At 38.1% G+C, this 60948-nt stretch overlaps 2 protein-coding genes across 3 annotated transcripts; one reads left to right on the top strand and one right to left on the bottom strand.

The window, feature by feature from the left end:
* Window positions 1-1055: 1055 nt before the first annotated feature.
* KCTD20 (potassium channel tetramerization domain containing 20) lies at window positions 1056-21018 on the top strand. 2 transcript variants are annotated; one of them, XM_060773153.2, is made up of 8 exons: window positions 1056-1183; window positions 9497-9701; window positions 11870-12134; window positions 14407-14509; window positions 15288-15408; window positions 15556-15753; window positions 17503-17613; window positions 19024-21018. In XM_060773153.2, exons 2-8 carry the CDS (start codon window positions 9539-9541, stop codon window positions 19314-19316), a joined length of 1254 nt encoding a protein of 417 aa, XP_060629136.2. In that variant the 5' UTR covers window positions 1056-1183; window positions 9497-9538; the 3' UTR covers window positions 19317-21018. The 2 variants fall into 2 exon arrangements, with proteins under 2 accessions (XP_060629136.2, XP_060629137.2); XM_060773154.2 differs by having other exon boundaries at window positions 1066-1183; window positions 11957-12134.
* Window positions 21019-23423: 2405 nt separating this feature from the next.
* STK38 (serine/threonine kinase 38) lies at window positions 23424-49023 on the bottom strand. The gene is made up of 14 exons (XM_060773152.2): window positions 48813-49023; window positions 44206-44341; window positions 39403-39454; window positions 39136-39258; window positions 37220-37303; window positions 34072-34195; window positions 31924-32078; window positions 31383-31485; window positions 30622-30683; window positions 29975-30092; window positions 29595-29718; window positions 29073-29168; window positions 28784-28878; window positions 23424-27321 (listed from the first exon to the last, which is right to left on the bottom strand). The coding sequence occupies exons 2-14, from the start codon at window positions 44334-44336 to the stop codon at window positions 27191-27193; spliced, it is 1398 nt and encodes a 465-aa protein (XP_060629135.1). The 5' UTR covers window positions 44337-44341; window positions 48813-49023; the 3' UTR covers window positions 23424-27190.
* Between the last annotated feature and the right edge of the window lie 11925 nt (window positions 49024-60948).

Raw genomic sequence — 60948 nt, 5'->3', positions numbered from 1 at the left:
TTGAAAGTCAGGAGAAATATTCATTGTTTTTGTGACAGGAGTCATGTTGCTACCCCCCCCCCCCCCGATTAATAGTGGCATGTGCATTTTACCTACATAGGTCATGTTCCAGAAGCATTCTTCCCTGACGTTTCACCCACATCTATGGCAGGCATCCTCAGAGGTTGTGAGGTCTGTTGGAAATTAGGCAAGTGGGGTTTATATATCTTTGGAATGGGTTGTTGTAAATTTTTCGGGCTGTGTGGCCATGTTCCAGAAGCATTCTCTCCTGACGCTTCGCCTACATCTATGGCAGGCATAGATGCAGACGAAACGTCAGGAGATAATGCTTCTGGAACATGGCCATACAACCCAAAAAACTTACAACAACCCAGTGATTCCGGTCATGAAAGCCTTCGACAATATATCTGTGGAACGTCCAGGGTGGGAGAAAGAACTCTTGTCTGTTTGAGGCAAGCATGAATGTTGCAATTGGCCAGTTTGATTATCATTGAAAAGCCTTGCAGCTTCAAAGCCTGGCTGCTTCTTGCCTGGGGGAAATCCTTTGTTGCGATGTGTTAGCTGCCCCCGATTCTTTCCTGTCTGGATTTCCCATTTTCTGAGTGTTGCACTTTATTTAATATCCTGATTTTAGAGTTTTTTAAATGCCACTAGGCAGATTTTGTTCATTTTCATACTTTCCTCTTTTCTGTTGAAATTGTCCACATGCTTGTGGATTTCAGTGGCTTTTCTGTGTAGCCTGACATGGTGGTTGTTCCTACCGGCTGTTAGGAATTGTGGGATTTGAAGTCCAAAGCACCTGGAGGGCCAACGTTTGCCCATGCAACCAATAAAACATTTAAAACTTTGTTTTATTTACCATTTTGCAGCAGAAAGGGGTTAACAAAGCAACCAAAAGAGAAAGTGTGAGTAGCAGGAAAAATATATTTGTTAAGACACAGAGGTGATTCCACTTGCCAGAATTTATTCAGAATCTAGAGGCTGGCTGCAGGCATTATTCTCCCCATCTGTTTTCTTTGTGCTTGGGTGAGCAGGGACTCTTAGTTTGAAATGAGCCTATGACTCAGCCACTGGGTTCAGATGGGGGTGGAGAGTATGTAGGTACAAGAGGAGCTCTGCTGCACAAACAATTTCCACTGTCAGCTCTTCTGCTGCTTGGGTTTGTCCAGTTTTCCCATTAAAGGTAAGTTTTAAGATTTATTTATCCTTGTCTCAGATAGACCTCAGAATTAGGGGAATGGAGTGTTTTTAATTTGTCCTCCAAACAAATGAATTTTGGGAGCAGCAACTGGATTCCAAGAATAGGGCTTGACATTAAGTAGGCCAAGGTTTCAAGTGCGCCTTGTTTGTCATTATGTATGTATACATTTTTCAATAGATCCAGAGCAAAATGTGTCTTGAAAACGAACCTCTGATTTTGCTGGAAGGTCAAATGCAGATTATATAACCCAGTGTGTACAACATTTCAGTATGAAATGAATATTACTAAAACTTCAGTTTACAAAGGCAGAATCATTGTTTTAGTGCATAGGTATATTACGGGTTAGACTCTCAGTTAACCGGCATCCACGAGGACTGGTAGGTGCAACATAAATGTAATGTCTGGTTACTTGGGAGTTACTATTAAAAGAGGCCTAGTAACTAATACTACATATACCCCATACTATACCATAAATTCTGTATTGAGTTGATATTGAAATACAGTCATTGAAAGCAAATTGAGACCAATAATAATAATAATAATAATAATAATATTTTTTTATGTTTTGCCTGACTCTCTTCATGGCTCAAGGTGGGGTACAACATACCTAAAATACACAGTTAAGGACAAACTTAGGGCCCTTTCAGACAGGCCCTATATCCCATAATCTGATCCCAGGTTTTCTGCTTTAAACTGGATTATTTGAGTCTCCATTGCCTGATAATCTGGGATAAACAGAAAACCTGGGATCAGATCCTGGGATATAAGGGCCTGTCTGGAAGGGCCCTTAGTGTAACACAGTTTTACTGTATTACAAAAATAAATATATTTAAAGTATTATTTCTTTGATTTTTTTAAAAAATATTTTGTTGCTGGTTGCTTGCTAAGAGTTCTGGTTAACTGAGCGTGTATTGTTTATATATTCAGAATGTAATTCTGCTTGAAGAAAACCAACTTTCTGTGTTTAATGTTGGTCTCTGAGTAGCAGGAACCCTAACCCTAACCATTTGTTAAAACTGAATGTTTTTGCATTTTTAAAATATACTAAACGAGTGTTTTCCTTTTTGAAAACATAGAAGCTCAGTCAAGCCAAGAGACTCTGTTGAGCGTTGTAGTGTTGTGAAGTGTTTTAGGCATGTTAATAGGCTTTCAATGGTTTTAAAGGTTTTAACTGTTTATTTTTAATACGTCCAGTGTTTAATCCTCTTTTAATGTTTGTATGTTGTTAGATTTGAGGTAACATTCTGTTGTTTTTAAAGTTAGCAGCTTTGAGTCTCTTTTTAAATAAAGCAGGATAGAAATAATAATAATAATAATAATAATAATAATAATAAGGTTGCTGTGAGTTTTCCGGGCTATATGGCCATGTTCCAGAAGCATTCTCCCCTGATGTTTTGCCCACATCTATGGCAGGCATCCTCGGTAGTTGTGTGGTCTGTTGGAAACTAAGTAAATGGAATATCCAGGGTGGGAGAAAGAAGTCTTGTCTGTTTGAGGCAGATATGAATGTTGCAATTGGCCACCTTGATTAACATTGAATTGCCTTGTTAATCAACAAAGCTAATCAAGCTGACCAATTGCAACATTTACACTTGCCCCAAACAGATAAGAGTTCTTTCCCCCACCTGGACATTCCACAGATATATAAACCCCACTTGCCTAGTTTCCAACATGTCTCACAACCTCTGAGGATGCCTGCCATAGATGTGGGCAAAATGTCAGGAAAGAATGCTTCTGGAACATGACCATACAATCTAGAAAACTCATAGCAACCCAGTGATTCCAGTCATGGAAGCCTTCGACAATACTCCCTTGTTTAGTTTTCAATATACCTCACAACCTCTGAGGATGCCTGCCATAGATGTCAGGAGAAAATGCTTCTGGAACATCGCTATACAGCCTGGAAAACCCACAGCAACCCACGAAAGCCTTCAACAACACAATGATGATGATGATAACGTGTTGGACTTGCTGTTCCCATTGATTGCTTTACAGATGTTGTTGTTGTTTACCTTCAAGTTGTTTCTGATCCCGCCAAACCATAAGGCAATCCTATATCTTTGCATACTTTCAAATGATTCCAGTCTTCTTCTTACATTATATTGATGAAAACATGTAATAAAAAGGAATGTGAAATTCAAATATAGCGAATATTTCCATTTTTACTGACTGTTTTACAGCATTCAGCAAGTCTTTTAAAACTAGAAAGAGTTTTGTCTAATTTTCAGACACTATAATCTTCACTGCAGTAATGAGATGCAGCAATTAATTTTTTGGAAAGTTTCTTCCCATGGTTTATTTCAAACTGGTACTTCCTGTTTTTCTATCCCTCAAACACAACCACTCATTCACATAAACACGGGAAAATAAAACCAACTTACTGAAGTACTATTTATCAAAAAGCCATAGTGCTAAAAAATAAATAAATCCAGAAACCCAATAACAATGATTCTCAACCTGTGGGTCCCCAGGTGTTTTGGCCTTCAACTCCCAGAAATCCTAACCGCTGGTAAACTGGCCAGGATTTCTGGGAGTTGTAGGCCAAAACACCTGGGGACCCACAAGCTGAGAACCACTGCCCTGCAAGAGAGACAAACACCAACAACACCTAATCACACTGAACTTGGTCGAGTTGGCAAAGTTTGCAGGGGAATAAAATGGAATCAATCGATGAGTCAGCCAACCAATCAGTGGATGATATACTGTAAATTTGTCATGCCTAATTAATCTCTTGGCATTTGCTAGCTCTGAGATGGGTTCTAGTACATTTAGTGATATATTAAAGTACAGTAGAGACTCAGTTAACCAGTCAAGCAAATGGCAAACAAACAAACAAAAAACAAAACAGGAGAAATAATACTTTAAATATTTAAATAAAATCATTTTAGCAGAATCATAGAATTATTGAGTTGGAAGAGATCTTGTGGGCCATCCAGTCCAATCCCCTGCCAAGTAGCAGGAAAATTGCATTCAAAGCACCCCCGACAGATGGCCATCCAGCCTCTGCTTAAACAAAGCTACTTTTATAATACAGCAAAACTGTGTTACATTAAGATAAGCTACATTAAGGTACGATAAATTTTCAGGGCTCTGTGGCTGGAAAAGTTTGAGAACCCCTGGACTAGGGTATTTAATTGTACATTTTGACTAAAAAAAGGATTTATTTTTTATTAGCGCATTGTATATACTAATGTATTGTCTTATTGCAGTGTTTCTCAACCTTTATAATACCGCAACCCCTTAATACAGTTCCTCATGTTGTGGTGACCCCCAACCATAACATTATTTCAGTTGCTACTTCATAACTGTAATTTTGCTACTGTTATGAATCGTAATATAAATATCTGATATGCAAGAGGTATTTTCATTCACTGGACCAAATTTGGCACAAATACCCGATATGCCTAAATTTGAATACTGGTGTATGTGGGGTGGGTGGTGGTGGTAATATTTCATTTGGGAGTTGTAGTTGCTGGGATTTATAGTTCACCTACAATCTAAGACCATTTTGAACTCCAATAACGATGGAATTGGGCCAAACATGGCACACAGAACTCCCATGATCAACAGAAAATACTGGAAGGGTTTGGTGGGCATTGACCTTGAGTTTTGGAGTTGTAGTTCACCTACATCCAGAGTACTGTGGAGTCAAACGATGATGGATCTGGACAAAAGTTGGCACAAATACTCAATATGCCCAAAGGTGAACACTGGTGGAGTTTGGGGGGAAATTGATCTCAAGTTGTGGTTGCTGGAATTGATAGTTCACCTACAATCACAGAGCATTCTGAACTCCACCAATGATAGAATTGGGTCAAACTCACCACACAGAATCCCCCTCACCAACAGAAAATACTGTGTTTTCTGATGGTCTTTGGTGATCCATCTGATGCTCCTTCGTGACCCCCCCCCCCCCATGGGTCCCAATCCCCAGGTTGAGAAACACTGTCTTGTTGCATTATCTTAAATGTGCATTAATTCCATAGCGTAGATCAGGTATGTGGGAGTTGAAGTTCAAAACATCTGGAGGGCCCAAGTTTGCCCATGACTTTGTGAAGATGCACCCTGAAAGTACAAAATGGTTAGCATAGCTTTTGTAGAATGAAGTTTTGCACCACTTTCTGCCATGACTCAATGCTTTGGAATCATGGGATCTGTCATTTGGAAGCACAAGCATACTTTGGCAGGGAAGGCTAAATACCGTGTAAAACTGCAACTCCCATAATCCCTTAGCTTTGAGCCATGGTGGCTCAAAGCACTGCAGATGTATCCTAAGACTACTTCCTTAGAGTTACAAAAGCTTGTGCTACAAACTTAACTCTCTCAGTCTCTAAGGTGCTATATGAGATCCCATTGTATTCTGAGATTGCAACATGATATCCAAAACTATGTAGAACAAAATTGTCTAAATTATCTCATCCATTTCTCACTGGAGATAAAGTCAAGGACACCAATCCAACACTGAGAAAGTTGCCTGAACAAAACAGGCTCAGAATGCAGAGCTTTCCCCCCCCCCCCCCTTTCCATCTGAAACACTCCGTACTTTTCCCATTCCTTTCAAGGAAAGGCCTTGGAATTTCATCTGTGACAGATGGATAGGATTGCAACAGGACGGAAAATTCTGGGTTCATCTACACTGCAGAGTTAATGCAGTTTCACTTCACTTTAACTGCCATGGTTTAATGCAATTTTATAGTGTCAGAAGTGACTTGAGAAACTGCAAGTCGCTTCTGGTGTGAGAGAATTGGCTGTCTGCAAGGGCTTTGCCCAGGAGATGCCCGGATGTGTTACCGTCCTGTGGGAGGCTTCACTCATGTCTCCGCATTGGAAGCTGGAGCTGACAGACAAGAGCTCACCTTGTCTTGTGGATTTGAACTGCTGACCTTCAGGTCAGCAGTTCAGCCAACACAAGGGTTTAACCCATTGTGCCACCATGGCTCCTGCTTAATACAATGGAATTGTGGGAGTAATAATTTAGTGAGGCACAAACTCTCTTTGGCAGAGGAGGCTAAATACCTTATAAAAGTACAACTCCCATGATTTTGTAGTCAAAGTGGTGCCAAACTGCATCCGTTCTGCAGTGTAGATGCACCCTCAGAAGAAATCAGGCACAGATGAGCTGCCCTTAGGAGAGCTTTGTAGATGGAGGAAGGATACAGTTAGGAGAAAGGGGTGAGAAAAGCCAACTGCTTAAGCAGCTTCTACTCACAAACCTCTCAAGTCTGGGTCCAAGCCTATATAAGTTGCAAACCTACACCAAATCTTGATAGAAAAATATTATTTTTTGGTTAAAACTGGCCAAGTGTCCCTCTTAATGTTCTCAATGGAGCGGGGGAGATTGTTTAGTGAGAAGAGAGTATAATAAATTTGTACTGAGGTAAACAAACTATTTTAGGATTTCTTGACTTTCCTAAGGAGAAGCTCTGTTTATCTGTGGCAGGAAAAAACCACAAGAATGTGTATGGCCCCATTAAAAATAAGTTTAAGTTTTATATGGACTGAGGGCCATTCTACCAGATGCATCTGACAAAGTGGGCGGGAATCCATGAAAACATAGGTAAAAAAAACCTTGTTAGTCTTCAGAAGTGTTGCAAGTCTCTGGGGATACATCTGCATTGTAGAATTAATGCAGTTTGACTCCACTTTAACTTCCAGGGCTCAACACTATGGAATCCTGGGATTCTAGTTTACTTACTTAGGCGATCCCTCAGTGTCCAAGTATGATGACCTTGCAAGTGTAGTCTTGGCAGTGGATCTGTAGGTAACTGTGGAGCCCTATTCTTGATCTGCATGTTCTTCCACAGTGAGGACATCAGTTTCCAGGTGGAATGTGGTCCCAGTCAAGGGTAGCTTGACATGCCTTCCTCTTGGCACGTTACTCCCTTTCACCCTCCATTCGTGCCTCTCCAAATTCCTCAGCACTGCTGGTCACAGCTGTCCTCCAGTTAGAGTGCTCAAGGGCCAGGGCTTCCCAGTTCTCTGTGCCTATGCCACAATTTTAAAGGTTGGCTTTAAGCCCATCTTTAAATCACTTTTCCTGTCCGCCAACATTCTGTTTTCCATTCTTGAGTTGGGAGTATAGTAACTGCTTTCGGAGACAGTAATTGGGCATTTGGACAATGTGGCACCAAAACTCTCTTTTTGTGTTATTATTTTCATGAGAGCTAGTTTCCATGTGTTTCTTGGTTCCCTGGCAAGAACAATTTAATATGATATTATTTAATAGAAATACAAAAGATGTTATTTAATAAAAATATTGATATTCTTTGGATATTTAGAAACAGTAAACAATCCATGCTGTTTTCCTCTGTAGTCCTCTTAGGCTGATTCTGAATTGCATTATATGGTCCATATCGAACTATATAATGCAGTTATTTGGCAGTGTAGAACTTGCTTTAGACACAATTGATGTCAAGCAGGGATAAGAGACATGATTACTGGAGTAGGAAATTCAGGGATATAGAGCACGTCATTAGATGAAAATCCATTGCAAGCCACATATGTTTTCTGTTCCAGACAGTAAATGTTGTGATTGTTTCAAAACAAACTGGTGGCGTTCAGATGGAAACCTCTAACTCCACCCGCTTCCCCCAGTGAATGCTACCTGTAGTTGGGCTAAAATTTTAAGATTCTATTTTCAGAAACTGGATTAATTTTAAAATGAGGATATGTTAGCTCTATAATTAGGCGTCTAGCTATGTGGTTGCTTTTACAACTGTTTGTGTTGAAACTGCTCAGAGGAGTCCTGTTGCCAGAATCTGAAAATGTCCACTCCAAAATGATGAATTCACTCATTCATCCGCACCACAAAGGGGGAGGGGGGAGGAGTTTGTTTGAATACATTCAGAGTTGGTGTCTCGTAGTTTATTTTGTGGATCAGTTGCCCTTTGTGCTATTTCCTGGCACAGAAATAGGGAAGGAATGGGATGTTTGTGGTTTTGAGTTCCTTGCTGAAATGATCAATTTCACACTTTTTTAGATTTCTGCTGAGAAAAAGCATACTCTTCCTATGAAATTTGTATATTTGTAGGACATTTTTCTGCTGTGCCATCAAAACTCAGAGGATGACCTTGGACAAATCATGCATTCTTAAGCTCCATCTACACTGAGCATTTAATGCAGTTTAAAGCTAGCTTCAAACTATGGCAGATAGACAACAAACTCCCACAAAAGCTCACAAAAGAAAGCCCATAATGCGCACCAGCATTCTGTGGTTTGTGTAGTCACAAGAATAATAATAACAATAATAATAATAATACAGTGTATTTATATTCTTCTTTATCTCCTCGGAGGGACTCAGAGCAGATTACAGTATACACATATAAGGCAAACATTCAATGCCATTTACACAGTGAACAACAATGACATACCATACACAGACAAAGGTAAAGGCTTTCCCCTTTTCATCACCGGCATCTGGAGGTGATGCTCAACTCCGGCCATGGGGAGGTGCTGTTGTTCCATTTTGCCATGCTGAGGAGCCTGTTGTCCAGAGACATCTCCAATTGTGTTTACCAACATGTCTGCATGGAGCACCCTTTTACCTTTCCACCGAGGTGTTACCTACTGATCTACTCGCATTGCATGCTTTCGAATAGCTAGGTAGTCAGAAGCTAGGGCCAACAGCAGGAGCTTACCTCGACACACGACTTCAAACTGCCAACCCTCCAGTCAGCAGATTTCCTTCAGGTAGCAGTTTAAACTGCTTTGCTACTGCGGCCCCATCTGGACCTCAGGCTGGTTCCAGGATTTCTCATGTAATTATTGACCTTATAAAGCCATTTTGTTCAATGCTTTAAATTGCATTACATGATCAGTGGGGGGAGGGGGGGGGCATCTGTCCCAGAACATGCCATGATAGGTTCTCCTTAGGGTCACCAAAAATGGAAATTATGTGAAGATGAACAACAACAAAACTAGTACTTAGGGTAGAATGTGTGAATTTTTGTTAGGGGACCCTCAAAGTTTTTTCAGGCTGCAGCTACACTGCCCTGTATCCCAGGATCTGATCCCACCTTGAAGGAGCTGGGGGTGGCCACAGCTGACAGGGAGCTCTTGTGTGGGCTGGTCCATTAGGTCACAAAGATTTGGAAGCGACTGAATGAATAAACAACAACAATCCCAGATTATCTGACAGTGTAGACTTGTATAATCCAGTTCAAAGCAATTAATCTGGGATCCGATCCTGGGCTATAGGGCAGTGTAGATCCAGCCTCAGTACAATAAATCCAGATTACACTGAGAGGGGTTTCCCCTCCAGATCTAACTCTCATTATATTATCTTTCACTTAACAGAACCTTCAGATAGACTGTCAGAGTGATTTACGGATAACCCAAATGAGTGCTAATCATCATGCCAATGGGATGGAGAAGTCAAGCGATCAAGAATCTCTGCAGTTGACCGAAAACCTTACTACCAGTACTACCCATGATCTGGGGGAAGGCAAGTCAAAACAGAGCAGCCACACTCTTACTATTTCTTCACAATTCAGAAATCACGGTAAGGTCAAAGAGTGTATCTTTTACTTGAAATGTGGAGCATGGAACTCAGTGCTATGTTCATATTTTGAAATCAAACTACAAGCTGGCCATAAATACGTGGAACAGTAAACCAAGATTATAGTGCATCCTTTCTTAAGGCTGCTTGCACAATGACCTAAACAAACCAGAAACAATGTGTTTATCAAGCCAACCAAACAGGGAATTATGGCTTGTTGTGATCTCTATGAAATCTGACTTGTTTGGAGAGGGAGAAAACATAATTTGGGATCCTGGGCTTGTTTGGCATTTTTGATTTGTTTAGGAATTCATGTTAATAGGACCAAGCTTTTATTGGGTCTCTCCTGCGACCCACTGGCGCCCTGGCCACTCCCAAACCCCAGCTGCCTTCCACATACCTCTCCCATGGTGTGGACCTAAAATAGTCCAATTACTGAAATGTCAGCATTATATTTGAAATGTGCTAAAAGATATTTTTATGGATTGCTGAAAAAAAAACCAGAATATTTGCAACACCCTAAATATAAATACATTTAATGGACTCCAGCCCACTTAATTGGAATGCAGGGCCCATATATAGGATGATGTTTTCATTATTATCGTATATACTCGAGTATAAGCCAAATTTTTCAGCCCTTTTTAAGTCTGAAAAAGCCCCTTTCAGCTTATACGTGAATATAGGTTATTTATTATTTTACTGTATTGTTATTATTATTATTGTACTCTATTATTGTTGTTACATTTATTATTTTATTCTATTATTATTTTACTCTTTTATTATTATTACATTTATTATTTTACTCTATTATTATTGGAAGGATACATAAGCAATTTACATTGAAGAAGGTTAGAATAATGGTTTAATCAGAGTTGGACAGTCTTATTAAATTACAGTTTTACGTAAATATTCAAAAACATTTAACTTACTGATGTCTCAATTAATGTAATTTTATTGGTATCTATTTTTATTTTGAAATTTACCAGTAGCTGCTGCATTTCCCACTCCCAGCTTATACTCAAGTCAATACGCTTTCCCTGTTTTTTGTGGTAAAATTAGGTTGCTCAGTTTATATTCGGGTCGTCTTATACTTTATATACGGTGCTCCATAAAGCTTAATACAAAAGAAAATGTCTTTAAACTGCCAGAAGATTCTTTTCTTCCAGCTGCAACAAACAAACTCAGCAAACCCTATGAGAATGAGTACATTATAATACTGTACTGTGTTCACTTGTGAATCAATTTGAATACAATTTCAATAAAAGTCTAGTCTAACATATTGGGAATGGATAGGGATATTTATTCTGCATGAGAGCTTTTTTCCAATGCCAGTTTGAAGCTTTCAGAGCTAGTGGATGGGATTTAATTTGGGCCTATAGAAAAGAGGGGAAAGGGTTAAAAAGAACCACTTTCCCCCCATTATGATCCTGATCCTCCTTGCCCTTAAGACATGCACACAAGGTTTCTATTTAAATCCAAAACAAGTTGTATATTCAGTCTAGTTTGGAAGTGAATGTTGTAGCTGGGGACACAGACCTGTTTGACATCATCTCACTTGTTAGATGACATGCTACCCTTTCAAGGAGCATCTGACTTTGATTCAGGCTGGCCCAATAGTTCATGAGAAGCAAACTGTATTCATTATTTGCCTTAGACATGAGTCCCAGAGATTTTCTGTATGTAATTATAGAACATTACTGTCACAGTAGATGTAACCAATGACAAGATTGGATCACAATTCTGTCCTCTATTTGCTCTCAGAGCCTGAACCTGATCTTATGAAGTCATTGCTTGCACAGCAACAGGAAGTTAACTACACTTTTATAGAAGCTGTATTAATCAGTATGTAATTTCCCCAGCAGTTCAGGATAATACTGTGACCTGTGATGCCAGCAGTTTGTACATTTGGATCGATAAGCACATACATGTGCATGAACTGATCATAAACTTACACATATAATTCACTTGGCATCAGCAGCAGGGTGGAAATATATCAAGGATTTTTAATCATTTTTTTAGGTTTGCTAAGTCAATACAATGCCTCTTCTTCATGTCAGACTGTTACGTGTTTGAATGTTTATTTCGAATTATAGATTAGGATTGGTTTGGTTTTTAAAAAGAGAATGAATCATGCCGATTTCTCAATTGCTGCTTGTGTCTGCTCTGTTTAGACACAGAGCGCAGATACTCCTCTCATCCAGGAAGTCCACAATGTTCAAATAATCCTGAAGAAGCTCAAGGCATTTTCTTCCAAGCAGGGGGTAAAAGAAACCAAGACTACTATACTACCCAGGACCAATTTGGACACAGTTGCAACGGCGTGAACACCGCTCCACAGTTCCAAGCACCAGAGAAAGTGACTCTTGTCGTGGATGGCACTAGATTTGTTGTAAATCCCCAGGTTTTCACGGCTCATCCTGATACAATGTTGGGGCGGTAAGTGGTGTCACTTCTTCAGATGGAAATAGAGGGTTGTTGGCTCTCTTCATGGAAGACACTGGGATTCAATAGAGCCTCTGTGGGGGAGAAACAGGACAGAACAGTAGCTTTTGTATATTTCTCTTTATTACTCTTACCCACTGAATTACCCCTTGGGTACAAGCCACTTTCAGGACATATAGATGGAAGGAAGGTAAGAAGGAAGACAGACAGACAGACAGGCCCTCTACAGCTGCAGAAGTAGCTTTTCAGAAACATACTGGGCTGCAGGAGAGAGGAAGAATTACAGATATCCTTCTCCTAAGCACCACTGTGAATCCAACTCAACATATAGCTGCTAACATCTTCTTGTTTCTTCGTAGTCTCTGTGAAATTGCACATATGGGTCTTGTGTGCAGGTGCAAGACAGCTCGGAAATTCATGTGAAATTCTCACGTTCCTACCCATTCTCGCTGTTCGTCATGCCTCAGTTTCTGTAAGCTGCTGTCATAGCCGCTGAGGAACCGAGGTGCTAGCCCCACCTGACTGCTATATCGTCAAGGTGGATGGAGCTATCACCAAGAGTTTCTTAAAGCTATAGAGAATCCTGAGCTGTTTTGCACCTGTGCACAAAATCCATATGTGCGATTTCACAGATGACCATTCGAAGAAAGATGGTTACAGGTAAGCAATCCAACCATCTTACACTCAGCAAGGAAATGTTACCCATCTAGACTTCAGCTCCACCTTAGGAAGCATGATCAGAGGTCACTGGAGAAATTCTAGGGGTTTTAGTCCAAATTGAAGGAATTCTGGGGTACAAAGTACAAAGAATAGCTTTCTCAAGACCTGGTTTTAGAAGACTTTCAGATTTTAGAGCACCCAGTTTAAATATGGGTTATTGTAGGTTTTTGTAGGTTTTTCAGGCTGTATAGCCATGTTCTAGAAGCATTCTCTCCTGACTTCACAACCTCTGAGGATGCCTGCCATGGATGCAGGCGAAATGTTAGGACGAATGCTTCTAGAGCATGGCCATACAGCTCGAAAAACCTACAACAACCCAGTGATTCCAGCCATGAAAGCCTTCGACAATATATTTTAAATATGTTGGGCATAATGACACCGTGGAATTTTGATAACATTAGAATTATTTTCCTTTGGGTTTGGAAATGCACAGTTTTGAAACTAATTGGATTTAGTTCAGGGTAAAAGCATCTATGGTTTCTTCTGTGGACTCAGATGTGATGGATCAGTTTATGGTCCACAGAAGAAAGGCATCATTATTTTGCAAATATTTTCTAGGAATTGAGTTTATCTCTTTCTTTAAAGCTCCTATATGTGTATGCTTCCTTGGAAGCTGCTGCTTGCTCTATTTTAATGTAAACAACAGCTTTTTAGCAGTAAAAAGATTGTAGGCAGTAAGCCAGCATGGCAGGATTAACGCCCCTCGCTGTGCCTTGATATGGATTAAGAGTGTCTATATCTAGTTTTTCTAATCTGAAGTTTGACTAGTAAAAGCATGCTTTTAGCCACATAGTTAAAGTCATGCATAGTGATCAAATCCAAGTTTTATATACTTGTTTATTAGCAACAGAAACCACAGTTTCCTGGTTTGGAAAGTTCTGAAACCAAAGAGTGGGAAACGGGAAGGGAAAAGAGTACACGGGCACCAATTCATTCTTGGAATGCTAAGCCAGGGTTTGCTGGGACAAGATTATTAGGACAGAAGTGGTCCTGATCTAGATCTGCATGCTTTTCTTCTGGCAGCAGAAAATGCTATCTGTTCATCAAAGAACCTCAAATGTTCATGATACCTAAATGCATACACTGTCCCCCTCTGTGTGACCATTGAGATCTTCCTGGAGGTTTCATATAAGTCTGAGATCTCCTTGAGAAACTTCTAGGAGTAGGACTTTCCAGTGAATGCCCTTCCAATTGATATGAGTCTCTGTTTCTGTTGTTAGTCTCTATTGAAGGCGTTTCTTTATAGAAAAGCATTTTCTGACAGATGCATTCCAGCCACTGTTTTATTAAGTTACTGATTTTATTATAATTTCCCTCTCACACACTCTCTTTGATACTTTGCTGTTGTAATCTGTGGATAATACCGCAACAAACTTTTTGATTCGATGTCATTTATTAATGTCATAAATAAGTATAAATAACTATGGTATGCTCAAGTAATAGTTTGCATTTATCTGAAGTATTTGTTCTTTAGCTGCTCTGAATGTTGTTGTCTGTTTAGCTGTGTGCCAGTAGAGATGACTTAAGAAACCTTGTTTGCTTTCAGAATGTTTGGTCCAGGACGAGAATACAACTTCACTCGGCCAAATGAGAAAGGGGAATACGAAATTGCAGATGGAATCAGCTCCACGGTTTTCCGGACTGTGCTGGTGAGGAAGCCCACAAAGTTGGAGAAGGAGTGCTGTTCCTCCTGTCTGTTACATCCTTATTCCTCCTTTCAAGTTCAAAAGATTTTCAGCCTTCTCAAATAGCATATTCTTTTCTGTTTATAGACCTTAGGGAGGTTTTTTTCTCATTTCCTTTCCATATCCTATTTCAAAAATGGTGTTTGCATTGTATCTTATTAAGTGAATATCTTCTAGTCCTGTACTCCAAATCATGTTTGGTATTTGCAGTTTTTGGGAACACTGCAAACTTCTAAACCTGGAAAAGTTTAGAGCAGGGAAGCATATTTTTGGTCTTCAGCTCCTATTAGATGTAGCCAAGAGAGAAAATGCTGAACGTTGTTGGAAGTTGAAGTGACACAGAATCTAGAGCAAGGGTTCTCAAGCTCTGGATCTCCAGATGTTTTGGCCTTCAACTCCCAGAAATCCAAAATCTGGTAAACTGGATGTTATTTCTGGGAGTTGTAAACCAAAACACGTGGAGACCCACAGGTTGAGAACCTCTGATCTAGAGGATTGTATGATTCTCACCCTGTTTTAGAGTTTGAGGAAATGTTGACTGGGGGATTCTGTGAGTTTAATTTTTTTAAGGAATGTACATTGTTCATGTTTTTCATTCGCACCTGGAGGCTACTGTGCTGGGAATTATTGAATGAGAAATTGTTCAGGATTCTTAGTATGTCATTCTGATATTTCTGAAGGAATAAAAGAATACAAATATGCAGTAGTCATACAGAAAATGCTTTGTCTTTTATACTTTCAGGATTATTACAAAACTGGAATTATTAACTGTCCTGATGGGATTTCTATTCCTGATCTCAGAGACACATGTGACTATCTTTGCATCAACTTTGACTTTGACACAATCAAATGTCAAGATTTAAGTAAGTATAGTGAAACTTAAAGGAAAGATATTTCAAAGCTCTTCATGTGTCTGGCCATTCTGTTTATATAACATTATGAATTTACAGAGTGGGATTGGCAATGTCCAGTTCTGTGCAAAAGACTCAACATGGTTTGTTTCCTGCTAGGTGCATTATTGCATGAATTATCTAATGATGGGGCTCACAAGCAGTTTGATAGCTACCTAGAAGAGCTAATTCTCCCTATAATGGTGGGCAGTGCCAAGAAAGGAGAACGTGAGTGTCACATTGTGGTATTAACAGAAGAAGACATAGTGGACTGGGATGAAGACTACCCACCTCCAATGGGAGAGGAATACTCACAAAGTAGGTGATCTCTGTGTGTGAGAAAATTATTTTAAAAATACACTAGATTATAAACATACCTTATTGTATTATAAAGGGCCTGAGATGAAAAAACTAACATTTTTATTATATAAGAGATAATTTTTACAAAGAAAAGAAGCTGCTATTTGACCACACAGTCCAATACTTCTCACATTGCCCCCCCCCCAAAAAAACAAACGAACATTGTTTTGTTCCATAATGTATGAATATAGGATTTCGTCTTTTAATTTGAGAAAGAAAGGGGTTTTTTGCTATGTGGAGACTGATTTCCAGGAAGCAGTTGCTGTTAACTGTGATATGCTAAGTGTAGTAGGTTTCAACAATGGATAGGAGTGTATTTCCACAATTAAAGCTGACTTGCCAGTTGCATCTTTTCTTTGAAATGCCAGACTTGGCATTCACATTAACATCCCATTTGGATTACTGGAACACACTTGGTATAAGGCTGCATTTGAAATCTGTATGAAAATTTCAGTGCATACAAAGTACTAAAGTCAGAATTTAATGCTTCAGACTCACTGAAGTTTTCAAACGGTTTTCAAAGGCAGTGTCATACCAAGTGTGTTACAGTACTCCTTTGTTGTATTAGCTTCTCTGGCAACTGGTGATTTCCAGCCATAAAATGAAGGTTGTAATCCAGTAGTTCCCAAACTTTGGTCCTCCAGGTACTTTGGACTTTAACACTAAGAATCCCAAGACGGTTTGACCAAATCTCAGAAGTTCTGTGAGCTAGCTAGCAAATATCTAGAGGACCAAAGTTTGTAATCTGTGATATACCTCAACAAACTCTTTGGTGTGATATCATTTATTAATGTTTGGGAATCACTTTTGTAATCTAGAGAACTGTACACAGCTTTGACCCAGACAATCTGAAGGGTTTTATTTCCCCATATACGCCTGTTCTTCAAGTGTTTAGATCCTTGGGGAAAGACTTCCCCTTGTTTCCAGCACTATCACGGGCACATTTGAAAGGTCTTTCTTGTTGGATCTCTACCAGAATATGCAATGCCCTCCCATGAGAGGCTGGGTGGCTCTCCTTGCTGTGCTCATGCTGGCAGGCAAATATCTTTTTGGGTTACTGTGAGTTTTTTGGGCTGCATGGCCATGTACCCTGCAGCATTCTCTCCTAACATTTTGCCTTCATCTGTGGCTGGCATTTTCAGAGGTTCTAATATTTTATCACACTGCCTCCCTTTCCTTTAATAATAGACATCTCCACAGTCTTCCTCTCACACCATCATTCACTGTTCCCCAAAAGTAGGTGGAGACCCACAAATGAACTAATAAGGAAGCTTCTTCCCATTAATTTCAGTGGACTGGGGCTAAGGGCGCAAATTTGTACTGGTTTGTGACACTAGGCACAAGAAGGTGGCACTTTGATTCAATCCTTTTCCCTAAGTACAATAAATATCCCATGGTTACACTTTTTTTGCAAGCCTAAATGCTGAAAAAATATGTGCAGCTTTGTCATTTTATTTATAGCATATAATTATAAAATGAAAAACTTTTCTGCACTCTCACATTTCACAGTGCAGGCTGATTTTTATTTTTCTTCCTTGAATTACAATTTTTATTCTTTATTCTCTCACTTTTAGTATGTTCTTGGTTGAATAATTGAATGCTAATGCTTATTTGTAAAGGCTGTCAGACAGTTAACTTCTGTTAAATTGTCAGAAGGTGCATATTTTTCTACATTATTAGTTAAGACTCTTTCCTTCCTTTTCCAAGTTGTGTATAGCAATAAGCTCTATAGATTCTTCAAATATATTGAGAATCGGGATGTGGCGAAAGCTGTGCTGAAAGAACGTGGCCTGAAAAACATTCGGATTGGCATTGAAGGCAAGTATAGTACTTCTTAATGGTTTTTAGGAAGAAGCCAGCAGGAGTTTCCTTTCAGACTAGGGTAGACAATTGTGCCTTTGCAGATGTCTCTAGACTGCAGTTCTTATAATTCTTCCCGTTGTCTGTGTTGACTAGGATTATGCTAGGAGCCCCGGTGGCACAGTGGGTAAACCCTTGTGCTAGCAGGACTGAAGACCAACAGGTCGGAGGTTTGAATCCGGGGAGAGCACGGATGAGCTCCCTCTGTCAGCTGCAGCTCCCCATGCAGGGACATGAGAGAAGCCTCCCACAGGGATGGTAAAACATCAAAACACCCCTGCGCAGTACCCTTGCAGATGGCCAATTGTCTCACACCAGAAGCAACTTGCAGTTTCTCAAGTCACTCCTGACATGAAAAAAAAACCCGTAGGCTTATGGAGGTTATGGTTATAGACTCTTGTTCACCAGAGTCTAGTCCAACACTCAAACCACTATGACATGCTGGCTCCATGTTGACATGGTTTTACTTCACAATCCTTCCATACACAACCCCCCCCCCCCCATGCCTTCCATAGTTCATTGTTAGAGAGAGAGAGGCAATACTTCACTTCAAAAGCTATGGTTTGAGAAAAAAAACACGTTTGTGTGGTTGATGATAAATGCATTTGTGAAATGACAACTCATCTGCCTCCTCTTTAATGGATCTGTCATCCCAGGACTCAGCATATCCGAAGCAGGCATTTTAATTACCACCTTTCCCCACATGACCCTGCCTCTTAAAACAGTCCAATTAGGTCTTGCTCCATATCCTCCAAATGTTGAATTGTAATCTGCTGTATTATGGTTTTATTATATTTTTTATTGTTTACAAGACAAAGAGAGACTGATATATGAAATTGTAATTTGTAACTGGTTTGTATTTGCAATCCTTATGTATTCACTAGTTTAGGAAATAGGGACTGTCAAAGTTCCTCAGTCTCCATTTACTGGGCAGCAACTGCTGCAAATGACTGGTTTCTGTTCCCCTTTTGAATGGGAAGTAGCTGACTGATGTTTCCATCCACCCCCTGTGTGGGGTAATTGTGATAAGGACCCTTTTCTGACTGTTGCACAAGAGATCACTCACAGAAAAGGTTGTGAATGTCAGTTGTTGCCTTCTGATCCATAAAGAAACAAATCCTTGTTGCTCACAGGCTGCTGCCTCATAAGTGAGGATTTGTGAGATGGAAGACAGTACTTAGCTACATAACTAAGGTAGCTGTGTAACTAAGGTAGGTGGTGCAGAATTCCAGCTGTTGTATAGGAGGCTTTGAAGTGTACAAATATTGATTTTAGAAATCCTTTCACTTTCCTGGATACATAAGGAATGCTTATAGAGATCAAAAACTAGCTAATGATGATAATGATGGCAAAATAACTGCTTTCTAGGCTATCCCACCTGTAAAGAGAAAGTGAAGAGGCGGTCTGGAGGGCGCTCAGAAGTTATTTACAACTATGTGCAACGTCCATTCATCCAGATGTCTTGGGAAAAGGAAGAGGGGAAAAGTCGCCATGTTGATTTCCAGTGTGTTAGAAGCAAATCCCTAACAAACCTTGTGGCGGTGGGTGCCGATGTAGCAGAAGACCAGGAGATTGTGCTCCATCACCCTCCCCAGGTAGACGAACTTGACAGGTTGAATGCCCCATTTTCTCAAATGGATTCTAACACTCTACCAGATTAACATTTTAGCTGACTGCAAAGATGTCTCAACAGATTTGGTTGATGTACTGAACTAAATACCTAGGGTATCCTGCCATCAGTTGTCTTATAACTGGATCTCTTACCAGCTATTTTACTCTTGAGTGGCTTTAAACAGATTGGACTGATACAATTTTGCCTGCTTCTGAGCACCCCAAGCATTCTCCAAATAGCACCTGGACCTGAGACTCAGTTCTGACCTCATCTTTGACAACATGAGCAACTCAGCTGAAATGGTATGTGTTATCAGCATCAACTGAAGATGGTGGATTGGATTCAGATTGGCCATTCCATGAATGGAAAGACTCTTTCTCTTCCCCAGAAAGCCCTGGATTTTATTGGAAGCAATGTTCATTCACCCCTCTCTGTCCCTGTAGACTTTCATACTTTTGTAGAAGGACCCCACCGTCTGATCAGTTTTCAGGAGCTAAAAGGCATTGGAGGGAGGAGTCCCAAAAGTTGCCGACTTGCCCCTTCTTTTTTGGGCAAGGGTGGCAGAGTTGGGTGATAGATTTGTATTGCAGCCTGGCATTTTGAAGGCAGGCACATGCATACTGGGACCAAGCTTTGTGAAAGCTGTGATAGCCCTCTCCCAATATATTGTGAGGCAGAGTCCCAACCTTGCTATCTCAATCTCCATTGAGAGTCCCATCTCCTAAATGTAGCAATGAAGATTCTGAGAGAGGATGGGAATCCTTGGGACTTCTTTCAAGACAGATTAATCCTATGGGCTAATCTGTCTTGAAATATTAGCCCACCTGCCTCCTCCCTAAAGGCAGGTGGAAGTCTATTGAACTTTACTTCTGATCCAGTCCAATGAATCCTTTCAGCAAAGTTGTGTGCAATCACACAGAATTAATTCAAGAATTCCAGAGCTGTTTTCTAACTTTACTCCTTCAGCATCTCATATTTCAATTTTATAGACCACTTAATATCAGGGAGATGCTGAATAGATAACACTATGTACCATGACTTTTGTTCCTGGGTTATAAATGTCATTTCCTAATTGGTTCTATCATAAAAACATGGAAAATTTTATTAAACTGCAAAAACTTTTGTGAGACTTCCTGCAGCACATTTTTCTATAGTTTTTCAATGAATATCTCATAGAATCTCAAACAAATCAACATAGTTTGTGGTAGCTGCAAAAATGAAGTTTCTTTAGTATAACAACTACTTTAAAAGTAAGTGCCGCACAATAAAACAGGAAACAACACTTTCAAACCAGGAACATAACATTTTTCAATTTTTGTTACATAGTGTAATAAAAGTGCAGATACAGGGATGCAGAATCTCCTAGTTTTGGCTCGCACACACAAAAAATTGGATCTGAAGACATTTACATCATTTTCTGTAAGCTTCCAGTGAACTTACATAGCTTTGGTTCTTTAGGATGGAGAGGGTAGGTTTCAAGGAACAAAATGCCAGGCTGCGCCACCACAAAATGCTGCATTTTCAACTCAGGGCAAAGTTATTATTGTCCGTGTAGTCTATCCGTATTATATATATGCCATATTTTGTATACAATGACTAGTAAATTCAGGCAGAAAGTGATGAATTAGTGAAACCTGCAAAGTACTCTTGATGTATACATGTGCAAAGAACATCTGTATTGTTGTGTTGCAGTCTGTAGTTTGTCCTTTCTTCCAAAAGTCCTGTGATTAAATAATAATGCTTTAAGGTAACAGTGTCTTTGGCATTCTATAGCTTTGTGGACCAAAAGACCAGGTGCTTTCTTCTTCAGACAAAGGACTGTCTCTTTGATCTTCTGAAAGAATTACACTGGCATAAAAGCTGATAATGCAGGTGCATTGCTTAAAAATTCTGCTTTTTCACTTGCATATCCTGGTTACTACTTCTATCTATGTTGCTTTACAGCTTACATATTATGAAAGGAAGCAATGTATTCTTGTGTTGCTTTTTCCAGCTTGTAAAGCAACATCGATGATCTGAATTGATTCAGCAAAGGGTGCACAGCATGGTTCATAGAACAACTTTATTTAGAATGCATACAGGGAAATGTTTCCCATTTTTAAAATCCTATGGATGAAAGCTGATCACATTTCTTGCTTCTATACATCTTTCCATGTATAAGGTGTATTCTAATGGGTAGGTGTAAAGGATAATGCACATTCAGTAGGTCATGTATGAAGGTAGTTATCAGATGGCCTTGCTGAATGTCTGACCTGACTGTTCTGTAGTGTCACTGTAAACAAACCATCATTCTGTGCTTGCTCATGCCAGCTCAATCGTTCATTCTAAAACTCAATCACATACAGTAGCAGCATTCTCTGTAAAGCAAAGAAAAAACATTTTCTGAATTATAATCTTTCTTTTGAAAAAAAAATCTAAAGCAGTGGTTCTCAACCTGTGGGTCCCCAGGTGTTTTGGCCTACAACTCCCAGAAATCTCAGCCAGTTTACCAGCTGTTAGGATTTCTGGGAGTTGAAGGCCAAAACACCTGGGGACCCACAGATTGAGAACCACTGATCTAAAGTGCAATGGAAGACATAAATGTTGGACTAAAGAATAAGCAGAGGAATTTGGAGACTTCAGTGCTTGAAACTAGAAGAATTACAAAAAATACTTTTGAACAGGGAGATGCCTCCAAGCACCTCAATTTTGCAGACTCAAAACACCATCTCTGTAGGACCACATCTGAAACTACTTGATTCTGCCACCTAACGAAAATAGTTTTGCAGACGCAGAGAGGGGAAAGAAACCTCATTTTACATTTTCTGAGAATGAGTTGCCCTAGGCTGCTATTACTTTCAATGAGGTCATGGTCTGCTTAAATTCTGCATCCCTGCACTCATGACTTATTATCATGTATGAGTCTAGAATTTGTAATCAAAAAATCAGCCTAAATATTTCGGTTGACTTATCCATGGGTCATTGTAAGTACAGTATTTCAGTTCTTAGTGAAAACAGAACATTCTTCTCTAAGTGGCAAAAGAGAAGTGCTTAATCTGTCTTGGAAAAACCTAAAAGCAGCACTGGCTCCCTGTATTCTGCTGCTGCTGCTATTTAGAAATACCTGGGCAGGAAAATGACTGTGGTGGCTAGGTGGCTGGCTTGAGGCTGCACTGGCATTGTCCCTTCTCCATAGAATGAGCCTGGATTTACCCATGGAACATATTAAAATCCATATTAGTCCCCAACCTGACCTTGATTTATACATGAGGTCAAACTTGTACACAAGTATATATACTAATCATTTCACTTTTAAGGAATATTCAATCTGTATTTATGGACTTGTGCAGATTTGATTTGCTTAAAATTTTCTCTTTAGGAATCTAGATACTTCAGTGTGCCTCTCTGGTCAACTCCCACACTGGAGGACCTAGAAATTCCTAAAGATGCTCTAGGTCTTCCAGTGGGATTCTATAGACAACTTCCAGCAGAGGAAGTATCATGCTGAAGACCTAGAGGTTCTTAGAAAGCTGCTTTCTCATATAGGTGTTTTCTATTTGTGTTTTTCCCACCTTCATCTCAGCCCTAACTCCAGTGAATGTGGAGGGCTTAATGTATTTCTGCTAAGGGGAAATATCACGTATGTACTCCTTAACTGCCTTAAAAGTACAAATCAATATTTTTCATTTCAAAATTATTTCTATATTCCAGATTTACAAGCTCATAATTTCTGTAGTTGTTGATGTAAGAGCAGCTCACGTGTGTTTTCGTATTCTGAATAAAGTTCTTCTGATCGGATGTTTTATGTTTCTACTTCAGTAATGTGACGAACCCCCGGGACACTTGTTACTAAAACAGGGGAGGTCTGCTTACTGTATGAAAGTGGAGAATGTAAACCACTTTATTTTCAAAATTAATGAAAAATGTTTCTGTTACTGTGCTGAACATGAGAAGCAAGATTTCTGTAGAAGGGCAGTCTCTTCCTTCATCCAATGCCATGTATCCCTTTTCTTTTGCTTCTCTGCCTAATTAGTTATTGTGTTTCGTTTTGTGGGGTTTGTTTTTTTCCTTTGCAGTATCTGAAATGTTGCAACTCAAATTCGTGTAAATTACTTCATATCACTCTTAATTCACTCTGAAGATACCTTTTTGTTCTGTCCAAAGAATTCTCAAAAAGCATTAGCAAAACTACATTTATTGAAGAAGAATTTTAAACAGTCATAATGCAAAGATTGTTCCATAAAGAATTGGTCTTCACACAAAACTAAAGGATCACATATAAAGAACATGAAATTGTACATTCTTAGTAACAGCCGCATTCAGATTTTTCAAAGTCAATTTTCTCCTGCCAAAACAAGGCAGAATCCAGGCACATTGAATAATCTGTACAGGTTGAGTGTTCCTTATCCAAAATGCTTCAGATCAAAAGTATTTTGTTTTTTTCAAAATTTGGAATACTTGTGTTTGCATACATGCATATAATGAAATGTCTTGAAGTCAGGACCGAAGTCTGGATAACAAATTCATTTAAATTACCTAGGCACCTTTATACACATTGCCTAGAGGTAATTTTATATATATTATTTAAAATACTTTTGTAGATGTGTGTGTAAAGCTATATCTTAGCCATCCAAATGGACACATTTGGATTTTGGAATTCTGGATAAGAGATGCTCAACCTATAAGTGCAATACTCTGCTAGGGAAAATAGACAACTGGTAGCTTTACTTATAAATATGAGTGAGGAAATTTTATTTTCTCCTACCCCTATTCAAACCAATACTCATATTGTTCATCTCTCAAGGGTTATACTGAAAATATACCAGAATGATGTAGCATTGCAGTACGTATCATATATACGTGCATAACCAGTAGGCTGGATACTAAATCTAATTTTGCTTTCCAAAAATGAAGTGTGCCACCCTTGAAAGATAATGATCTTTCCTGATTCATTACATGATTCATTATGGCCTGGGGCAAAATAACAGAACAAATGAATAGAAGTTTGGGAAGCAGCCATGGATTATGCATGATCACTTGCCTAAATTGGGGTTAAGTATCAACATTGACAATGGACATTTATTAGGTTTTTGCTTAACTCAAAATTTAGCTAATTATTTCAAATCCCAGTTGAATTTTTTTTACCTTAATGGCACTACAACCTAATGCTTGACTATGATTAATACAGGAAGAAACTTCACTGTAGACACATGGCCTAGTCCCTTAACTGTGGTCAGCATCATATCTGCACATATACGATCTGCTGATAAGCACCCCTTTAGTATTACAAAAAAGCCAGATAAATTCGAATTATAAATGCTTGTTTTCTAGGGTGAAGTTCTACATAAAGTAAGTCCAATCAAGACTTTGAATGTTGCATACTGTTCTTATTTGTGAGAAGGTTCTACTAATGGCAACTAAGCATCTAGGCAGCTGGCAAGTCAACCTGATCTTGGCTGTTGCTGAGATTAAAGGATTTAAGATTAGACATCTTTGTAATAATGTGGTCCATTCATTCTACACAACACACAAAGCAAATTATCAATAAAATTCATAACAGTACAAAGTATTCACACTTCGTCCTACAATCCAATTTACTCATGACATACAGTACTTGCGCTTAGGATCTGTTGTACTGTGGCACAGAAATGCTTTGATATATCTTCATAAAGCAGAAGAATACATTTTGTGCAAGTTATTGGCTGGTTTGCTCTCTAGGTAATCTGATCTACACTTTTAAGGCTTTATAAATGCATCAGTCATGTATGCTACATATTTCAGCAGGCACCAGAAATGTAACTTTAAACCCATTATTAAGCAAAACTCTAGTCCCACCAAGGGTGGGACACGTCAAAGGAATAAATTGCAAACTAGGCACAAAGGATTATGAAAACAAGAACAAGCGTTTATTCCCTCTTTCTAAATACATTTCTTGAAAAACTGCTATATGCAAAATATTTTTTGCATTGAAGCTTCTATCTAGTTCTGCATCTAGAATAAAATCATTGGCTCTCTCAGTATCAAGATAGATAACACAAAATGATGGCATGATAATCATGACAAATAAAGATGGGGGACATATTCTAAACTTGCATATAAGACCATCTGGGACATCACCTTGGAAAGATATCACTATGATACAATGAGCAATACTACTTATGTGGAAACTATCTCATGAACTCAAAAGGGATGAGGTCAGAAATTAGCTAAAACAAAATATATCTTCTAGGAGAATGACTGGAAGCTGCGATTGTAATTCCATTCCAAGATTCACCAGATTTTCTTGAGGCGGATATGATGATCTTTGACCAATGTCTTCTAAATTACAAGAAGGGAGTCCTGGTCCCCAAATTTTAACTAAGTACTAGCACTTAAATGGCTTTCAGTCTAGTTGCATAAGAATAAATAAAACTGCCAGGACATTTTACTAAAGGGAAACTCAATGTTTTTATGACATTGTCCAATACAAATACTAATGTACCTGGAAGGTCCCCAAACTACTTTAGGTCCCATCCTCTCATTTTCCTTTTTGAGCTTTGAAAAGTACTAGATTCATTTCTATACAACTAACCCTGCTGTATGTATGGTGCTTATCTTAAACAGGTTATCATGTATATTTCTAAGATGGTTACTTTTGAAGGACAGCAAGTGAATGAGATACTCAACAATGGCAGTATATTATTACATGTCATGCAAAAACTTAGAAGGTAGGGAGTCAGCTAGACAGTCTGAATGATTTTAAAGAAGTACCAAGGCCACCTGAAGAGGTGTCTGGAACATGAAATTGCACCACACAGAAATTTTGAACAAACAGAGCCATTACACAGGCCTCTCCAATCTGTGGCCCTCCAAGTGTTTGGGACTCCAACTCTCAGAAACCTTAGCTAGCTTGTTCAATGGTCTGGGAGCTGAAGTCCAAAACACCTGGAGAGCTGCAGGTTGAAGAGGCCTGCCTAAGAGTTGTTTACAGGTAGCATTTGAAAGGCACTTAAAGAGTTCTCAGCCTCCCAAGCTCCAGAAGTATGAAGTTTTAAGTATCCCAAACTACTTGTTTAAATCTTTCACATTGTAATTAACTGTCTGTATCACCTTCCTGGCCCTGCTTAGTTAAAATCTGGAAGTTAGAGAGGAGGGAGAAGAAGTCCTTTTCCCCATATTGCTACCAAATTGTTACAAACAGACCTTGCAGTAACAGTATTAGCCCTGGGGAGCTTATACTGTTACTATACGTGATCTGTATCTTTGCAGAAAAGACAAAACATTACAAAAAACAACTTCTCAAGAAATCACCCCTTGTCATTGCCCTGAACATTGCTTATAAAAAGGATAATGTTCCACAAATCTGTAACATGGGGGGGACGGGGGACTTTTAACATTTTAAGTTCACTATTTTAGTACCAACAGTAAAGTGCAGCAGGTTTTGAGGTTGAAAAAGATGTTATATCCAAAAAGCTTTTTGAATGAAGTATAAAAAGACTATAGTGATATTTAAGGCAATATAGGATCTGCCCACCTGTGGGATAAGTTACTGAGAGTTTTGTCTACCTCATGCTAGTTATTGCTTTGTTACTTCTACAGTACTGTAGCCCTTGGAACAGTGCTGTATTTTCATGAAGCACTTGTGAGACAGAATACAGAGTACAGTTATGTTATGCTTTGCCATGTTAGTAAATAAAAGCTAGTTCTTGCCTCCCTCTTGTTGAAGTAACAGTCATAAGAACTTTAACTGAAGCCAGAATACATATAATCTGCAATAAAGGCAGACAATAAGATTGTGGAAATTTTCCATAGAGAAATCCACTGTAATGTAAATCACAGTGCGTATTATGTTATCCAGCATTCTTCTCAAGAGTTCACAGCCCTCAGGTAAAGCTTTGAAGTGCAGAAGAAAACAATGTGTGTTGACAAACTAAAATGAAGGTCCAGAAGTCCAACTGTGAGTTACTACTTTCCATCTTTCATGTAGGACGGTATCGCGCCTCGAGCGGTCAGGCCTTCAAAACGCTTGTAGGTATAATTGATAAAGACCCAGTCTTTATTCTTGTAGTCTGTTTCCGGGTGGTTACTTGTAGACACTAGTGAAAACCAGCACACAAAATTTAGATTAACAATGAAGGAATGTAAAAAAAAAGAGAGAGAATATATTTTGTTGAACATGTTCTAGACTTGCTACTGGAATGGGAAAATTATGCACTCCTATTATATCTTCCTGGGCATGTTTCAAAGATAGGAACATGTAAAACAGATACATCATTCCTCTGCTGTTCAATAGCCATATTGTCTGGCACATAACAAAGATATGCATTAGATCTGCCTTAGCTTATGTATCCTTACATTGCATGTCAGTCACCACAATACTTTAGGATAAAATGAAACTCTATTTTATTTCATTTATATGCCATCTTTCTCACAGAATGGAACCCAAGGGTGTTCCAGATACAATAAATGGAAAAAAGCTTAACAAGATTTTTAAAAAACTCCAATAAAAATCCTCCCTCCTTATACAAAGTCTGCTTAATTACTTGAAGTTCTTTTGATTTTTGTTTAGTTGGAAGAGACCTCATGGGCCAACCCCCTGGCTAGAAGCAGGAATATTGCATTCAAAGCACCCCTGACAGATGGCCATCCAGCCTCTGTTTAAAAGCTTCCAAAGAAGGAGCCTCCACCACACTTCGGGGCAGAGAGTTCCATTGCTGAACAGCTCTCACAATAAGGAAGTTCTTCCTAACATTCAGGTGGAATCTCCTTTCTTGTAGTTTGATGCCATTGTTCCGCGTCCTAGTCTCTAGGGCAGCAGAAAACAAGCTTGCTCCCACCTCCCTATGACTTCCTCTCACATATTTATACATGGCTATCATGTCTCCTCTCAGCCTTCTCAGCCCAGCTCTTTAAGCTGCTCCTCATAGGGCTTGTTCTCCAGACCCTTGATCATTTTAGTCGCCCTCTTCTGGACACATTCCAGTTTGTCAATATCTCTCTTCAATTGTGGTGCCCAGAATTAGACACAATATTCCAGGTGTGGTCTAACCAAGGTAGAAGAGAGGGGTAGCATGACTTCCCTGGATCTAGACACTATACTCCAATTGATGCAGCCCAAAATCCCATTGGCTTTTTTTGCCGCCGCATCTTACTGTTGGCTCATGTTTAACTTGTTGTCCACGAGGACCTCAATAAATTATCATCCATTATTATTATGTATCGATGTGACTATGGTTTGGGAAGAGGTGATGTGGAATATAGCCCTCAAAACTGAGATAGAGGAAATTCATGAGCAGGAAGCCAGCATCTACCAGTGTTGCTCTTCCCCTTTTCTCTGAACTGAATCCATCAAAATCGAATTTAAAACATACTGAACCTATGAATTAACTTTAATGTAACAGCTGTCTCCTCAAAAACCTTCCCCAAACCAATTTAGAATGAAAGTAATAACATAGGGATTTGCAGAACTAGGCTAAGAATTATTTTCTATGAAATAGCCAGATTTTGGAAAGTGAAAGTTAAGATACATATAAAAATTATGACCATAAAATAACTTACCTGCTGGTTTAAGGATATCAGATTCTGGAAATTCATCGAAGTTTGATGTATCATCTATACTTTTGATTTCTATAGGTATTGCAGCTGGCCTCTCCCTGATTAAAAAAAATAATTCCTGATTAAACTTACTGTACATGAAGAATCTTGAATGCAGTATCAAATATGGAACACAACTGCTTCTAAAGCCCACATTCTGTCTTGCTCACATCACCTAATCTCTTCCCCCATTCTTCCCATTACTAGAGCAGGAAACAAAATTTGAATACATTGGAAGAAAAGAGTATTTTACCTGATATGCTCCCAGTCAACTCCCTCAAAAAAAGGATTTGTTTTAATTTCCTCAACACCAGGAGCACCAATTCGATGTTCCCATTCACAGCAAAATCTGTAGAAAGAAAAAGAAGCAACATGGAGAATCCAAAAATAGAAAAAAGCACAGTAAATTACTGAGTGAGAATGGAAATGTCTGACATTACAGAGGGATTCTGGTATGTCTGGCAATCAGAACGACTGTTTATGGTTTAATTCAGGGGAAGGCTCTGGTCCATCCTCCAGATGTATTTGGACCCCAACACCCAACAGTCTTAGTGAAGCAAATGCCAATTGTGAGGAAAACTGAGGTGCAATTCAACAACATCTAGAGAGCCCAATGTCAATATTCAATTGACTAAGATCCTATAGAAATTGGGATAAGATATCACAAAAGAACAGCCCTTACTACTGCAGAGTGAATACTGTGAGATGTTGTAAGAAAGTCTGTCTATGTAATGCTCCAAGGACATATTGAGAGCAATTGTTGATGTGGTGATACCTTAGAATAAGATCTTTGGCTCGCTCAGAGATTGGTACTTCTGGAGGGAATATGAGCGTCTCTTTCCAATTCATCACCTTCTTGTATGTTTCTTGGGGTGTCTCTGAACAGAAGGGAGGGTAACCTAAGAAATAAGTTAAGACGATCATGAGGAATTATTAATGAAAGCTGTAAGCAATTGTTATCTCCCACCATATCAAACTCTATTTCAGATTCATGTACTTCAACTGCAAATAAGCATCAAGATAAGAAGTTCAATGTAATGCAGTTGTGTGGTGCAGTTTCAAATCTTCCAACCCCAGACTCCCCAGATAATGGATTCAATGGAAAGGGTTTGTGGGAGTTACAAAATGAAAAATCTGGACAGCATATGTTCCTACCAATGAGCATCTCGTACATGATGACCCCAAGTGACCACCAGTCACAAAGTTTATTGTAGCCTGTCTGCATGAAAACTTCTGGAGCAATGTAATCTGGAGTTCCCACAGTAGAAAAAGCCTGCAAATAAATGAGGCGTGTTACATATGCTCAGAAACATTTTAACAGTAAAGAAATCAATCAAATCCCCATCATAAACCACATTCTGTTCGAGGGGAAGGAGGTTGTGTCACTGATATTCCCCAGTGACACAGAAGGATAAAACAAAAATGAAGCTCCTTTTGCTCTTGCTCTTCTGAAGGCTAGTTCAATCGCATTTTCATGATTTTAAACATCCAAATTAAACACAGAATCTCTGCTCAGAGATTGCAGCTGAAAAAGAGATGAGACTGCGGAGCTTTCCCCTCAACTCTACATCTCCAGAAAGTTCCTCCCCTCCCTCTATTGTTTTTCTTCAGGCAGATCATTATAAGAACTAATGATTGGTTCCTAGATCACGATCTTATTGTTTGAATGTGTTGGATTTTTGTAAGGCTAAACAAACTGTCATTGTGACTAACCTCACAAAACATGTTAAAGAAAACTTTAGTGACTTGAAAGCTAGGTAAACATGTTTAAAAACAAGCTTATTTCTAACAGCTGTACGTACCAATTGTCGTCTATTTCTTTTCCAAGTTTCTGCTTTCCTTTTAGAATTCATATTCTGAAAGGCTGAAAAAATTGAAGCAGGAATATTATTAATTACTTTTATTTTACCTTTGATTTAATAATATATTGATGTTGGCACACAAATTTGAGTAACAGTTTACTGCTTTTTACTTTTTTCTTGTGGCATCCAGGGACCCCGCTACCTCTCATGATACCCAACAATACAGACAGAATGGGAGAAAATAGGATGTCATATTGTAATTTAAAATAAGGTTGCAAATGAGTGGTGGGAGAATTAAAGTAAAGTATAAATTAACATTTAAGGTTATTTCCGTTTATAGATAAGGAATTTATACAATTATGCATTCAATTTTTGTGAAAATTTTCTCCGATAATACATGTCTTGTAAAGTGCGTTTTTAAGATGTAAACCAGGAGGGCAAGAACTGTTCTTTAAAAACTGCTTGATCTGGCTGTATTTGGCTGAATAAAAGAGTAAAGATACTTTAAATAAAGCAAATAAATAAAATACCTGTGTTATAAAGGAACAAAAAAAAAACTTTGTTTGTCTAATCCAACATTTCTCCAGAAAGGCTCACTACTGAATAGCAAAATGTTGACAGAACAAATAAAAAACCTTGACTAAGGTTGCCTTGCACAGATTAACATTTTGGGCAGTTATGGGAACTGTGTATTTTTCTCAGCTTTTTCTGAGATTGCAAGTTTTCACAAAGATTGAAATAATTATATTAATACTACTTACTAAAGTCACTAGGCAAATTGTGGCTCAGGTTTCTATAAAACTCGGTTCTATGTGCTTTCTTTAGTCCAGTGCAGAGACCAAAGTCTGATAATTTCACGTGTCCCTAGAAAAAAGCAAAAACAAATGAAAGATTTTTTTAAAAAAAAAAACACTTCAATTAATTATGGATTAATTCATCTCCCACCAAGTCTATCTGAAGGCAGCCACATATTTAATATGCAAGGCGTCTGCGAAGAGTTAACTCACATCTCCAAAAGAAATGGTTATGCATCCAATTCAAAATCTAAAAGCTGAACCCTGATCCATATACCAAATCCCTAGATTTAGTACATTTTATCATAATTAAGTGTTTCTGAGTGAGAGATTCTTCAATTTGTGAAGGGCTGGATTACAGATTTAATTTCATCTAACTGCTTAGCCAAGTTCTTCCATTTCAAGCTCTTTGGAGTTCCAAAGGAAATAATAATGCCACAACATGAAGTAAGCAACTGTATTTCTACCACGTAATATTAGAAAGTGCTAGCCTTTGAAATACCCTTACCTTACTGTCCAAAAGAAGATTATCTGGCTTGATATCACGATGAATAAAACCCAGCTGGTGAATTGAATCAATTGCTAGCACAGTCTCTGCTATATAAAACTGAGTCTCTTCTTCTGACAGTGTATCTTTTTTCATCAATAATGTCATCATATCTCCTGTATGTACAGATGATGGGGGGGGGGGGGGAGGTTACATTCATCTCCTTTGTAGTGTAACTCTTAGTAAACTTTAGGTCAGGCTGGATTCTAACATACACTTAACATATTCTGTACAGCACCTTTTGCCCTCCCAGAACAATAACTCCCAAAGTACATTTTGCTCTCAGTACAAGTGAGTAAATAAGGCATGTATCTTTAAGAAGTCATTTCCTGAGTTTGCCCCAGCAGTTTCCAACCTAGCATCCTTCAGATGTTTTAGATTATAGCTCTCATTGGATGACATCAACTCGTAATCTCACCTGGAGTAGATTTGTAGATTCAATCACTGAATGGTAAATCAAGACCTATATAAATCTCATTTATTCTATGGGTTCACTCTAGTTGGGATTAACAAACGAGTTTATACCATTTTTCACAAACAATGGCCATGCTTGCCTAGGATGATAGCAGGTTTACACAACATGTCTTGGAGGGCAACAAAAGGGGGAAGACTTGTTTACACAGATTTGTTCAAGATGCCTTTTGACAAAATTAAATACTGATTTTAAAAATACCTTTGATTTTCCAGTAAGAAAACTTGTATCAATCTAAAGTAGATGGAAATTCCATCGCAATGATGCAAACCTATATTAAAATGGCATGCACATAATTTCACCAGTTCTATGGTCTTCCATTTTAGTATGCCCTAATAATTGCTGCTTACACAAACAAAAATAAATTTATTGTCAAAGACTTTCGTGGCTGGAATCACTGGGTTGTTGTAGGTTTTTTTGGGCTATATGGCCATGTTCTAGAGGCATTCTCTCCTGACGTTTCGCCTGCATCTATGGCAAGCATCCTCAGAGGATGAAACATCTCAAATGGACATTCTTAGCCCCCTCCCATAAATAATCTCCAGTGTGACAGTCAGAAACAAGATCCATCTTGCAATCCCTTGTTCCACTTGAGGCTACTTGAAAGTCTGGGGCAACATGTCTACTGCTTCCTAATAACAGGAAAAACAGGCCTTTGATTCCTGCTAGAAGCTAAATGAGCTGTTGGAATTTAAAAACCATCTAAACACCTATTTCTTCCAGCAGGCCTACCTAGAGAGTTTTTGAACATGAATTTTAAACATGTTTCCTTTGTTTAATCTAAATTTTGGGTATTTTAATATGTATTTTATAGAAATATTTTAATATGTATATTTTATAGAAATACATTTTAATATGTGTATTGTGGCATTTTTACAATGTTTATGCATGTTAATTATTCTGTAACCTGCCTCAAACCACAAGCCTCAAGCCACAAGGAGAGGCGAGTAAGATATATTATTGTTGTTGTTGCTGCAGCTACTGCCCAGTAAAACTGGACTGGGAAACTTTTATGATACCTCTGAATTCTGTGCATTATTGAACATGTAGAGCAGAGCTTTCCAGATATTTCATGGTGGTAACACTTTTTAGTTATGCATCATCTGTTTTAATCTGTTTGATTGATATGTATTTTAATTGCTATATGTTTAGGTTGTTTTATATGTTTATGAGATGTGTTTTATTGGTATTGAATTTTTGCCAGATTTGTAAGCTGCCTTGAGCCCCCCCCCCCCATAAATTGTAACAATGAAATGTATGAGAACACAACATACATAATGAAAAACTTGCTATTATATATATTTTAAAATGTATAATTTATTGCGTATTTCACATTGATTCATTATTTTTGTGCAGTTTGGAAAGCTCTGGTGTAGGGAATGTGAACATGAATAAGTTATGAATGTGTAACTCTATGTGAATTCCAGCCTATATTATAGAATAAAATTGTATCCCATTCAGATTGTTAATTACAGATCAGGACAAACTCCATTCTGTAATGCATGAATCACCCAAGCATGCATTGAACAGCGCAGGATCAGAAACCATGCACTGACAGAATGAAGAAGTCATATGTACAAGCCATATCTGATGAAAATATCCTACCAAAACAGTACCATATTATTTAAAATAATTACCTCCAGGCAGGAACTCCATAATTAGATACAGGTTTAGCTTATCCTGAAAGCTATAGAACATTTTTACAACCCACAAACTATCTGCTTCCACTAGAATGTCACGCTCTGCTCGAATATGGCCAACCTATGAAGAGATAAAGAAACTCAATTTAAATGAAATTTTCTTTTATTTTTAAACAAAGTTTGTAATGAAAGAAACATTTTGACGTATTTCTTAGATTCTTAGGCACTGAGCAGTAGTTAATGTTAAAACACGGGCTACTTTTTATTTTATTTTAATTGAACAAAGCTTGCCAAGGCCAGCAACACTACCCACTCATTTGCACTCAAGGAAACCAAGATGGAGGATCATAGAGTTGGAAGGGACCACAAGGGCTATCCAATCCAACCTCCTGCAGGAAAATACAATCAAAGCACTCCCAAAAGATGGCCATTCAGCCTCTGCTTAAAAGCCGCAAGAGAGAGACCCCACCAGACTCCAAGGCAGGACATTCCATTGCCAAACAGCTTTTACTGTTAACAGAACACAAACTTGCCCCCTCCTCCATGTGACATCCTTTCAAATATTTAAACATGGATACAATGTCCCCTCATTATTTTCTTCAATCTAAATATATCTAGCTTTAACTGATGCTTTTGCCCTATTTAATGCAAGTATGAACAGCATTTATTTTAATGAAACATTGGCAGAAATCTCACATTAAGCACATGAATTGAAAGTAGCACAATTTAAACCTCATGGCACGTAGAACCTTTAGACACTTGGAATAATGTTTTAAATGTAGTAATACAGGTGTGCACACTTCTAGGACTGCCTCTTTCCATATGCAGTCTGAGAACTGATAAACCCTTGAATGAATTTTGCCATTTTTGTTTAGCAGCTCCCAACATGGAAAAACCCAGATTAGATCACTTCCTGGTGTTCTGTTAATGTTTGATAACTTTTCCAACAAGCCTTTAGGATATTTCTGCTGCTGACATTTAATTTTTAGAGATAAACTTTTTAATGTACATTAATGATTTGCATATTTTCTTGGTACTGTTGTTCATTTATTTGGTTGTTTTTGCATCTTCATTTTGAAAAGGGAAATAGCATAATAAAGGTCTAAAATGCATAATACTTGCACACGTGTGGACAAGGGAAAGATGGACAACTTTCAGAGACCCAGACACTTCATTCATATTACCAGAATCTCAAATCATAAAAGTATACAGGTGCTTTTGGATCACTGTCATAAAGATATCTGCAGACATACTCATGCATAATCCATTCTAAAACCTGTAAATTGGTTAGGCTTTGGGTTGATGTGAGTTTTGGGTGCTGTATGGCCATGTTCCAGAAGCATCCTCTCCTGACATTTTGCCTGCATCTGTGGCAAGCATCCTCAGAGGTTCAGAGGTTAGGCTTTGTCTGAATACATGACTCTCCAGGGAATCTTTAACAGAAGACTGCAAGCTAAAGGTTTGTCACCCTCCTTCATGTTAGAGTGCACCTTCCTTGAGGACCTAACTTGTCACTTGCTTCCACTTGGAAATTATGCCTTCTTCAATGTACTAATCAATAAACCTTTTAGCTTACCTCTATTTTCATCTGATAGACAATTTCTATGCTCTTGGGCGTTACTGCTCTTGAAAACAGACTCATTAGACATGCGCCTAATGCTACTCACTCATAGTGTTGCTGGCCCTTTTCCTACAATACATACTTCTAGCTTCAGAACTGTCTTGGCAGGCAGAATGAATGCCCGAGAAAGCTCAGCAATAAAGCCACTCTTCACTCATGGAAAAAATTGACTCTTGCCTCATCCTGACCTTCTCTGTTCCCCACTCATCCATTTTGTGGGGAGAAAAAATATAAACTGTACTGCTAAGTGATGTGATAGAGCACTTAACTCTATCTTTAACAGTCTGTTTTAGGTCCAAGAGAGGCATTTCCTTTTTCAACAGGTATATGTCATTTTGAAAAAAAAATCCTCTGAGGGGATGGAGTGGGACAAGCTTTACTACTATGCCTACTACACCAGTGTTTCCTAGGTCCCATGATCAGTGTAGACTCATATAATGCAGTTCAATAATGCAATTTCAAACTGCATTTTATGGGAATGTAGATGGGGTCCCAGATTGATGTGGATGGCTAGCCATCCCACATCCCAGTGTGCTAGGAACTGGCATTTTATTTGTGTATATTAGCTGTTTACTGAGAGCTCTTCAGGGATTAGCAGCAGATGATTCAGAGACTGATACCAACTTCCACTATGACTAGAACTGCCTGTGACAGTTCAACTAGTTGTTTTCAATTCAAACAAAAACATGAATGGCAGGGTACACAAGACTTGCAGGCAATCCATGGGCTCTGCTCACTCCACCCTTTTTTAAAAAAATAAAGAGCTAGAGGACATGCAGAGATAAGCAGTTCCTTACAATACTCATGTTACCTACAAATGTTTAAATCAGTCAAGAGACACAAAAAGTGCTCAATCTTGCAGTTTAATGGCTAATTCTCAACTGAATCTGTTTACAAGGAGTCAAAAACTAAGTCGACTAATGAGAGAATTCTGTATGGTGTTCTTCATACAGTGCCTCCATACACACAGCTGAATGAAAATCTGAATCAGGAGATATCTATTCAATATTTGATGGCTACAGTTTTAACAAAACATACCACACTGGGTTTGTTTACAAATAAATCTCACTAAATCTGGTAAGCCCTGCTTACTCCTACATGATATTCAAAGGGAAAGCTATTTCAGAATACAAAGGGGTCTTCTAATACCTTTAAGACAAATTAAGTAATTTCAGCTTAAGTTTATGAAGAAGAATCCACAAAAAGCTTATATTGAAATCAATTTGCTATCGTTATACAAGTGCTGCATGGCTTCTCTCTTCTTTATACACATAACTGTAGTTATTATGCAGTAAAACAAGGTATCTTCAGTGACAAGTTAGATAACAATGTATACCTGAATGCATTTTTTAAAAAAGTAATCCTCAATGATATCCTTAAACCTGGAATTTCCATTCTTCCAATAATAATGGGAATTCAAGATATATATTACCAATCTTATTGCTCTAATAAAAAGGAAGAACACTTCAATCAATCATCAGGAGTAAGAATGCACTCCCATTACCTTTTATAATCTGTATTTACCTGTTCTTTTTCAAGCATGTCTGCTTTACGCAAAATTTTCATTGCATACACGTGTCCTGTATCTTTTTTCTGAACAAGCCGCACCTAGAAGTTGTTTGGAAATAATATATGCATTAAGACTCCTTTAAGTTACTTTTTTTAATATATGGAAAAGAGTATATGCCGTATATTAAGAAGCAGGGAAGAGCATCATTGTGTTTTGCAATACAGCTGAAATACCGAAATTGGCAAAAAAAGCTACATGCAGGATATGGGAAATTAACATAGGTGATGATAAAACCCCTTCTTTCCACAAACAGTATGCCACGGCCTAAGAAAGAGTTAAGAATCAAAGGGTGCATCTACACTGTAGAATTAATGCAGTTCGACACCACTTTAACTGTCATGATTCAGTGCTATGGAATTCTGGGAGTTGTAGTTTTACAAGGTCTTTGGCTTTCTCTGTCAAAAGAATGCTGTCCATGGCGAACAAACTGTATTAATTCTACAGTATAGATGTATCCATAGTTGTGATGTTGGAAGTAGGGACGTGTGATTTGTCAAAAACTCCTCCCATTTTTGGCCTGCCCCCTGCTCCATTTTTTAGGAAATTCCCGAAATTGGGAAGGTGGAATAATGTTTCACCTTCCATCAGACAGAATTCCGTTGCAGCATACCGGAAGCAGTGTCCCCAGAAGAAGTGGAAAGCCAACTCCCAAAGGAGTTGCTTTCCTTTCCCTCCTTAGGTGGCGAGACAAGTGCGTGGAGCTGCCTGCTGTGTCTTCGAGGGGCTTGAGGCAGGCAGGCATGCAGCCCTGGCAACTCCTACAATAGGTGGGCCTTGGCGGCGGTCGCAATGCTGTTCCAAAAAGGCGGCAGGCAACGGCCAGGACTTTGTGAAGAGGCGCAGCGGCGCGGCAAAGACGGCAGTCGAGAAGGCGGCAAAGGCAGCGGAGGAAGCAGCGGAGAGGCTTCAGGCTTGGCGGCAAAGGAGCTGTACTGAAGGAGATGAGAGAGGAGGCTGCTCCGGGCACGAGGAGAAGGAGTTTTCCATTTTGCAAAGCCCTGGCCATTGCCCGCTGCCTTCGTGGAACAGCATTGCGACTGCCGCCAAGAAAAATGGAGGAGCTCGCCCTGGTATATATAGGCCAGATTTGCAAAAAGACACATGATCCACTTTCTTCTTCAGATTGGCTGTTGCAAGGCGGGGGGGGGGGGGGGAGAGGAAAAACCCGAATGCACCTGGGTACAGCCAAAGGTCTGATGCCACAAGCTCCATTATTCCAGGCCTTTGGCTGCCCCGGCCACATTTCCTGGGATTTGGCTGACGGATCATCCGAACCCCCTGAATATGGTACATCAAAACAATATTATGCACACCCCTAGTTGGAAGCAATTTTGAGTCTAGCTGGAGTGGTAGAAATAAAAATAGTTTGCATTTTGACCCCAGTTTCAAAATACAAACTATTATAACAATATATGAAAAATACATAATTTGATATTTATAGTTTTGTCTTTCAAAATATTCTTAAATAGTCTTGTTGCATATTTACTCTCTTCTTAAATCAGTTTTTTTTTTTGGCTCAATTTTTAAAATTAAATAAACATAATTTATGTTCTATCAACCTCCTGGTTTTGCTGACAGAGTGAGAGCTGTCAACAAAATAATCTATTTGGGTGCTACTTAGTAAATGGCCAGATGTCTGTTTCTTTAAAGAGGATTATTAAATTTTCAAAATTACAAACATTGCCAGTACTTATGTAATGTATACACTGAAAGCAAATTCTGTGGTGGGATATTGTTCTGCCTTTTATGGGAAGATGATTTTTTTTTTTGTAATTAAGCATATGACTAACAATGCAGGAGGATAAAATGTGGTTGTTAGTATTTATTTAAAATCTATCTTTGTTAAAATGTTGCTCTCTTGAACTCTTACCTCTCCAAATGCTCCTCTGCCAATTACTTTTAAAGACTCAAAATCTTCCAATCCAAGTCTTGTCCTTTTTAGACGCAGAAACTCTGTTTCCTTTCGGGCATGTGCTGATCTTCTCATCCTTTTCTGATTGTTTTGTCAAAAGCAATACAAAACAAATACATAAATAAAAATGTATTAAACAATCACGCCCTAATCATTCACAGTGTATGTTTATTATAATAGTTTTTTTTAAACCCAAAAAAGGATATCTTAAAATACATGCAATACCTCTTCATCTCTCAAGCCTTCTTCTTCCATCACCTTTTCTAGCTTCTTTTGTCTAAAAAACATAAACATTGTCTTGTCAATGAAGATGTTCCTGTCAAATACAACTGTATATAAAAAGACCAAGAAGTGTAATTTTGGGAGCTATGACCCCATTCTCAATATACATGCCAATGAAGACAAAGTTTCAAATGTCTGTGAAATGACCAGGATATTGATCCATACCATGTTTTATATTGCATTTATCAGTTGCATTCAAATAATTTGACTTTTGACTTGTATAATAAAAGAAAAAAACATCAACAAAAGACAACTGCAATTAACTTGAGGCATATATAACAGCAGAATGGGCAGAGAACAATGTAAATATTATACAATTAATAATTTCTACAATTCCATCACATCTGATTTAGATTAGCCACCTATCACCTTGCTAATTGGGTTCAAAGTGGGCTAGTAATGGAAAAGAGTCTTCAGAAACTGGAAAAATGAGTTAATTGCATAAGAGACCCAATTCACAACACACAACACAAATGCACCATTCCAATACAACTGCATCATGGAACAGAGTGCACAATATATGACAGAAAAAGCAATAACCCTGTACCAATTCTACATTAATAGAATTATAGAAGAACAAAGATGTTTTGTCGAAGGCTTTCATGGCTGGAATCACTGGGTTATTGTAGATTTTTCAGGCTGTATGGCCAAGTTCTAGAAGCATTCTCTCCTAAGAAGAAAATGCTTCTAGAACATGGCTATACAGCCCAAAAAACCTACAACAACCCAACAAAGATGTTATTAAAAAGATGAATAGCATTCAAAATAGTATCAGAGCTTCTCAGAATATACAATCCACATTTCTGTTTCCATTAAACAGGGCACAACACACCTCTCTTTGTGACCATATCCACATGCTTAATGAGCCTGATGCTGGTATGACTAATTTTTATTAATCAATAATTGAAGAAATGTCCTACTTTTTCAGCCCAGGGTTACTTTACTTTAGAAAGAACTAACTCAACTGCTATAATGAGGGCTACATCTTTATCCTCACTAAACAAAGCTCTGTCTTGGTTACATCATACAGCAGTTACACACCAGAGCACAGAGGGGGTCACGGTGAGGCTCTGTTGCTTCTGAAACAGAATAAACTAAAGACAGGAAAAACCACATTTCTGAGGCATGCTTAGACCAGACTGGATATATAAACAAAAACTATTGCCATTAATAAATGAAATTTAAGAGTTTCTAATTATGACAGAAACAACGTACTAAAAACTGAATAACAATTCTAAGAAAATCAAGAAGCACATAGAAATAATTACAAAGCTGGATAAATTTTAAGGGGAACTAAAAAGAGCAAATATCATGCACAAGAGGAAAAGTTTAAGGTTATCCATACATCAAAATCAATAAATATCATTGATTCAGTTGCTTAAGGGAACATTTTCTAAAGACCCGGAGAAGAGAAGGTGAAGAGGTGACAAGATAGCTATGTTTTAAAATTTCAAAGGATGCCATAATGAAGGTGGAGCGAGCTTTTCTGCTGCGTTAGAGACTAGGAGATAAAGCAATGGATTCAAACTACAGGAAAAGAGATTCCACTTAAAAATCAGGAAGAACATCCTGATGGTAAGAGCTGTTTGACAGTGGAATGCATTCCCTCAGACTGTGGTCTAGTCTCCATATTTGGAGATGTTAAAATGCTGACTGGATAGCTATTTACCTGGAGTGCTTTGACTGCATACTCTTGCATGGGAAAGAATGCACTGGCTGGCCCTTGTGGTTTCTTACAATTCTATGATTCTAATAGTTTAGTCTGATGCACTCATGATGAGTAGTAACTACCCAAGGGAAACAGACAATGCTAAGAGCATAGAAATACATTGTTCTTTTCGCAGCTGAAAAATGGCCATTTGCAGCATACATCAACTGCTTATCCTGGTTTTCAACAGAAAAAGTTAGCAAGAGCATTACCCTTACAAGCTTTCATCTTAAAAGAGAAGAGGACTACAGTAAAATTGCCATTTTGTATGTTGTCTCACATGGCCCTTTAAGCACTACAACACTCTTTCCTCCCAGATACATGCCATAGCAGCAGAAATAATTACAGTAATACTAAGAGGAAAGAAGAAATTGGTGAGCAGATAGCTGGTGCTGGGGTAGTAGATAAAGGGCAGGGACATGTTGTTCAATGAGTTAACAATTACAGAATCTCTCTTAAGGAGAGAAAAAGGGTTCAATCATGTGTTTTTGAAAGAATTCTTTTCCATGCAAAAGTTTGTTAAAGATTCTCAATGCTTTCCCCTCAAAACAAAACTGTGTAGCTTATACAAATACTTATTTTCCATTTTTCAGTCAACATTTCAGTTTCATGTAGCACGGCACATCTTGTTCGTACTCACTTTTTCAGGGAATAAGCATCTAACTAGAGGTCTCCAATCCTTTTTGGCATTCACAACCTGTTGTGGTGGATGTTGCAAAACATCTACACCATCCAAAGGTTGACTGGTAAGACTAAACAATAAAGAGGGGGGAGTGGAGACTATCCTAATCCAGGAATGGATGATCTGTTGCATGTGGCCCTTAGGGAGTAAAAAAAATGTCCCTAAATGCCTTCATGTGTATATGGTGATAATTTCACCAAATTTCTGGCCCACCCTGAGCCTCCTCAGGTCCAGTAGAGCCTTCAATTAAAACTAAAAATGACATGCATTTAGAGGCAACAACATTCTGAATGTTGTTGGGAGTATAGTAGCCCTCCAAGGTCTTATCCAAACCCAAGTGAACCCATGATAATGTCTCCATTGCCCTTTGCAGTTATGTTCATCTTTTAGCTCTCCTTATTTTATTATACTCAATTCCAGTTCCCCTAATGACATCTTGAAACCATGAATTACCGGAGTCGCAATTTCTTCTTAACTTGGGTATAATCATAATGGTAAGCACGTCCTTAGAATGTATGTGTTCACATGGAGCCAGAAGCATTTATGGGAATAAAGATGAGCCTTGCCTAGAGGCCAGAACTTCACTTGAAACAGTCCCAGCTACCTCAATCTTTTAAAATAAGGATCCTCAGCAGTCAAAAGGATTCTTCCTGATCTAGGAGATATGATCTCATATTTTAAAAGAGATTATAAAGGATTATACTGAAGTATGGAAACTGAGGCAACACTGATCCTTAACTTATAGTCTAGCACCAGTAAGCTACAACATGACATATCTGCATCAACATGATTTCCCTTTTTCTTTTGTTTACAAGAAAAAAAAACTGAACCATTATATTCTAAAAGTCACTCTTTGTGTTATGATCACATTTCTGATTTAGAACTGGGAATCCCAGGTATGCACCTCCAGCTACAAAGTCAGCGAAGCAATCTTTGTCCAGACAGTCTTTATTCGTTTTAGAGTTCCAAAGAATAAAATAAGAGGTTGTCAAATCATCATGTAAACCAGGCTGCATTACTTAGAGAAAGAGTAGCACAAACACAAAAGAAAAATAAGTATATGTGTGCAACTAAGTTTCCTGTAAGATTATCCTTTTATTTGTTACTGCTAGAAATATTGTTAGCATTTCTGAGTTCTCAAAAAGTGTATGCTGAAATGATTTCCTCCTAGAAGCAGATGGTGTGTGGCAATTCACATATGTAGAGTACTAGCAAGTAGTAAAGTCTTGTAAGCAAAATATCACTCATGTGACATTAAAAAATTACCATCTTCAATGGGGCTTGTGCAGCCATTCAAATATTAATTAACCTACCCAGACTTGACAGAAATATGAAGACAAATTGTGTTTATACTGGACATACTGAAATCGAAAAGAAATAATGCTTTATGTATGATAAGCTTTTTGTATGATAAGCTTTATGTATGATAAGCATGTGCATGTTGGGACTGCAAGAATAAGTTATAGAAACAAGAAACAGCCAAAATTCATAAGAAAGTTTATGGATTATTAACTTTGTAAACCAAGATCGTGGCAGTTATATTCTAAATGTATGTCACTAACTGCAGTTTCAGAAGACTCTTAACATGCAAATTATTCTAGTGTGAAACTGAAATCTGTCTACAATAAGTATTGGTTCAAAGTAACAGCCAAACTTTTTGACACCATATGAAAAATGTTTTCTTACACTTTAAAAAATTTAAATCATTTTTTCTTCATTTAAAAACTGAACACAATGTTTCTCTAATACTTTTATTACATCATTTTCTTATTTCTGTTGATGCTGTAAGCTATTTGGAGTTCTTCTAGACTGAAGAGCAATGTGCCTATTAAATATCCCAAACAAAAATTAAATCTGTACTGGAATATTTTTAATACATTTCTTTTTAAAATGTTGATCTTCACTTTGTAATAAAACACATTTAATATACATTTGAAATATATGCAAAATACAGTATTTAAAAAGCTAGTGAAGTACAGGAAAGACTATAAAATGTGTTTGGAAAAGCTGGCTTTGATTATCACACATTCAAGTGAGCCAAGTGTGTTTCGCAATACAAATTGTGTTTATACTGGACATACTGAAATCGAAAAGAAATAATGAACTAGAGAGAGAAAAACAAGCTTTATTCCAGGAAAATACTTCTGCCCTTAATAAAGTGAGCCACCAGAAGATAGTAAAGTAGTCTAAGAGCAGAATAGTATTGCAAGTAAAGGTATTTTAAAGGTACTTTGAAGGCTCAAAATACTGTAATGAATTGTTAACAAGAGAAGCATTTGTTGCACCTGCCTTTTTAAAAAAATAAATAAATCACAAACCCAGCATTTTTTCAATATTCATGCAGCTGGAACTTTACCTCATTTCCCGTTCTTCATGCTGTGCAATCAGATTACTGTAGAAATTTTCTAATGTCACTTTTGTCATTGTAACTCTCTCCTTGGTATGGTTGCTCATAGATGAGCAAGGTGCTGGGCCAGTCATTGCCATGGTTTCTGAAGAGGTGGAGTAAAATAATTAGAATGTAGTCTTTACATTATCCTTCAAATAAAAAGCTAAGTTACATAATGATTTAAATTGAAGACTCAAGATAAACAAAGTTATGAAAAAATGCAATATGATCACACATCATAATATGAACTAGAAACTAAAGAGAGTAGAAAACCACAATGTTACAAAATTTATTGCACAAGTCAGACTTCCTGTTTTTGTCTTTAAGTTACAAACAAGGAAGAAGAAATGTGATAACAATTATGCCCCCCAAATTACATCTAAAGGTTATATTTCATATATTAAACTACTCATATATTCAGTTCTGGTGTTTAGATTTCTACAGACATGTTAAACTTTACTTCTTGATACAATATAAACACACAGAAACATGTTACATGTTCCATTTATTTCAACAGAACTTGATTCTAAGCATTGCCAGCTTTAACAACCCAATCCCATGCAACTTCTTTTTTCAGAAGTATGTCACAAAAGTCTCAACAGAATTTAAATAAAATTTAACATTTCTTTGCAAAAGGGAAGAAATTAAGTTCCCAGCTTTTACAATGCTGCTACTGTACAACCCAACCTATTGCTTGCAATTTGGTAAAGTTACAAGTTACAAGACATGATGTGTCACTGTTTTGAAAAACTGTTTTGAAAATCTTTGGAATCTTGTTTTGTTGTTGTTCATTCGTTCAGTCGTCTCCGACTCTTCGTGACCTCATGGACCAGCCCACGCCAGAGCTCCCTGTCGGCCGTTACCACCCCCAGCTCCCTCAAGGTCAATCCAGTCACTTCAAGGATGCCATCCATCCATCTTGCCCTTGGCCGGCCCCTCTTCCTTTTGCCTTCCACTTTCCCCAGCATAATTGTCTTCTCTAGGCTTTCCTGTCTCCTCATGATGTGGCCAAAGTACTTCAACTTTGTCTCTAGTATCTTTCCCTCCAGTGAGCAGTCGGGCTTTATTTCCTGGAGGATGGACTGGCACTATCAGAACTTTCCTCCAACACCACAGCTCAAAAGCATCGATCTTCCTTCGCTCAGCCTTCCCTATGGTCCAGCTCTCACATCCGTAGGTTACTACAGGGAATACCATGGCTTTGACTAGGCGGATCTTTGTTGCCAGTCTGATGTCTCTACTCTTTACTATTTTATCGAGATTGGACATTGCTCTCCTCCCAAGAAGTAAGCGTCTTCTGATTTCCTGGCCGCAGTCTGCATCTGCAGCAATCTTTGCACCTAGAAATACAAAGTCTGTCACGGCCTCCACGGTTTCTCCCTCTATTTTCCAGTTGTCAATCATTCTTGTTGCCATAATCTTGGTTTTTTTTACGTTTAGCTGCAACCCGGCTTTTGCGCTTTCTTCTTTCACCTTGATTAGAAGGCTCCTCAGCTCCTCCTCGCTTTCGGCCATCAGAGTGGTGTCATCTGCATATCTGAGGTTGTTAATGTTTCTTCCAGCAATTTTCACCCCAGCTGTGCATTCATCCAGCCCTGCACATCGCTTGCCTGTGATCTTTGGAATCTAACTAGATGTTTTTCCTCACAATAGCTCTGCAAAATCTAGATAGATTTTTTAACAATGGAATTTAATAGGCAGCTCATACTGACATAATTCCTTGAATCCAATAATTTAAAAAGGGTCCATTCCTTTCTGAAAAAAATACATCGCATAGTACAATTTCTTTTTGTGATTCAAAGAAACCATAGATCCTTTTCAACAGCTAAAAGTTTCTGTTTCTGATAATAACGATGAAACAGAATTAAATGATGTCATTTGGTGAGCAGGAAGCAGAGTTTTCTACTATGCATGCTGGCTAACAAGGCACACAGGAGCCTGCTATCTTAAGCACATTGGGAGTTTATTCCCTCCAAAAAATCATTATTCTCAAGAGTAGAGGAAAAATCATGAATGCGATCTTACAGGTTGAGCACCCTTTATTCAGACTTCCAGAAGTGTCCATATGGTGGCTGAGACAGTGATACATTTACTTTTCAATTGTTCAATGTAACCAAATTTTGCTTCATGCACAAAATTATTAAAAACACTGTGTATAAAACACTTTCAGGCTATGCATATAAGGTGTATATGAATCCAATAAATGAATCCAATGTTTAGAGTAGGGTTCCACCTCAAAGGTATTTTATTAGGTATTGCTACCCAAGTTATCTATCGATCTACATATGCTTGGATAGCATAGGGATGAGGAGTTAACAACCCTGTGCTGTTTGTTTTGCTGTGACCTGTTCAGAAGACTTCGCCTCACTCATATATATATAGAGAGGTACAGTTTTTATTTGTCTTTATTTGTTTGTTTGATTTCACCCTTTTTGGATTGTAAGTGTGACTGCTATTATGTACATTGTTTCCTCTTGCTGGTTACATTCTTGTCTTTTTGGTTTCTGTGTATGTATGTAATGTGACTTGATACTGTTGTGAGCCGCTCTGAATCATTGTGAAGAGGGGATGGGATATAAATTGAGTTAAATGTATTGTCGAAGGCTTTCATGGCCAGAATCACTGTGTTGTTGTAGGTTTTTTGGGCTATATGGCCATGTTCTAGAAGCATTCTCTCTTGACATTTTGCCTGCACAACCACAGACCTCACAACCTCTGAGGATGCTTGCCATAGATGCAGGCAAAACGCCAGGAGAGAATGCTTCTAGAAAATGGCCATACAGCCCGAAAAACCTACAACAACCCATAAATTAAGTTTATTATTATAAGTTTATTAAGCTTCCCTGAGTCCCCTTGGTGAAAAGGGGCAGAATATAAATAAAGCATTATATTATTATCACACTTACGAAATGTACCTGTTCCAACTAACATGCAAATTCAACTTAATAACAAACCTACAGAACCTATCTTGTTTGTAACTTGGAGACTGCCTGCATTCCAAAACCAGTCTTCTGACCCTAAGTCAGGGGTCATCAAACTTTTTAAACAGAGGGCCAGGTCACAGTCCTTCAAACTGTTGGAGGGCCAGATTATAATTTGGGGGGAAAAAAGAATGAATTCCTATGCACACTGCACATATTTTATTTGTAGTGCAATAACACTTAAAAACAGTACAATAATTAAAATGATGAACAATTTTAACAAATATAAACTTATTAGTATTTCAATGAGAAGTGTGGGCCTGCTTTTGGTTGATGAGATAGGATTGTTGTTGTATGCTTTCAAGTTGTTTCAGACTTAGGCTAACCCTGAACGAGGGCCAGGTAAATGACCTTGGAGGGCCATATCCGGGCCTTAGTCTGAGGACCCCTGCCCTAAGTATTTCATATGGGTTTTATTCAATCTGAATGTGTGTATAAGGCAGGCATGGGCAAACTTGGGCCCTCCTCCAAATGTTTTGGACTTCAACTCCCACAATTCCTAACAGCCTCAGCCCCCTTCCTTAAGCGGCAGAGGGGGAAAAGGTAGGGGCCTGTGGCTGTTAGGAATTGTGGCAGTTGAAGTCCAAAACACTTGGAGGAGGGCCCAAGTTTGCCCATGTCTGTGATATAGCCATGAAAGGATGTCACATTGAAGATGAAGCAAGCTGGAGGGGCAAACTTTGCCCATGCCTGGTATAAGGTGTATATTTATTTATTTATTTATTTGGCTTGTATACCGCCACTCCCAATTTGGCTCGGAGTGGTTGGTTAAAGTTGGTTGTATTGTTTTAATCTACTGCTGTAGCAGTAGATTAAAACAATACAACCAACTTTAAAATACAATAAAAACGCGAAACAGACATAGTCCCGAGTTATTCACCCATCGAAAGCTTGTCGGAAAAGAAAGGCTTTACAGGCTTTCCGAAAAGCAAGTAGCTCTCGGATGGTTCGGGTTTCAACTGGCAAGGCATTCCATAAATAAGGGGCCACAATCGAGAAGGCTCTCTGCCTAGTAGAGGACAGATGATAAGTCCGGATGTTGGGGACTTCAAGCAAATTTTGGTCCTTGGACCGAGGTAATCTCTGGGGTTGGTAGGGGGATAAATTTTATGTTGGGAGTTTTATGCTGGAGTCCCATCTTCAAGCTATCTCATTACCCTATGTAAGTATTTCAAAATAGGAATGAAAGGGGGGGGGGGGACCCTAAAATCCTACACACTTCTGTCCCTTTCATAAGAGGGATAGTCCAATATTCCACCTGTAACAACTATAGGAACTTGAAAGTTTAATTTAGGTAGTTATGCATCATTGGGAACCCAGTATGAACCATCCCAAAAAGTTGTGAGAAGACCCAAGCAGGTGTTGAGGAGGGGGGGGGGGGAGAGGAGGAAAGGAAAGAGTTGGGAGAGGCCACGCTCCGCACAGAAAATGAGGGGAAACACGAGCAGAGGCGAAGGCAGAGGAGCTAGGCCAGGTTGCCATGGAAACGGAGAGGAGGGGGCCCCTCGCCTGAAGGGGCAAAAGCTTTGGGGTCTGAGGAGAGAGTGAGGGAAAGCGACCCCCTGGAAGGCAGAAGAGGTGGGGACAACTTACCGGGGACCCCGCCCCTCCTAGAGCGAGGGGGTGACGGCGGCGAGGCGCGGAGCAGCCCAGGAACTGCAGGAAGTGTCTCCCTCAGGCCTGCTCTTTCAGCCCCTCGCTCTCTTCTTCTTCATCCCGCCCCAGGAAAGCGCGAGCTCGAAGCCCTGGCCCAGTGCGCATGCGCGGCGGATCTCCTTCTCCCTCTGCCTGGGTCCCATCCCCGCCCCGCTTGTGGCCCGAAGGGGCGGGGACGGCGATGCGCATGCGCCAATCTCTTTCCGTCTCCTCCTCTTCTCGGTAGACTTTTACGGGGTTTGGTTTACGTAGGAGGAAGTTGGGTGGGAAAGAGAGAGAGTGGGCAGGTTGTACCCACGCGTAATAGGTAGAATGAGAAGAATAGAATAATAGTTAGAATGAGAAGTAACATATAATTCGAAATAATAACATTGTAATGTAGTAATACTAATATATATAGTATTAATAATGTTGTAATATAATGTATATTACATATACTACTACTTATGATATAGTACAATATGTTATATAATACTAATAGTATAATATACTGGCAGTGTATTATATCTTGTGGTATAATAACATAAGCCTTTGAGTGCTCTAACTGGAGGGCAGATGTGACCAGCAGTGCTGCATAATTTGAAGAGGCACGAATGGAAGGCGAAAGGGAGAAACGTGCCAAGAGGAAGGCATATCAAGCCAACCCTGATTGGAACTGCCTTCCACCTGGAAACCAATGTCCTCACTGTGGGAGAACATGCAGGTCAAAACAGCCACCTACAGACCCACCGCCAAGACACCACATTTGGAGGACCATCATCCTGAAGCTATGAGGGATCGCCTAAGTAAGTATGTAAGTAAAGTAAGGTTGTTGTTGGGGTTTTTTGGTCTTGTCTGGAGTAACTTGAGAAACTGCAAGTCGCTTCTGGTATGAGAGAATTGGCTGTCTGCAAGGACCTTGCCCTGAGGACGCCCGGATGTTTTGATGTTTTATCATCCTTGTGGGAGGCTACTCTCATATCCTCTCATGGGTAGCTGGAGCTGAAAGAGAGAACTCATATGCACACTCTCCAGATTCGAACGTTCAGTCCTGCTGGCACAGGGGCTCGTAGTAAAGTAAGTAAGAACATAGTACAATATAATAATATATTAATTGTGTATTATATATTACATGTAATATTACTAATAATCTTGCAGTACAGTGGTATATCGCAATACAGTAATATATAATACTAACATTCTGCTAGGCTAATAATATATTGTATTTATATAATATTGATAATATAATGTAATGCAATATAATACTAATAATATAATAATACTGTAATAATACTAATATATTAAATATAACAGTACTGACAATATATAATTATATACTGTTTTATTATTGTATATTTGAAGTTGTAATGTTTTTGACTGAGCTACTTTGAGTCTTCTTATGGAGAGAGAAAGTGGGATGTAAATGAATGAATAAATTCAAAATAGGTGGAATGGAAGGTAGAATAGTTAGAACAGGAATGGGCAAAATTCGGCCCTCCAGGTGTTTTGGACTTCAACTCCCACAATTTCTTACAACCAGTAGGCTGTTAGGAATTGTGGGTGTTGAAGTCCAAAACACCTGGAGGGCCGAAGTTTGCTCATGCCTGATTTACATTGTAAAATTATGCAGTTTGACTCCACTTTTAACTGCCTTAGCACAGTGCTATGGAATCCTGGTAGTTGTAGTTTGGTGAGCCACTAGCAGTTTTTAGCAGGCAAGGTGAAAGAACTTGCAAAGCTTAATTTGATGCAAACCTTACACACATATTTTGAATGTAATTTAAAGGGGTATCACACTGCATTGATTTTACAGTGTAGATGCACATCCCTTAGTGAGAAGAATTATGTATCTGAATCTTGTATCACTTTAAGCAGCCCTTGGAAAAACCGGGGCAACACAATTTGCATTTTTCTGGATCCTATTACATTTAATCCTATAAATATGTTTTATACTCGACATTTCTTATCATTCTGTGCTCCAGGCAAAGTAATGAGTTCGTATCCATGAAAGCTCATGCAAAAATAAAGAGCATTTACTCTTAAGGATGTTGCCCAATTATTTTCTTTTATATTCTTCCTGCCCCTGGGAACAAGGGAGAGGCCTTTTTGGCGATGGCTCCCAGATTTTGGAAATCTCTCCCTAGAAAGGTCCCGGTGGCTCCATCCTTACTCTCCTTCTGGAAGCAGGTAAATACACTTGTGTTTCATTGCAGTTCTTTACATATTGATGACAGCTAGGGTGCCAATGCTGCATGGTTCCGTTTTGAAGATTTTTGAAGGGGTTCCATGTAGTTTTTAATGTATTTTAATGTTTAAATTAAATAAATCTGTTTTACTTGCTTTTTATTCTTACGGTTTTATTATGATCTTTGTATTGTTTGTATTGTTTGTAGCATGTATTGTTTTTAATGTGTTACTATCTTCCTTGAATCTAACGATCCAGAGAAATTTCCTGATCATGTGACCTTCAATCAAAAAAACCTTTCTCAGATTAAAATATTAACATGTTACTTTCACTGTTTTCAGTGAAATTAATAAGAATGATAAAAAATAATAAAATCATTGCTTCCTCTTAATTATACTTACTTTTTCAGAATCACATAAATAATTTTAGGTGTGTTTACTGGGAGAAAAGTTTCACAATTCAATGAGAAGTATTGTTTTGATACAGAAATTAATCCCTATTTTTTTCAAAACTTGGGGGATCAGAGCTCTGCTAGTACAATTCTTATTATTATATTGCAATGCAAGAGAAAATATTGCACCATCTTTTGATAATTCAGCTTTCCATCACAACTCTCTTCTCTTGAGCTATGATGCTCAAGAGTTTTTAATCAGATGGTAGTCCACATTATTTAAACATTATGAACGGTACTGTGGAAACAACCATATGTCAGATTTATCCAATGTGGAGCTTTCCAAGCATTTCATGTTGGTGAGACACTTTTTAGACATTCATCATTTTGTGACACAGTAATTCAGTTCTATTAGCAAACCAGATATTAAACCAACCCCTTATAAGAGATATGGATGCACACACACACACCAACACATGCTCTCTCTCTCTCTCTCTCTCTCTCTCTCTGTAATAATGAAATGTAAGGGAACAGATACCATGAAAACATTTCATTTATATTTTTAAAAATATTGTTTGTAAGATAATAACATGTCATATCCCATTCTGTTCACATGACACACACACTGAAGCGGACACACTAATGTGTTGCAACACACAGTTTGGAAAGCTCTGATGTATGTGAGATAAACCTGGCATATGCTTACATATGGTACTATAGGAATCTTCATTGTTTATCCTGCAAAGGCTAATATGATTAAGACTGACAAATCATGTATACTTCAGTACAACACACTTTGTCATTCCAGGAACCAAAAGGGGGAGTAGCTAAATTCTGTCTTGATGATCTTCTCAGATTGGCAGCAATAACAAAAAGACTGTGTAGATAATGGAAGGATGTGCCTGATGAACATAAATTTTGATACTTGCCACCGGCCTTAGTTACTATAACTCTCCTTAACTTCCTTCACAGTTTCTGTAAAGACTTTCAGTTTCTCAGCAAAGCCTTATCTCCTATAACTTCTTTGGAACTGTATGTTAGTCATGCTGGTGACCTTAGACTGCCATATGTCTGTACTTCCTGATGTAGAATTTGAATTGTGTTGAAGTTTCCTAGAATTAGTCATCATAACAATTACAAATATTTTGGACTTAAATGTGACACTTAGATGAAAAATTCATGTCTGATTCTAAATCCACCTGCAGTTTGATATTACTGAGGAGATGATGATGACAGGAAATTTGTCCATAACTATGGAAGGCATTATCTTGTCTCCACTGCCAAAGCTAAAGGCACCCAATAATATTTTTGAGAATGTTTTTATCCGTAACTTTCATTCCATTTCTTTAAACACATGTATCTGGTAATGAAATATAGCCTTGCTTTATTTTTATTTAGATGGCTACAGTAAACAAAAGTACAACATTTTGATATAGTCCATGCAAATAGCATATACGATTGTATATTCCAGGAGACTGAAAATAGAACGGTTGTTTAAGCCAAATCACTGTGTGAGATGCGATGTCTATCTATCCATCCATCCATCTATCTATCTGCATTTAAACAGTTGATTTTTACAGAGCTCTCACCATCATTGGAAGTTAAATGTTGATATTGCTGTTGATCTGGAAAACAAAGCAATATCAATACTGCATTTGTAGTTGAAGTATGTATGTATACATTTAGCATTTGTTTATTTTGCTTTACTTAACCATTAGACAGATTATTATTAAATGAAATGTTTGTGCCCTTTAATACTCCTTTGGAATGTGTGATAATGGCAGTGTAGATTAATATCGACACATCAGATTTATACATTACTTTCACTGTTTTCAGTGGAACTCTCTCCTTAGTAAGGTATTTGGGATATCATTATTCAGCCCTCCCCCAAAATAGGTCCCTCAAATCTGAAATAAAGTGCAAATTGAGAAACTACTCTCCCGACCCATAACAATAAATAATACTAGATCAATTCTCCATCTGGATCACCTTCAAAGCTTTCTCGGGATTATTAAATGTGTACAGTCACAAAGCCGTGAGAAAAGGACAGATAAAGTCTCCCAAACAAGATTTCCAGCTTTATAGCTGATACATAGGCACTGCACCTGGATAATTTTATAGCTCAAACATAAGCACAGAGCCTGGGTAGCTTACTTTTTCTGATAACATCTCCCAAAGTCCCCCTAACTACATGGCTTGGATTTGCACAGGTGCCAACATGAAGCCAGTTTTGTAATTTGTTCATTGATTATGCACTGAATGTGAGATGTGCATGACTGATATTTCTGCATGGGTATGTTGGCAAGTACAGTGTTGACATTTATTTAGCATTGCTCCTGGGCTGTAGTGAATTAACTGTGCACTCTTATGATGCCTGGTTTCATGCATTAAGAAATAAAACCAAAAATGTGGGATTGGAGGAGGAAATTAGTACAGGAGATAGGGGATCCTCCTTTTCTACCTCCACCCGACAAAACATGCAAGCACACTTTGGGTAGCATTAACTACACTGTAGCATTAATTCAGTGTGAGTTCACTTTGTCATGGCTCAATGCTATGGAGTCATGGGGGATGTAGTTTCACAAGGTCCTTAGCCACCCCTGCCAAAGAGTGCCGGTGCCTTATCAACCTGCAAATGACAGAATTCCAGAGCATTGAAGCATGGCAGTTAAAATGCTCTCACGCTTATTAATTTGACCATGTAGTTGCACCTTTTGCCGGCCAGAATATATAAAACAAATGTGAAGAAGATTGAAGTAGCAATATAATGATTATAGTGCAGCTCTGCTAAGCTTGGTAAATGTTTTGTAAACCTTATACTACTCAGAAGGGGAAATTCTATGCCTTGTATGTTCTGGATGCTTAAGTCAAAATGTCTCTTAATATTAAGAGGAAATGTCTCTTAATATTAATGAGTAGTAAATGGCACAAACAAGCATATTTTCTTTATAGTTTATAGTTGAGCTTTTTTGCTCTCCCTTAAGAGCAAACTGTGTATCTCAAATAACAGACAGAATGCAGGAGGTTAGATGAAGAGATCTATGTTTGAGCACTGAGATTTCTCTTGCCATCTTGATCTCCAGCTTGAAAGAAATCAGAAAGATCTTGCATATCCTGACTATCTTTTACATTCTTTAGATACTGTAACACATTTGTTTTCCTCATTGAACTCAAAGGTGCCTCTTCCAGCCGTCCCAGCAACAGTTGTTTTATCACATCCGATATATCTTCCCTTCTGATATTATCGTAAACATCAGCAGGGTCTTGGTTCCTTGGTGAGGTCCACATAATATGTGCTCGGGATACGTGCCCTCGGTCAGTGGCGGTATGCACTCCCATCATGGCATTGTGGAGCCACATCAGACGCTTTAATCCTTGAAGAGCTCCCCCTCTATCATTCAAGAGTTGGTGCTCTGTCACTGCTCTTTTGCTGAAATTTGAGAAGCAAATGCTGTTGAGAATTATAGAATTTTAGAGTTGGAAGAGACAACAAGGGCCATCCAGTAGTGCAGTAGTATATTCAAAGCTTCCTTGTGCACCCTATTTTCCACTAGAAATACCATACTTCTCACAGAAAAATATGAACAGAGTTACCAATACTTTTAAAAATTAGGAAATTAAGCATATAAAGGGGTAGTACTCAGCCTTACAGAAATGTCTGGTACTATCTATGTACTTGCATAACCATTATGCCTGGGGGCTAAACTGGAAGGACATGGACTACTATTGACCTGTATAAAATCTGATCCATGTATTCATTATTTTTAAAATAAAGAATAAAGGAAGGACATTAAATAAATAAATAAATAAATAAATAAATAAATAAATAAATACAAAATTGATAAATACACCCAGAAACCCAATGGGAATGTGCCACTGTCTCTCAGTCACTATCTGATAACTTTCTCCATTTTTATCTAGAATTTAATTTTTTAAGACTGCCACTTCTTCATGCAGGTCTAGAAGTGTGTTTTCCTGGCTATTACCTCATGTACAGGAATGCAGTATAAATCTGCACACACCTATCCTGGAATAGGTTTCTCTGAATGAAGAATGACCTTTCCAATATGTGTGCATAGATTGTTACTGTTTATAGGCCCCGCATCATAAATGTTAATGTCCCTTGTTAACACATCTAGATACCCTCCCAATACATAATCCAGTTAATGTTGCATGTGCTTTCAATACAACATGTATGAGAACTTTTATGAGATTGGGATCCAATCCAGGGATTGTAATCTAATCTTGAAATTAAGTAAATACTGATATTTAATCTTAACATGGTCCTAAAACATAAAGAACCAGGGACCTCTACAACTATTTTATTTATTTATTTACCACATTTGTATACCACTTTCTCAGCCCGGAGGCGACTCAAGGCGGTTCACAGTTGGCAACAATTTGATGCATCAACAATTATAAAATACAATTAAAACAATTATAAAATATAATTAAAACATTTAGCATATGATATAAAAACCGTACAAATCCATAAAAACATAATCATCAGCATCTCTTTGCTATAGCAAATATACTTTCTGAAGCTTTTGTGCTGTCGTTTATCAGTAAATTTTGCACCCAAAAGGCAAAGCAATAAAAACAGTACATTCAAATAATCCCAGTCAGAATTGTATCTAAAATATTTCTTACTTTTCTGATTCTTGACATGTTGCAAAGCAAGCAAGCAAAAAAATGGACAAAAGTTTCACCATCGGTAGGTATCTTTGGGACAAGAACATCTTCTGTCTTGTAAACTGTTCAAGGAAATGAAATGATAGATACTGAAATACCATTGTCTTATATTCCAGTGGAATTACAAGGAATATCATTAAATTATAACAGCAAATTAAACTAATATATTTTTTAAAGATTCATCTTTGCCCTATGATGTCAATTGTCAAACACCAAAAATTACAAATCCAGCACGTCAATATGTTTATGGTCATAGAATTGCATTAACATTTATTTATTTTATAAAGATAACAAATTAGATATATTTAAATTTGAAGTAGTAGAACAAAATCTCATTTCACAGTCTTCCTCTTATAAATATATTTGTGTATTTTTAACCTAGGTTCAGATACTATGTGAAAATCCATGCCATAGCATGTTTCTATAAAACGATATAACTGCAAAGCATGTATTGAGATTCAGAAATGCCACTGTTTTTCAAGAAATGAGCAGGTACAGATCATATACTGAATCTAAGACACAAATTGCCAGTTCCATTTTTCAAATTCTATAATTGCATATTTTGTCCTGTATGGGATATATTTGTTACACAAAATAAATACTAGAAGAAAATAAGCCAAAAGAATATTACCCAAAAGGCACTTTTATGAAGAGTACTTACTATTTGTCTTTCAAGTAGAGTGTAGTTAAGCTGATCTGTTGGAGTCCCCTTTGTTGTTAGTGGGACTACAGTGAAACTGTAGTGCTATAACAGTGTGTGCCTCCCCGACTTCTTTTATAGTCTACACTAACAATAGAAGTGAGCGGTGCATCAATGCCTGTGACTAAGATCTTTTTATTCGTGTATGAATGAAATACGTGCTTCTCCTGAAGACCATAAATTTGGATTCATAAAGTGTGCTGCCCAGTTGGTGATTAAGGTACTGGAGCCTCCTATATTTGAAATATTGCTCACCCTGTTGTCTCCTGTCGTTTTCATAGGATTATAAAATGGTACAATAGCAATGTGGATCAATGGTAGGACAAGAGAATGTAAGACTTTTGCTATCTGGATGATATAAGAAAGGATATGAACTGAAAGGAGGTTGCTATAACTGTTATCCAAAATAAGAGTATTTTTAATTACTCCAATAGTTAAGGAGACAGAATATAATAAAAGATATAAAATAAGTGATGTTTTGATTACAGCCAGGCCTCCACATTGCAAGTTTAACTTTTGCAGATCTTATTAATTTTGGATTTGATTAATGTGTTCTTTCTAGATCAACATTTCTCAAACTGTCCTTCCCCAGATGTTTTGAACTTCAACTCCCACCATTCCTAACAGCTGGGAAGCTGGAAGAGCACAGTTTGAGAAACACTGCTCTAGATTCTCCAGGGAAACTATATGGTCAAATTCCAGCAAATGCTGACTATAAAATAGAGGAGATGTTCTCTCTCACAATACAACAAAGATTTTTTATTTGAGTTGGGGATTTTTAATCACTTTTGCTGGGGCCCTTCACCTATAACGCCCATAAAAGTAGAAGACCTGCTGTATTTGGACAAAAGCATTAGCTCATTTATATTAATTTGGATATGATAAAGCAGGTCTGTCATGGCTCATCAGGGCTTTCTCCTGCATTCTACTTTCAGGGCCATAGCTCAGATCTTTCTATGGAAAATAATAGCACAGAAGGTATTTTCTCTGTAGATGTGCAAAGGAGCATTCTGTCAATGAACTATATCCAGCTCCTATATAATCACAGGCTAAATTATATAATGTGTTAATTGCATAGCATGAAGCTGGACCTCTACTGTTTTCACTTACAGATAAATGTGTGGGCCCTGGTTCAGACTGGAATCACTATATGTAGGTAGAGAATTTAAGCTTTTCCCATTTGTTCTTTTAAATTGGACTTGGTTAAAATAAAATAAAAGAACACTAACACCAATCTGCTTCTTCAGGGTTGTTATGTAAAAAGCATTTCCAGATTGTTATGTAATAAGCATTTCCAGAGGAAGGAACTAGTAAAACCATCCCTGAGATTTCCTTGCCTTAGAAAATCCAATTAAATGCATAGGGTTTTCATCACTCGGCAGGAAATTTGAAGTAGTCCCATTTGTCTATTTTGCAAAGGCAAAACGTCCAGGGACTTCTGACTAAATTCTGTTTTGATAGAAACAATATGCTAAAAGTCCCTTTGGCTGTAGTGGCTTTAAGCGATAAACTACAGATCCATAGGAAAATGTAGCAAAAGTACATGTAAAAATACATTGCTATATTGGTATAGATATTGTGTTTCTGGTAACATCTGCATTTAAAGTTAGGATTTTTAAAAGTTAGAGGCAGTTACCTAATGGCACAATTAATTCTTCCTTGAACCATCTGTTGTCTAGGATTACTTAATAGTCAATTTATTGCATTCTCTACTTTTCCTAATTTTATAATCTGGCTTTCACTTGTTAATTTAAGAGCCACTTATGGAAAAGGTCAAAACCAGCATCCAATTAAACATTTAAACAAAGCTTGCTTAATTGGCAGTCTTGTGGACACTCTTTAGTTTCCAGGATACCCATAGAACTGAAAGAAATTATGTCTGAAAATAGAACTTCCTAGATACCTCTTCTGAGACTAATAAGCACTGTCCAAAGTCAAGACTAAAACATCTGGTCTAATTGAGTGTTCACTTTTATTGTTCTTTTAATGGGCTTTAATTGAAGGACAGCTACCATTGTCATAAGAACTACAGTTGCACCCATCAGCCCAAGGGAATGTGAGCTAGAGAAAATGAAAGATGCTTACTGAATGACCATTAAAAGATTCTGTTGTGATCAAAGTCTACTGTCATGACTACTCAGTTCCGTTGTGCTTTAGAAATTGCATTTAACCCAGAAGGCTTAATACTTAGTGACTGAGTGCTGTCTCCAATGTTTTCCGTCGCTATAGAAAAATGATGGATGCTTCAGACTGAGCCACTTACTTTCCAGCCAACAGCAAGTACCTAGTGGATTGCAAATATGTCTTCTGAATTAAACGTAAGAAAGTCAAAGGAGCAAAATCACCTACTTCTGAGGAAATATGTGTATGTGTGTGGGGGGACGGGGGACGGGACATAATGCATTGGGCCACCTATGTCACAGGAGTCCGTGACATAGTTTTGTTTCATAGCACCTTTCTGGAGGCCTATTGCCAGTTGTAACATGAAATAGATTTGTTTTTAATTTTGCCATACCCCCTTCTCCTGGGGGAAACCTGGGAATCTAGTAAACTAATTTAGTACTGTACTTATGTAGTGAACTCGGAGCAGGAGACCAGAATGGAAAGGAATAGAATGAGGGTAGTATGACTACTTAGAGATGGGGAAGCACAGGTTTAGTCAGTTAAGCGTTAAATTCAGTTTACATTATTTATGTTGTTATACCTGTACTAGGCTGCCTTTGTATTTCTCATCTGTTATAAATACCTAAAGAATAAAAAGAACAAGTACTACTATGGCTACTCTCGCTCCTATTATTTCCTCCTCCTCCTCCTCCTCCTCCTCCTCCTCTTTTCCTCTACAAAAGAATCAAACAATTAAGGAGACTAACAATTAAATGTATAATTAAAATGTTAAAAAGTGAAGTGATTTTTATTGTACTTTCTATCTTCTCTACTCACAACCATGTAAAATTGGTATAAAATTATATATAAAATATCCTCCGTTAAAGCACTACATGATAATTTCAATATCAACTATTTGTATCTATACCTTGGGACACATCTACCTTTATGTAATACAGCCTGCTCACCACATTTGTTGGAAGTAGAACCCTTGTGAAAGTAAAAAAAAAAAACCCCACAACTTTAAAAAGGTTAGTATTTTATTTACCTGAGGAACACTTTTTTTGGAATTTCTAGATTCTCCAGCACAACTGTATGGTCAACCTCTGCTAGACACTGATCGTACAATTGCACTAGTATTCCCTCTAAGGCCCCTTCTAAACTGTCATATAATCATAAAGCAGATTATCCACATTATCTGCTTTGAAGTGGATTATATAAGGCTACATTGCCATATAATCCAGTTTAAAGCAGCTAATCTGGATGTATGTTGTGTGGAGTGGATTTATGTGAATGTAGAGAAGAACAAACCACAGATCACCTTTCGCAATGCAGTTTGAGCTATGCCACATGCACAATGGAGGACCTTCTTACAGCGACACCAGAGGCACTTGAAGTGGCCAGCTTCTGGTCAAAGGAAATTTAGCATAATAACAAGATTTTAACTTTGTGGTGTTATATATATATAAAATCCAAATTTATTTATTTATCGTGTCAAAAGCAAATTGAGGATACAGTTATAATGTATGTATGTATATGTGTGTGTGATATATATATACATACATTATAACTGTATCCTCAATTTGCTTTTGACACGATAAATAAATAAATTTGGATTTTATATTGCAGTGTAGAAGGGGCTTAAGAGAGGCATTATCTCTAAGAATCTCTAGGTCTTCCAGTATATCTCTGTGGTCAACTTCCAGATGCATCATACCCAGAAGATCTAGAGATTCCTAGAGAACATTTTAATCAAATATGTGAGTAATCAAATCTGTAAAAGCTAAGTCTGCAAATGCAGAGGGGCAACTGTTTTCATAAGTAGTCCAAAAGTAATGGTTTCTTTTCTCACCACTAGGCGGCAAAGTCAAGCAGTGTCACATAAGTGCTTAAAACTAAGGTCATCTACACTGCCGTATAATCCAGTTTGACCTGCATTAAAATGGTCTGTGTAGACTCATATAATGCAGATCCAACTGCATTATATGAGTCTACACTGCTATATAATCCAGTTCAATGCAGT

The sequence above is a fragment of the Anolis sagrei genome, chromosome 4 (assembly GCF_037176765.1).
Source record: "Anolis sagrei isolate rAnoSag1 chromosome 4, rAnoSag1.mat, whole genome shotgun sequence".
In the NCBI taxonomy this organism is placed as follows: domain Eukaryota; kingdom Metazoa; phylum Chordata; class Lepidosauria; order Squamata; family Dactyloidae; genus Anolis; species Anolis sagrei.
This window is presented reverse-complemented; position numbering and strand designations above follow the sequence as displayed.

Bases quoted from the DNA above. Each gene is read 5' to 3' on its own strand.
- KCTD20 (XM_060773153.2), top strand. From the start codon at position 9,539: ATGAGTGCTAATCATCATGCCAATGGGATGGAGAAGTCAAGCGATCAA. The intron at 12,135-14,406 runs GTAAGTGGTGTC...GTTTGCTTTCAG, and splicing joins CCTGATACAATGTTGGGGCG to AATGTTTGGTCCAGGACGAG. The intron at 15,754-17,502 runs GTAGGTGATCTC...TCCTTTTCCAAG, and splicing joins GGGAGAGGAATACTCACAAA to TTGTGTATAGCAATAAGCTC.
- STK38 (XM_060773152.2), bottom strand. From the start codon at position 44,336: ATGGCAATGACTGGCCCAGCACCTTGCTCATCTATGAGCAACCATACC. The intron at 30,684-31,382 runs GTAAGTAGTATT...CAATTTTTTCAG, and splicing joins CAATTTGCCTAGTGACTTTA to CCTTTCAGAATATGAATTCT. The intron at 28,879-29,072 runs GTAAAATACTCT...TTTTTTAATCAG, and splicing joins GTTGACTGGGAGCATATCAG to GGAGAGGCCAGCTGCAATAC.